Consider the following 71815-nt stretch of genomic DNA (forward strand, 5'->3'; position numbering starts at 1 on the left):
TAGTATGAGTACAAGGTAATGCTTAGTCAGTCACTGGATGGAGCATGGAGATTAGGCAGGTTAGGTTCACTCAGATGCATAGCATGGGTGCACAGTAATGGAGGTGCAAGATCAGGTAGGACACAAAAGGAGGAGGACCCTGCCCAAAGGCTTACAATCTAGAGGGAGAGGTAAGGACACGAATGGTAGGGGACCAGAGTTCACCTGTAGGTTTAGAGCACTTGTGAGGGGTGGTAGGCCAGAGTGAAAAGGTGAGTTTTGAGGGCTTTCTTGAAGATGTTGAAGGAGGGGGCTGCCCTAATGGGTGGAGGTAGGGAGTTCCATAGTGTTGGAGCAGCTCTTGAGAAGTCCTGGAGGCGTGCATGGGACTGGGTGATCCGGGGGGCGGTTAGGCGAAGTTCATTGGAAGAGCGGAGTGAGCGGCTAGGTGTGTACCTCTGAGTAAGATCGGAAATGTAGGTTGGACAGGTTTTGTGGACAGATTTGTAGGTCAGACACAGTATCTTGAATCTGATTCTGGACTGGATAGGAAGCCAGTGGAGGGATTCACGGAGCGAATCCGCCGTGGTGGAGCGATGGGAGCAGTGGATAATTCTGGCTGCCGCATTCATGATGGACTGCAGTGGGGCTGTTTGGGTCATAGGGAGACCAGACAGCAGGGCATTGCAGTAGTCAAGGCGGGAAATTATGAGGGCATGGATGAGGAGTTTGGTGGTGGCAGAGGTCAGGAAAGGGCGAATCTTACAGATGTTACGAAGGTGGAAGTTGCAGGACTTAGTGAGGTTTTGGATGTGGGAAGTGAAGGAGAGTGCGGAGTCCAGGGTGACACCCAGACAGCGGGCTTGAGAGGTAGGGCGAATGGTAGTGTGGTTAACAGTGACATGCACATCTGGGAGGTTCGTGGATGGCCGGGGTGGGAAGATCATAAATTCCGTTTTGTCTAGATTAAGTTTCAGGAACCTAGCGGACATCCAGGAGGAGATGGCTGATAGGCAGGAGGAGACCTTGTCCATGGTAGTGGTGGATATGTCAGGGGTGTGGAGGTAGATCTGGGTGTCATCTGCATACAGATGATAGTTAAAACCCATGGAGGAGATAACCTTGCCAATGGAGGATGTGTATAGGGTGAACAGTAGGGGGCCAAGGACCGAACCTTGGGGGACTCCCACCGAGAGGTGGTTGGGGGTGGAAGAGGACTCATTGAAGACGGTCGTGAAGGAGCGGTTGGAGAGGTAGGATGAAAGCCAGGACAGGGCGAGATCGTGAATGCCCAAGGACTGGAGGGACTGGAGGAGTAGGGGATGATCTACTGTGTCAAAAGCTGCTGACAGGTCAAGGAGGAGGAGAATGGAGTATTTACCTTCAGCTTTAGGTAAGGCAAGGTCGTTGACCACTTTGGTGAGAGCAGTTTCGGTTGAGTGGGCAGGCCGAAATCCAGATTGGAGTGGGTCTAGCAGTGAGTTGGCATTGAGGTACTGGGTCAGGCGTTTGTGAACCAGGCGCTCAAGGAGTTTTGAGGCAAAGGGGAGGAGGGAGATAGGACGGTAGTTGGAGGGTAGCGAAGGGTCGAGGGAGGGTTTCTTGAGCAGGGGTAGTACAGTGGCCTGCTTGAAGTCTGAGGGGAAGGTGCCTGTGGACAGGGAGAGGTTGAACAGGGTAGTGAGGACTGGGGCCAATTCCGTGAAGTGAGGCTGGAGTAAATCGGAAGGGATGGGGTCAAGGGGGGAAGTAGTGGTATGGGAAGTCTGCAGTAGGTGGTTGACTTCCTCGGTCGTAGTAGGAGGGAAGGATGTGAGGGGAGGATAGGGTGGAGGAGGAGGAGTTGGGTGGGAGGGGGTTGGAGGTGAAGATTGGAGATTGGATATTTCCTGGCGGATGGAGACAATTTTGTTGGTGAAGTGGGTGGCTAAATCTGTGGCAGAGAGGGAGGAAACGGAGGGTGGGTGTGGGGGGGGGGGGGGGTTTAAGCAGGGAGTTGAAAGTGGCAAAAAGACGCCGGGGGTTGGAAGCTTGTGCTCCGATGAGCTTGCTAAAGTATTCCTGCTTCGCATGAGCAAGGGCAGTGTGGAACTGCAGCAGGTTGGTCTTGTACTGTAGGAAATCCTGGTTAAGTCTAGTTTTTCTCCATTTCCGTTCAGCGGCGCGTGTTTTCCTCTGGAGGTTGCGAGTATGGGTAGTGCGCCAGGGCTGGGGGTTAGGGGGTCGGTTGCGGCGAAATATTGGTGGAGCAGCTTTCTCTAGGGCTGATGAGAGAGTTTGGCGATACTGAGCTGCTGCGAGATTATGACAGGTTAGGGTGGGGAGAGTGGAGGAGAGGGCATAGAGGGGGTCAGCAAGGACACTAGGGTTGAGCTTGCGTAGGTCTCGCTGCCATCGACCAGGTGGGTGGGTGGCTAATTTAGAGGTGCCTTCCGTGAGGAGGTTGAAGGTGAGAAGGTGATGGTCTGAGGGTGGAAAGGGTGCGATGTCAAGGTGTGCAATGGTGGTGGATTTAGTGAATATAAGGTCGAGAGTGTGACCTGCAGTGTGAGTGGGGGTGTTGGCGTGTTGTACTAGTCCAAGTGAGTTGGCAATGGTGAGTAGCCGGGTCACAGCGGAGCTCTGGGCTTCATCGATGGGAATATTGAAATCCCCAAGGATGATGGTGGGGAGGTCAGAGGAGAGGATGTGAGGGAGCCAGGAGGCAAGGTCATCGAGAAATTGTTGGGTGGAGCCCGGAGGGCCAGGGGCGTAACAATAGGGCCTGCAGGCCCCTCAATTGCAGGGGGGCCCGGGTAGAGGGCATCACGTGGGGGGGCCCGGGTGGAGGGGCCGTCTGCTCCTGTAACTGAGACACAAGCTGGCATCTGTCACTGTAACTTCAGCTCGCTGTGTACCAGCAGCAGGGCAGGAGGTGGGCACTAGGACACAGCGGACATCAAGTCCTGCAGACTTCAGGCAGTGTTTCTTTCATTCACTGCTCCGCCCCCTCATGCACATGGTGGTTCCGTCCTGTGAAGGAAGACGACCACCAGATTATTACAGCGTGCCTGCCTGTCTGTGCCTGAGATGAGAGGGAAGACTGAGACACAGGGCTCACGCAGGCTGCCTGCAGAAAGATAGTTGCTTCCTGATCATACTGTATGTATCTGTGTGAGTATATCACTTTGGGGGGGTTGTGTGTGTGTGTGTAAGGGGTGCTGTGTGTCTGTATGTGTGTAAGGGGTGTGTTTGTGTAAGGGGGGCTGTGTTTATGTGTATTTGTGTAAGGGGGGCTGTGTATGTGTGTAAGGGGGGGGGGGGGGGCTGTGTGTGTGTATGTATTTGTGTAAGGGGGGCTGTGTGTGTGTCTGTGTGTGTGTGTGTATTTGTCTAAAGGGGGCTGTGTGTGTGTGTGTGTGTGTGTGTGTGTATGTGTATGTGTATGTGTGTAAGGGGGGCTGTGTGTGTGTATGTGTATGTGTGTAAGGGGGGGCTGTGTGTGTGTGTGTGTGTGTGTGTGTGTGTGTGTGTGTGTGTGTGTGTGTGTGTTTTTGTGTAAGGGGGGCTGTGTGTATTTGTGTAAGGGGGGCTGTGTGTGTGTGTAAGGGGGCTGTGTGTGTGTGTGTGTGTGTGTGTGTGTGTGTGTGTGCATGTATGTGTGTAAGGGTGTGTGTGTAAGGGTGTGTGTGTGTGTGTGTGTGTATGTAAGGGGGGCTGTGTGTGTGTGGGCGGGTGGTGTGTGTTTCCTGTTTGTGTGTGGGGGGGAGGGGGTTGTGTGTGTGTGTGTTTCCTGTGTGTGTGTGTGTGTGTGTGTGTAGGGGGGCTGTGTGTGTGGGGGTGGTGTGTGTGTTTCGTGTGTGTGTGTGTTGTGTCTGAGAGTGTTTTGTGTGTGTGCACAGCCACTATATACAATGTGTACAGTATATACAGATACGCTCATCCTTACCGCTTCTCCCTCATACCCATGCCCCCCTCCGTTTGAATGAGACACCTACGTTGCACACTACTGCACATGCGCAGGCCCGGTGGCAAGCCTTTTTGACCGCAATTCAGTGGCTGGGAATGCTCTTAACGTGCCTTTACAAGCCTCATGTGCAGAATGTTCCAGGCCATAGAAGCGTAGTCAAGGAGGCGTGCCATGAGGCCTGCGCATGCTCATTAGTGTGCGACTTAGGCGACTCACACAACCTAACATGGTCTCTTTCATACAAATGAAGGGGGGTGGTGGTAAATGGGAGGAATGGTTAAGATGAGGACATCTGCACACACATGCAGGTAGCCATCATTTTAGCAGGACACTTAGGTTTTGGCATCTTTCAAAGTGTACCTGTAATAGATTCATAGATAGATGTATAGATTTATATTTACCTGGGGCTTCCTCCAGCCCCCTGTAGTCTGTCTGCTTGATTGCTGTCCTCCTGGGCCACTGTTTTCTAGCAGTAAACTACCAGACTAGCCCAGTCGCACTCCACTGCGCATGCGTGGTCACGGCTGTGTATGTCCCCAATTGTGCTCACACTGCCAGGAGCAATCTGCACATGTGCAGGCCACTAAACCTGTTATTGCGCTTGTACAGAGTGATTGTGGGTGCATGTGTATCCAGGACTGTGCAAGCACAGTGGAGTGCTACTGGGCTGGATCATGGACTCCACTGCAGAAGGGCGGCAATCAAGCAGATGGACTACATGGGGCTGGAGGAAGCCCCAGGTACGTATAAACCTATACGCTTATTTTATCTTAGATTTCCTTTAAACTGAATATGTTTTTTTTGGGGGGGGGGAGGGGGTGAGGAGGGTGAAGGGGGGCCCCATCCAAAGTTTTGCAGGGGGGCCCAGTGATTTCTAGTTACGCCCCTGCGGAGGGCGGTATAAGACCGCAACAATGGCAGGGAGGGGGTGGTAGAGGCGGATGGTGTGGGCCTCAAATGATTTGAATTGTAGAGAGGTAGGTGGGGTGAGGACACGGAAGGTGCAGGATGGGAAGAGGAGCAGACCTACCCCTCCCCCAGTCCTGTTGTCTGGTCTGGGGGTGTGACTGAGGTGAAGCCCCCCTTAGGAGAGGGCAGCCTCTGCGGCAGAGTCAGAGGGGGTGAGCCATGTCTCAGTGAGTGCGAGGATGGTGAGGGATTTGGAGAGGAAGAGGTTGTGGACTGCTGTAAGTTTATTGCGGACGGATCTGGCATTCCAGAGACCGCAGGGTAGGGGGAGCATGTGTTTGTGGGTGGGATGGATGGAAATAAGGTTGGAGCGAGGATGGTTGTTGAAGGTATTTGTGGACAGAGGGCTGTGAAGTGTATGAAGCAGGTCTGCAGGGGATGCTTGTCTGGCAGCAGGCTGTGGCCCAGGATTGGGTGATATATCACCAGCTGCAAGTAAGAGTAGGAGGGAGAGAGTAAGCAAATGTGAATGGGATTTAAATGTTTGTGAGGTTTTTGAGCTGCTGGAGGGAGAGAGAGATTTCAGGAGAGCTAACAGTTCATGAGAAGCTGAGTAAGGTGAGGAAAGCAGAGCAGGTGAAATGAATATGGAGTGTGGTACATTGGGAGGATGCATATTGCAATGCAACTTGTAGATATTTGCAGACAGGCAGAACATAAGAAAAAATGCAGTAAACATGGTAATGGTCTCCGATTATAACCAGGAAGTTTCCAACCACTAAGCAGTTTAAATTAGTATGCAGTTAGTGCAAGCAAACCTGTGAAAAGAAGCAGAGTCTACTTGGCCGTGCAACATATGGGCTAGTTCAAGTTTCTAAAATTTTCAGGACTAGCTGGTGATCAGATTTCAGAAAAGCACTTTTCTGATCACCAGGGACCAGAAAAGTGCTTTTTCTGAGATATCAAGTGTTTTCACTGCAGTGTCACCATTTTTTACAAAATCGCTTCTGCACTGCATGTAGCATTTTCTAAGCAATTGTTATTGAAGGAATTCAGCAAAATTGCACATTCCTTCAAAATCGCTCAGAAAATCTCTCTGCAAAATTGCAGTGTGAGCTAAGCCTTAAAAGACAACTAAAGCGAGAGGGATTTGGAGGCTGTTTATATTTATTTACTTTTAAGCAATACCAGTTGGCTGGTAGTCCTGCTTATCCTCTGCCTCTAAGGGCCCTTTTACACTTAAAGGAGTACTGTAGGGGAATAAAATTAGTTGAACTTACCCGGGGCTTCTAATGGTCCCCCGCAGACGTCCTGTTCCCACGCAGCCACTCCCCAATGCTCCGGTCCCTGCCTCCAGTTCACTTCTGGAATTTACGACTTGTAAGGCAGAAAACTGCTGCACCTGCGCAGAGCCGGGACAAGGTACTCCAGCACCCAATTTAAAACCTATTTAAAAATCAAAAAGTCAGATACTCACCTAAGGAGAGGGAAGGCTTGGTCCTAATGAGCCTTCCCTCTCCTCTCCCAGTGCCCTCGGTGCTGCGCTGGCTCCCCCGTTCGCGTCCGCCGCCGCAGGGACTTCGGAGGTCTTCGGGAGCACTCGAGCTTCCGAAGACAGGCAGCTCCATACTACGCACACGCGAGTGCGTCATAGTGGGCGCTCGCGCATGCGTAGTATGGAGCGGCCCATCTTCGGGAGCCCGAGTGCTCCCGAAGGATTCCGAAAGCTCCCTTCGGCTGCGGAAGTGGCAGTATTTGACCGAACTGGTCGAATACTGTCACGTGGGATCCTGCGCGGGACCGGGCACCGGGAGAGGAGAGGGAAGGCTCATTAGGACCGAGCCTTCCCTCTCTTTAGGTGAGTATCTGACTTTTTTATTTTTATAATGGTAAACATTCACTTTAATATGTAGTTATCTGGCTTGCAGTCACTGCCATGTATCCCCTTTTCTTATTTCTTTCTGCTTCAAACACAATTAGGAATGACAGCTAAATGAATTCTGCGCCCCCTCTTACACTGTGCCCTGAGGCTGAAGCCTCTCCAGCCTATGCCTCGGCCCGGCCCTGCACCTGATTGGCTGCGCCCTCGCTCCCGCTGACGTCACCAGGAGCGTACTGCGCAGGCCCAGGCGCAGTGGTTTTCCGACTTTAAAGTTGGAAATTCCAGAAGTGAACCGGAGGTGGAGACCGGAGCATCGGTGAGTGGCTGCACAGGCACAGGATGTCTGCGGGGGACCATTAGAAGCCCCGGGTAAGTTCAACTCATTGTCCCCTGACCAGGGCTGACAGAAAGGGGGTATTGGGCCTAGCGGTGGGGAGGGGGGTCGGACCCCCCCCTCTCTCGCCTGGGACCCCGATCTGCGCTCCTCCTCCAGTGTTAAGTAACCAGCTGCGTGCATAAAGATGAAGCAACGGGCGGGGAAATCACTCACCTCTCCCGCGTTCCATCGTGCGCTCCACTGATGTCACTTCCATGCAAGGCCGTCCACTTACAATACAGTGGGCGGCGTTGCCGGAAGTGACGTCAGTGGAGCACACGATGGAACGCGGAAGACGTGAGTGATTCCCCCGCCCGTTACCTCTTCATCTTTACGCACGCAGCTGGTTACTTAAAGGGACTCCGAGCTCACAAAAAAAAGAAAAGTTGTACTCACCAGGGGCTTTCTCCAGCCCAGTGCTGGTCGGGAGGTCCCACGCCGGCGTCCTGGCTCCTCTCCTTCTCCCCGCTCCGGTATAGCTGACAGGCCGCAGCCCGGGCGACACTCGGTGGAGTGTCGGGCTGCAGCTTCCGCGTATGACGCGGATTACGTCACACGCCGGCCGCCTCGCGTCATCACGGCGGCCGGCGTGAAAGTACTGCGCATGCGCGCTTTAATCGCGCATGCGCAGTACTTTCACGCCGGCCGCCGTGATGACGCGAGGCGGCCAGCGTGTGACGTAATCCGCGTCATACGCGGAAGCTGCAGCCCGACACTCCACCGAGTGTCGCCCGGGCTGCGGCCTGTCAGCTATACCGGAGCGGGGAGAAGGAGAGGAGCCAGGACGCCGGCGTGGGACCTCCCGACCAGCACTGGGCTGGAGAAAGCCCCTGGTGAGTACAACTTTTCTTTTTTTCGTGAGCTCGGAGTCCCTTTAATGCTGGAGGAGTGCAGAACGGGGACCCAGGCAAGGGAGGGGGGGGTCCGACCCCCCCCCCCCCACCGCTAGGCCCAATACCCCCTTTCTGCCAGCTACCCCTCCAGCTCGGCGGGCGGCACCCAGCATCCACAGACAGGCGGGTGCCGCCCCCCAGATCTGCTGCCTGAGGCAAATGTTTCACCCCGCCTCATGAGCGGGTCGGGCCTGCCCCTGACCCCCACCCTTTAATACGTTGGTATGCATTAGTATGAGGTTTTTCCATAGCAATGCTTGGCGAAAAAGCTTTCATTTAACATGCGTATAGTGGGAACTGTGCCAAAGGTAAACCTGGACATTGCAAATAGGGTTTCTTTCAGTTATAACAGAGCAACTGATTAAGTGTAAAAGGACCCTAATGCTTTTAACCACTTCACAACTGAGGGGTTTTACCCCTTCAGTATCCGAGCAATTTTCTCCTGTCAGCGCTCCTTACATTCATTCGCCTATAACTTTATCATTACTTATCACAATAAAATGAACTATATCTTGTTTTTTTCACCACCAATTAGGCTTTCTTTAGGTGGGACACTATGCCAAGAATTATTTTATTCTAAATGTGTTTTAATGGGAAAATAGGAAAACTTTTGGAAAAAAAAACATTTTTCAGTTTTCCGCCATTATAGTTTTTAAATAATGCATGCTACTATAATTAAAATCCATGTAACGTATATGCCCATTTGTCCCAGTTATTACACCGTTTAAATTATGTCCCTATCACAATGTTTGGCGCCAATATTTTATTTGCAAATAAAGGTGCATTTTTTTTCAGTTTTGCGTCTATCCCTAATTACAAGCCCATAATTTATAAAGTAACAGTGTTATACTCTCTTGATATAAATATTTAAAGATTTCAGTCCCTAAGGTAACTATTTAAGTTTTTTTTTATTGTAATTTTTATTTATTTTAATATTACAAAAAAAAAATATTGGTAACAATTGGGGAGTGTGGGAGTTAAAGGGACACTTAAGTTAAACAAAAAAAATGAGTTTTACTCACCTGGGGCTTCCAATAGCCCGCTGCAGCATAGAGGGTGCTAATGTGTCTGGGAACGCGAAGAATCACTCGCGTCCCCAGCCTGTCAGCTCCTGTCACCGAAACAGGAAGTGGCTGCTGGCGGGGCCAGGAGGATCGGAGGGAGACAGCGAGGGCACCGGACAGCTGCAGGGGGCTATTGGAAGCCCTAGGTGAGTAAAACTCATTTTTTTTTTGTTTGACTTAAGTGTCCCTCTAATGAGTTAAAATTAGTAGTGAAAATAATGTATGTGAAAAATGTTTTTGGATGTAGTATTACTTTTTGGCCACAAGATGGCCACATTTTTTTTCAGGCGTCCTACAAGCGTCGGAAGGACGCTTGCAGGAAGGGAGGCTGGGAAACTGAGTTCTTTCACAATGGTCGTGCTGCTTCTCATAGAAGCATGCCGATCATTGCGGGGGCAGAGATCAACGAACGGGAATGGATTTTCCCGTTCATTGATCTCCGGGCGAGCGGGCAGCGGCATGCACGATTGCGGGAGTGCGAGCGGGATCGCGGACAGCGGCGGCAGCAGCGGGGGGTGCGTATATCTATGCTCCGGGAGGGGAACTGAAGTCCAAAGGAGCGTAGATATACTGTACCCGGGCGGCGAAGTGGTTAAGATGTCCATACACTAACACGATTTCCCGCCGATAGAAAGCAGATTTGATCACTGTTCGAATCTGCTGTGAAATCGATAACGCAAACGCGGACTGATCAACAGAATCGATCGTTTTTGGATGGAAATCGGTTGATCTGCCCAGGTTGAAAATTTTGCTTAATCGCTGGTGGGTCGGGAGCGCGTCGTTAGCGGCGTTCGATACAGCAATACATCACCTGTCCGGCCGGCGCAAGTCCACGGGTCCCTGCTGTCTGTCGCTTCTTCCGGCATCTTCTCTTCACTTCCTGTCCCGTCCTGTGAAAAAGCAAAGTTCAAACAGTAGAAGGTGCTCTACTGTTTGAGCTTTCTGTTTGTGACGGGACAGGAAGTAAAGGGAAGATGGAGTACGCTGGAAAAAGTGAGAGACTGCAGGGACTCGGGGACTTGTGCCGGCCGGACAGGTAATGTATTGCGGCTGGCCAGGGGAGCAGGGGCGGCGAACAGGGGGCAGTTCCACAGGTTGTGAATCGATTTCATGCTGAAATCGATTCAAAATCTGTTTGCAGTGTATGGGCAGCCAATAGATCCCTCTCTGATCAGATTTGATCAGAGAGGGATCTATCTGTTGGTCGATCTGGTGGCAATCGACCAGTGTATGGCTGCCTTTGGACATAGACCCTGAACTAGCATATGCAGATCAGGTGTATGACATTGTCATATCTATCTGACAAGATTAGCTGCATGGTTGTTTTTGGTGTTATTCAGACACTACTGCAGCCAAGTTGACCAGCAGCGTTGTCAACTGGTATTCTACTGCCCCGGCAATCACAACCTTTTATCTGGAAGCACCCTCAACCATGAACTCAAGCATAAGCACTGGTAGTATGTAGATGTAATATAATCACAAATGTCTTAATAATCAATCAGCAGCCAGAGGTTTTCCAGTCCACCCTGGAACGGCATGTCAAAGATAAACCATAAACTCCAGCGCTCTCTATTGCACTCCCATACACTGAAGCCTGCAGACACTTTGTGCTCAATATTGGAGACAGTGGGGGACATTTATCAAGAATGTCTGAGACAAAATATTATTAGGTTTTTAGAAATATGTGCAGAACTGTCTCAGACATACTAAGAAATCACTAAATAGTGCAGATTCCTTATTAAACTGTTAGGAATAGGAGGAGTTAGGAAGGCCTCTCAGGCAGTGCAGTGTGTGATGGAAATTTCTGTCGCTGAGGTAACCAACACATCTGCTGTCAGCAGGCTCTGAGTGAGGGGGGAGGAGCCCTTCACAAATCATGTCTAACCTCCGAAAAACTACTATTAAGCACTTCTTAATCTGCAGCAGTTTAGGGATGGATTTGCACTTTTCTTAACTGTAGTGCAGCTCTAGAAATCCACGCTAAACTGCTGCTATTACATAGGCTTTGGGAAGTCTCTTATTATCATGCAGAACAGTTCTCCTGCTGGTTAGAACGGTTTTAGAAGAAATAACTGTCGGGAACGCTTTGATAAATCTGGCTCAGTGACCGTCTGCAAAAAACATATATGCACAGGGGGTCTGTATGAACTAAGCCCTGACTCCTGAATACAGCCAGGTCTATAAATATTGGAACATCGACAAGTCTAACATTTGTGGCCTTATACACAACCACAATGGATTTGAAATGAAATGAACACAGGGAGCGTAGTAATAGCCATAGCAGCTGCTATGGGGCCCCGGTGGAGAGTGGGCCCAGGTGGTACTTGATGTAGTCACTGTAAACGTTCCTGTTTTCCTCCACCCTCTAACTGTGTCTCAGTGCCCATGGACTTTATGCAGTGAAGACCGCATGAGACTGTAAATTGCCTAATCAACTCGTATCCATAAGGTAGGAGCAGGTGGCATTGCTCAAGAGTGCCCATTCTGATGGCCTCATGAAAGTTTTTTGCTATGGGGCCCCATAATCTCTCTAGCTACACCACTGAATGAACACAATGTTCTTTAACTGCAGACTGTCAGATTTAGGCCTCTTTTCCACAGACTGTTGAGCTGTGTGCTCAGCAAGCAGTTACCAGGCAGCAGTAAGCAGTTACCAGGCAGCAGTAAGCAGTTACCAGGCAGCAGTGAGCAGTTACCAGACAGCAGAAAGCAGTTGTGAAAGTTTAGCATTTCACTGCCTATCAACTGATCGTGGAAAAGAGGCCTTAATTTGAGGGTCTTTACATCCAAATCATGTGAACGGTGTAGGAATTACAACAGATTGCATGTGTGCCTCCCACTTGTTATGGGAGCAAACGTAATGGGACAATTGACTTCTCAGCTGTTCCATGGCCAGGTGTGTTTATTCCCTCATTATCACAATTGCAACGAGCAGATAAAAGGTCCAAAGTTCATTTCTAGTGTGCTATTTGCATTTGAAATCTGTTGCTGTCAACTCTCAGGCCCCTTTCCACTAGCAGTTGATAGGCAGTGAAATGCCTCTCAAACTCTCACAACTGCTTGCTGCTGCCCAGAAATTGCTTGCTGCAGCCTGTTAACTGCTCACTGCTGCCTGGTAACTGCACTACTCCTAAGAGGCCCATACACCTAACGATTTTCCCGCCGATATACAGCAGATTTGATTACTGTGATTGAATCCGCTGTGAAATCGTTGCACAAACTCTGACAGAACGATCGATTTCCATCCGAAATCGTTCCCGTCGATCCGTCCGTGCGGAAGATTCTACTTGATCGCCGGCGGGTCGGGAGTGCGTCGATAGCGGCGTTCTAATGCCCGACGACTGACGCAATACAGCGGCAATACATTACCTGCTCCGCCGGTGCGAGTCCCTGCTCTCTCCGCTGTCCTCTTCTCCGCGCTGGGCTCTGAGTCCGGCAGGCTTCACTGAACTTCCTGTCCCGGCAGGAAGTTTAAACAGTAGAGCGCCCTCTACTGTTTAAGCGTCCCCTGAACAGGAAGTTCAGTGAAGCCTGCCGGACTTGGAGACCGGGGGAGTCGCGCTGGCCGGAGCAGGTACTGTATGCGGGGGGGTGGGGGGTGGGGGCTAGCGGCAGCTTCACAGATTGTGATCGGTTTCATGCTGAAATCGATTTACAATCTGTTTGCAGTAAAGGCAGCCATACGATCCCTCTCTGATCAGATTTGATCAGAGAGGGATCTATCTGTTGGTCGATTTGATGGCAAATCAACCAGTGTATGGCCACCTTTACTTGATTTTGGACTGGTAATTGCTTGCTGAGAGGAAAAAGTTCAACTGCCCTCAATGGGCTCAAGGAGCCCTCAAGATGAGATCCAAAGAGCTGTCACTATCAGTGAAGCAAGCCATCATTAGGTAGAAAAAACAAAAACAAAACTAATTCATCAGAGAGATAGCAAAAACGCTAGGCATGGCCAAAACAACTGTTTGGAACATTCTTAAAAAGAATGACGCACCAGTGAGCTCAGCAACACCAAAAGACCCGGAAGACTGCGGAGAACAACTGTGGTGGATGACTGAAGAATTATTTTCCTGGTGTAGAAAACTCCATTCGCAACAGTTGGCTAGATCAAGAACACTCTCCGGGAAGTAGGTGTATGTGTGTCAGTCAACAATCAAGAATAGACTAAAGGCTCATACACACATCAGACCATAGTCTTTGGAAAATGAAAGATCACAGACCAATTTTACCCCCTTCCATGTAGTATGAGAGCCATACCTACACAGTCTATTCTATGGAGCTGAACTTCCCATCAGACAGAAATCTTTGCAAGATGCTGCACACAAAGATGCTGTAGACATTCAAAAGATCAGTATCTGCAAAATATCTGTTCCTGCAAAAGATCCGTTCCTGCAAAATGCATTCATAGTCTATGATATCTGCAGATCATCATACACACCTTGTTTAACAGACATTCATCAAGGCATATTGACCTTCTTTCACTCCAAATGTGGGGTCACTGGCACCCCCAGAGCTGGAGATATGCCCCCACATTTTATTGAATTTTGTGCCTGCATGCCCCCTCTTTGGGAGGCCATATTTCAGTGGCCCTTTGCTCGAGTGGCCCCAAATTTCAGGTGTGGTTATTAAACTTTGGGGGCTACACATAGGTACAGGTGGGGTCACGCTAGCCCCCCATAATTTGAAATACTGCACCCCAAAAATTGAAAGAAAATTGTTCGTTTTGAATTGTCCAAGTTTGGGCATTTGTTGGTTTTGAACCCCAGGGCTCAGAGCTCAGCTTTTAATGGTAGTGCCTAGCTCAAAGCATATGCTACATGCACTCCAAATTTGGGGTTTCTGACTCCTCCAGAGCCAGAGATATTGGGTTTGAAACGAGGCCCGAAACCGTATACTTTTTTCAAAATAATCCAAAACAGCTCAGTCATACTTGGGCCCAGGGGCCCCAAATATGGCATGTGTCTTCACCAGGTATGGGACCACCTGCATGCCAAGCTTGGGGCCCCTGACCCCAGAGTTCGGCATTGGGCACTGATGTCCATTTTTGGGTGGGCAGGGCACTTTCAGCAACTTCTATTCTGTTGGTGCCAGTGGGCCCAAAATTGCTGTGCTGGGCCCTCCGGGCACCCAGAGAGTGCACAGCAAATTTGGTGTGGCTGCGACTTGCAGTTCGCCAGACATGGCCTTTTATCACAGCTACTCGGACACTTTCCTGCTCCCAACGTTGTGGGAACTGTTTGGGGAGGGCCCCTTCCTATCCTGATAAGACTATACACTAGTGCCTATAGCAGTGATGGCGAACCCATGGCACAGGTGCCTGAGGCGGCACGCAGAGCGGTCTCTAAGGACACGTGTGCTGTGCCCACCACCACCGCTGATCGCTGTGCTTCAGGTGCCGTCCCCACCACTGCTGCCTGAGCCCCACTCTTTCACTCATAGTAATAGACCTCAGAATCCTGGGCAACAGCCAAGCCAGAGAGGTACACGCTACCCGCGTCTAGTGTAATGCAAATGCGGAAGTGACGTTAGTCACTTCCTGCATTTTGAGTATGCTGGGCGCGAGCAGCTTTCTCTGGCCAACACAATACAGCAGTTTAAGAAGAAAAGTTCCACTTAGAACAGGCCCCTGATGTGGTTGACTTAACTAGTTGAGTGCATGTCCTCAATGTCAAATCCAGAGTGTCTTTTGCAAATAAACATGAGAGTGCTGGCAGCATTGCTGCAGAGGTTGAAGGGTTGGGTGGTCAGCTTGTCAGTGCTCAGACCAAATGCCGCTCACTGTATTAAACTGGTCTAAAATGTTGTGTGGTACTATTGGTTGGGGAGCCCTGTCCATGTCTTGGTTAGTACATTGCGTGGTACTATTGGTTGTTGAGTCCTTCCTATGTCTTGGTTAGTACCTTGTGTGGTACTATTGGTTTCTGAGTCCTGTTAATGTCTTGGTTAGTACATTGCTTTGTGCTATTGGTTGCTTAGTCCTGTCCATATCTTGGTTAGTACGGTGTGTGGTACTATTGGTTGCTGAGTCATGTCCATGTCTAGGTTAATGCATTGTGTGGAACTACTGGTTGCTGAACCCTGTCCCTGTCTTGGTTAGTATGTTGCTTGGTGCTTTTGGTTGCTGAGCCCTGTTCATGTCTTGGTTAATATGTTGTGTGGGTACTGTTGGTTGTTGAGTCCTGTCCATGTCTTGGTTAGTGCGTTGCGTGGTAATACTGGTTGCTGAGCCCTGTCCATGTCTTGGTTAGTATGTTGCTTGGTGCTTTTAGTTGCTGACCCTGTTCATGTCTTGGTTAGTATGTTGCATTATACTTTTGGTTGTTGAGTCCTGTCCATGTCTTGGCCAGTACATTGCGTGGTAATATTAGTTGCTGAGCCCTGTCCATGTCTTGGTTAGTACATTGCATTGTATTGGTTGCTGAGCCCTGTCCATGTCTTGGTTAGTACATTGCATTGTATTGGTTGCTGAGCCCTGTCCATGTCTTGGTTAGTATGTTGTTTGGAGCTATTGGTTGCTGAGCCCTGCTCATGTCTTGTTTAATTCATTGCATGGTACTATTGGTTGAAAAAAAAAAATGGAGTACTTACCTCGGGAAGGGAAACCCTCTGGATTCTTATGATGCTTACCCCTCAGTCCTTTTCTGCCTCCTGGATCCAGCACAGAATGCCCCCGAGCTCCATGCGCAGCAATATTTTTACCTTTTGGCTTCCAGTGCAGGGGCAATAGAAGCTTTCTGATTGGGTTCCAGCAGAAATAGCCAAGCCCCATCAGGTCTGTTCTACTGCACAGGTGTGAGTTGCTTTTGCCTGCACAGTAGAGTAGACCCGATTGGGTTTGGCTTTTTCTGCCAGAGCCCAAACAGAGAGCCTCTACTGCGCCTGCGCTGGAGCCCTGATGGTAAATATTGCCGTGTGCTGCTGTGCCTGCGTAGTGCTTGTCGAGCTCATTTTTGGGGGAGCCAGCGCTGGATCCCCAAGGCTACAGAGGATGGGGAAAGTCTCTCATTAGGATCCTGAGGCTTCCCCTTCTCGAGGTAAGTACACCATATGGGCTGTTTTTTGCTTGTTTTTGTTTTTTTCTCTGTTACAGATGTACTTTAATAGCTACACTATATACTCCTACTAATCAGGGTCTCTATTATCAATTCTATGGTAGTTCTAGGTAGGACCACCTTTATTTAAAACTTTATACTTATTTTGGGCAGGGCCTTCCTGAATTGGGAGAACTAGACTAATATACAAATACTGAAGAGGACCTCCTTTAACCCTTAGGCCCCGTTCACACTGCACGCGTTTCCAGCCGCGTTTTGGAAACGCGTGCAGGAGGCCGACACGCACGACATCAGACATTGCATAGAGTGCAATGTCTGATGTTCACACTGCATGCGTTCCGGACCTGTGCGGTCCGGGAACGCATGCTGCACGCATCTTTTGCCAAAACGCATGGCTGTCCCATTCACTCTTCAGTGATGGGATCAGCCACGCAACGCATACAAACGTGGATGGCGTGCGTTCGTATGCGTTGCGTTCCGCGTGCGTGCCCGTCTGCATTTGTAATGTGAACGGGGCCTTACCCTGCTTTTTTTTTTTTTTTTTTATTACGTGCCTTGCAGTTCCACATTGGTTTAAAACTCCCACAGTGTAATGCAGAGCAGCGCATGATATTTACCTGACCTGGATGCAGGATCAGCTCTCTTCTTCCACCGAGGTGCGCTGTAACACTGAAAGCCTCCATCGGGTACCGATCACATCATATCGTGATCTGGATGTAAAGGATGATGTCAGCATTACAGCACCACTCGGTGGTGGGAGACGAGAGCCAAACCTGCTTGCAGTTTAGGTTAATATTGTGCTCCCTTTGCCGCTTTGCTGGGGGAGGCAGCCCGTATATAGCCGGTTGCAGCAGCCCTGCCCCAAGTTTTAGCACACAAAATAACTCACATGGGGCTGCTAAAGGGTTTATAAGGAACACTGTGGTAGGGATGGTCAATGAGATGCAAATTTCGAGGTGATGTAGCATTGTGTAAATTTATGCAGCTTGAACATGAACCAATCAAATCCTGCTGAGGTAAAATCCAGTTGGTTCATTTTCTAGCTGCATACATTTGCATGCAAAATTGGCATAGTCCCGCATCAACTGGAAATGATTTGCATCTCCTTGACCATCTCTACACTGTACTAATATTAGGCATCACCACAGTGGCCTGCCTTTCACATGGCAATGTATCCTCGCGCGAGGAGGGTAAGGTTGGAGAGGGGAGGATTTGCCTGGTGTTGATGGGGAGAGGACCCGCACCAGTGATGTAGCAGCACAGGGGCTCTTGGAATACAGCGTGGCGATATGGGAAGGTATTTGTGGATGGGTCTGTACTGATCAGATTTAAAGTGGTTGGCGGTTTTTTTGGCTATGTGGACTGTGTGGCCAGGAGGTGGCGTCCCCCACAAATGAATGCCCTCATAGGGGAGAAGGGGTCACAGTCTGATCTGTAAGGTGAGGCTGAGGCAGGGTATAGTGCACTCTAATGGTCAGGGAGACTCAAAGGGTTCAAATTGATGGATGTCATTTTTTCTCAACCTGGTAAACACAACAGCTTCTTCTGTAATAAAATGTCATAAGCAATCATTGGAGCGGTAAGAACAGCTGTGCATATTTTTTGCAAATAGCTCTAGCTTTATGTAACCTTTTTTTACAAACCATTTAATTCGTGTACATCTATAATTACAGCCGGCAGCCGCAGTAGTCCTTTTTTATATGGCTGTTAATAGTCACCTACTCAGTGAGAAACCCTTCACCTTGTGAAAGTGACATCATGCCTCGGAGTGTTTACATGTGCGGTCATATGGCTTAGCCACTGATAGATTGCAGTGCTGTATAAAGAAAAAAAAGTTTTTTTCTTCTAACAGCCTGCTAGCCGCGATCACGGGCTAGCAGGCTTTCTACAGAGCGGAGCTCCATAATTGAAGCAGGAATATGCGTGTAATCCCTGCTAATCTCCTCCCCCAGGACTAGTGTTGGGCGAACACTGTTCGGGTTCGCCCGGATTTTGGGCTGTTCGAGTTCGATTCGGGCTCCGCCGGACACCTCGTGGTGTTCGACCATGCGTTCGGCCATGTGGTCGAACGTATGTTCGGCCTGACAGCGCATGGCCGAACGTTCCCCGAACATTCGGCTCGCGCTGTGATTGGCCGAGCGGGTCACGTGGTTCGGGCTCGAACACGCGGCTCACACTGCGATTGGCCGGGCGGGTCACGTGGTTCGGGTAAATAAATACCCGAACCGCGTCATTTCTCCGCCACTTGAAGTTGGGTTTAGCTTTGGGTAGGCAGGCAGGTTAGACTCTCTCACCAGCTAGGCTAGCCAGGGCCCCCCCAGCCTCCTAGTCCTACTACTGTAGTGCCAGTCAGCGTGCTTGTACTGCTGGGGTCAGTAGTACTTCCGCCACCAGTATATAGCATTGTCTATTTGCCACTGTACTGCCAGTCAGCGTGTACTTCTGGGATCAGTAGTACTTCCGTGACCAGTATATAGCATTGTCTTTTGCCAGTTTGCCACTGTACTGCTAGTCAGCGTGTACTGCTGGGATCAGTAGTACTTCCGTCCGTCACCAGTGTACAACATACTATATAGCATTGTCTTATTGCCACTGTATTGCCACAGTCAGCGTGTACTGCTGGGATCAGTAGTACTTCTGTCCGTCACCAGTATATAGCATACTATATAGCATTGTCTTATTGCCACTGTACTGCCACAGTCAGCGTGTACTGCTGGGATCAGTAGTACTTCCGTCCGTCACCAGTATATAGCATACTATATAGCATTGTCTTATTGCCACTGTATTGCCACAGTCAGCGTGTACTGCTGGGATCAGTAGTACTTCCGTCCGTCACCAGTATATAGCATACTATATAGCATTGTCTTATTGCCACAGTCAGCGTGTACTGCTGGGATCAGTAGTACTTCCATCCGTCACTAGTATATAGCATACTATATAGCATTGTCTTATTGCCACTGTACTGCCACAGTCAGCGTGTACTGCTGGGATCAGTAGTACTTCCGTCCGTCACCAGTATATAGCATACTACATAGCATTGTCTTATTGCCACTGTACTGCCACAGTCAGCGTGTACTGCTGGGATCAGTAGTACTTCCGTCCGTCACCAGTATATACTATATAGCATTGTCTTATTGCCACTGTTCTGCCACAGTCAGCGTGTACTGCTGGGATCAGTAGTACTTCCGTCCGTCACCAGTGTATAGCATACTATATAGCATTGTCTTATTGCCACTGTACTGCCAGTCAGTGTGCGTGTACTGCTGGGATCAGTACAACCATAATGAAGAAATCCAGTGAAAGAGGGAGGGGCAAGGGAAGAGGTGTTTCCCCTGACGGTTCACGTAGAGGCCGCAGTGGAGCACCTAAGAAAACCAACTCAATACCACCCATGTGTGCCAGACAAACAACCCTCACTAATCCACAAGAGCAGGACCGGATAGTGAATTGGTTGACCTCTCAAGCGTCCAGCAGCGGGTTAAGCAGCAGCAGCACCAGCACATCCTTGTCACGCACGAGGTCCTCTGCCAGTTACAAGGAGCCAGTGGGCACAAAGGTGACACAACCAGCAGCTACACCATGCACACAATGGCCAAATAACCAGTCCGAACAATTATTTCCGGACACAATGGGCTCTTCGGAGGAGCTATTCCCACTCCTACCCCCACAAACAATGGAACAGCCAGAAATGTTGTGCCCGGATTCACAACCATTGTGCGAGGAAACTGCACCACTCATTGAAATGCAAGGTGAGGACGAAGACACCCAAATCCCTGAGCAATGTGCGCAGAAATTGGAATTGCAGGAGGTCCACCAAGAACATCTTGAAGACATGGGAGTGAGGTGCGCAGAGGGTGTTCTGGGGAGCTCTAGTCCACTGCACACAGACACAGTCACAGATGAGGAGATGGAAGAGGAGGTTTTGGACGATGTGGACACAGACCTGGATTATCGAGTAGAACCTCGCCGTCGGGATAGCAGCAGTACAGATGAGTCTGCTGCACAACCCACTGCTGCAAGAGTTCGCCGTGTGCCACAAAGTAGGCGGGGTATTTCGGACACAACAGGCGTAGCCGTAGAAGTGAGACGCCAAAGAGGCACGAAGCAAACTCGCCAGCAAAGCAGGAGCTCAAAAGTCTGGGCTTTCTTTGAAGACTGCAGGGTGGATGTTACCATGGTCATTTGCAAGGTGTGCAGGACCCCGACTGAGCAGGGGGAAAAATGTCAACAACCTCTCCACCACCAGCATGCGCCGCCACATGGTAGCCAAACATAGCACTCTGTGGTCAAACACGCAAGGCCAGGGTAGCGGCTCGCTTCCAGCCCCCAGCAACACTGCCTCCGTTGTCACCAGACCCTCCTCAGCCCAGCCATTACACGGTGCACAAACATCCGTAGTAGACGACGATGTCAGTTTCCGCAACAGTCCTCTTGATGTTTCCCAGTCTTCAACAACCACGACAACAACAACCAACTGTCCTTCAGTGTGCGATCCTACGGTTCAGTTGTCTGTCTCGGAGATGTTTGAGCGCAAGAGAAAATTGCCAGCAAATGACCCCCGGGCCGTGGCACTAACAGCCAGCATAGCCAAGTTTGTGGCCTGCGAAATGCTGCCATATCGCGTGGTGGAGACAAACCGCTTCAAGCGCATGATGGCGCTTGCCATCCCACGTTACGTGGTTCCCAGCCGATACTATTTTGCGCGGTCTGCAGTGCCAGCGTTACATGAGCACGTGGTTAGCAAAATAACCAGAAGCTTGAAAAATGCCGTTGCCTGCAAGGTTCACCTCACCACAGACACCTGGACGAGTGCCTTTGGCCAGGGTCGATACATCTCCCTGACGGTGCACTGGGTGAACCTTGTGGAGCCTGGCAGTGACTCCTCCTCACCGGCTACGGTGCGGGTGTTGCCCACGCCGCAAACTGCTGGACCGGCGTCCCTCAGAGGCACCAATCTCGACTCCTGACTCCTCCTCCAACGCCTCTCAAAGCTGTACCTCATCCGGCATCGGTAACCCAGCAATAGGGTCGTCGTGGAAGCAGTGCAGCACAGCTGTTGCCATGCGTCAGCAAGCCTTACTGAAGCTGATCTGCCTTGGAGATAAGCAGCACACAGGTGAAGAAATTTGGAAGGGAATCAAGGAACAGACCGATTTGTGGCTGGCACCGCTGGACCTGAAACCAGTCATGGTTGTGTGTGACAATGGGAGCAATCTCATTCGCGCTTTAAAGTTGGTTGAGCTGAGACACATCCCTTGCCTGGCACACGTTATGAACCTAGTTGTTCAACGGTTCCTGAGGACATACCCAGGCGTGGCAGATCTTCTGCTGAAGGTGCGACGAGTGGCCAAATATTTCCGAAAGTCCAGTACCGCTTCGGAGGGACTCACCAAGATGCAGGAGCGGTTCTACCGAACCATCGCTTGGTGTGTGACGTACCCACGCGCTGGAATTCGACGCTGCACATGCTAGCACGCTTTTGCGAGCAGAAGAGTGCAGTGGTCCAGTACATGACGGCGCAGTACCGAGGCGCATCCGGGCAGCTACCAAGCTTCTGTGGATCTGATTGGGCCACCATGTTGGACCTCTGCCAAGTCCTCCAAAATGTTGAGCAATCCACGTTGCTTGTGAGCGGTGACAACTCTTCAGTCAGCATTACGATACCACTGCTGTGTTTACTGAAGAGATCAATGTTGCAGATCAAGGAAGCCGCAGTCAGGATGCAAGTGGGGGAATCTCAAGAGGACAACGATCAGCGTGATGATGATACCAACATCAGACAATTTGCGTCAGGAAACGCTGGTCCTCCCAGCTATGCTGAAGAAGAGGACGAGGAACAGCTGGAGTTGGAGCAGGACTTGGATGCCCCCCACTGCCGAGGGACAGAGCGGTGCACGTTGGACTTCCACGATTCAGCGGGAATGGACAGCAGAAGAAGACGAGGAAGAAGTTGGGCAACGGCGTGATGCTGGTGATGATGATGAGGGTGCGTCAAGCTCAGAAGAACATGATGAGGATTCTGTTAGGACTGTGGCAGACATGGCTCAATTCATGCTAGACTGCATTGAATGCGACCCGCGCGTTGTTCGAATTCTGGACGACGTGGATTACTGGGTTTATACCCTTCTGGATCCACGGTACAAAGACAATGTTCAAAAACTCATTGGAGAAAGTGTCAGACAGGTCAAAATTGAAGAATACCAGCAGGCCCTTGTGGAGACATTAGAGAGGAGATTGACATCCTCCTCCTCCTCCTCTAGACTGACTTCCGCAAACCCAGGACGAGGAGGGGAACAAAGAACGCAAGCTGCAGCTAGTGCCCACAAGGGAATGGTATCGGCAGTGTCCTTGGAGTGGCAAAATTTTCTGACACCCATGCAGCAGCCCACAGAACAGCAATCGCCCAGTTCCACCTCCAACACCGATCGCCTGCAGAAGATGGTCAAGGACTACATGTCAGATGGCGTAGCTGTGTTGAACAATCCATCTGCACCCTTCAATTATTGGGTCTCTAAGCTACACACCTGGCACGAACTGGCAATGTACGCAATAGAGGTGCTGGCTTGTCCTGCAGCCAGCGTTATGTCCGAACGCTGTTTCAATGCTGCCGGAGGCATCATTACAGATCGGCGTATCCGCCTCTCCACAGCAAATGCAGACCGGCTGACACAAATTAAAATGAATCAATCGTGGATTGGAAACGACTACGCAACACTCCCCGAGTCCGACCCCGACCAAGGACCATGAACATCTGTGATGGCTTAGCGTTGCCACTTTGCGTAATATCCCATTTCTATTTATTAATCACTGCATGGCGACAAAACTCATTGCTTTGCTTTGAATATAATACAAGATTGTTGTTACCTGTGCCAAATAAACCTGACATTTTCAGCATTTAAAAGACAATTTCCCTTTGAAATTCAAAAATCGTTTTTCTCAAAAACTATAAGGTCCTTTCGGAAAAAAATAGTTTCCTCTTATACCCACCCCCCCTGTCCACATACCCTGAAAATTTGGTCTATGTTACATGTAAGGAGGCTTTGCAAAGCAGGAAAGTTCGGGTCCCCTTTGACTTCCATTATGTTCGGTGTTCGGCACAAACGTACCGAACATCGGGACACCGTTCGGCCGAACGTTCTCGAACCCGAACATCTGGATGTTCGCCCATCACTACCCAGGACTTGACACCAATCAGCGTTAGGCAGTCCTGGGGGAGCCTCCTTGCGGCTGCCGATCAGCGTTAAAATCACATATGATTTTGCACAATGTGAAATGCACGTAATGCTTTACAATGGCGATGCACTTCTGATCCTTTCTCCAGACCTTATTCACTGTTGTGATCGGGGGTGTCCTTTACAGCAGCATAATGGACAAGCATTTGCATTTATACTTGTAAACTAAACCTCGCTCACATATGGGTCAACTTCCCCATCCCCTTCCAAGTGAAATATAACCTAAAGCCCTTAAAGGGAACCTGAAGCGAGTAAAATTATTTAAAATAAACACATGACGTAGCTGAAAATGAATATTACATACTTACCTCACCTTCAGTTCCTCTCAGAAGCTCGCCATTTTCTTCTTACACTGATCCCTTCCAGTTCTGACAAGATTTTGTCAGAACTGAAATATACCAGTTGCTGTCAGTTATATATCAGCAGCTGTCAGTTACAACTGAATGTGCAAGGTAATGTCCATGTTTCCCTATGGCTCAAGTGAGTGATATTACAGTATAACAGTGTGCTGACCAGGAAGCTGTTATGGGGTAATGGCCATTTTTAAAATGGAGGATGGAGAATTCCATTGATCACCGTGGACAAATGGGATGCGGGAGAGGGAAAAGCGATTGAGGAGTAGACTATCCAGGAGGTAAGTATGACCTGTGTATGGTTATTTTGACTTTTTATTTTCAGTTCAGGTTCTCTTTAAAGGACAACTGGGATGCGGAATTGTTCATGGACCGTTTGCAAACCGATTTCCGGAAGTTTGTCCAGCACTATTCAGGAGAAACAATCTAGGGAGTGGGCAACTCCAGGTGTATTACACCTATCTGGAACTTGATGTGCATTAAAGGACAACTGTAATGAGAAGGATATGGATGCTGCCATATTTATTTCCTTTTAAACAATACCAGTTGCCTGGTTGTCCTGCCTCCTAATACTTTTAGCCATAGCCCCTGAACAAGCATGTGGCAGATCAGGTGTTTCTGACATTGTCAGATCTGACAAGATTTGCTGCATGTTTGTTTCTGGACACTACTGCAGCCACATAGATCAGCCAGGCAACTGGTATTGTTTAAAAGAAAATAAATATGGCAGCTTCCATATACCGCTCATTTCAGGACTTACAAGGCAATAATCATAAAAAAGTTAAACACCTATTGTTTTTTATCATCCTTAGGGGACGCAATCCGCGCTCGTATGAGAGGTATCAGCGAAGGAGACTTGGGCGCAGGATACAGCCGGTATATGGCTGATCCTGCTGTTGCACAAGTTCCCCGCTCGATAAATACTATTCCCCCTCCAGGCCGCCATGGATGGTGGGGAATGAAATAATTCGGCTTCCAGCAATTGCTGGAAGCCAAATTATTGTTTTAAAAGTAACTAACTTCAGCTCTTTCTTCTGAAGTTAGTACCTGTGCGCTGCTATACCCATAATACCTATTACGGCCTATGGTGGCACCTGCTGCGCCACCATAGTTTGATTCGCGCCTGCCCCCCCCCCCCCCCCCTCATTCCACTGTGTCTGTATTGTAATTCCTAGGCTACGGCTGGGTCCAGACCTGATCCCTCGGGTCGTCCTCAGCTGCCCCAATTAAGATGACTGCCAGGTCCTGCCGCGGCTGCACAGTTCTCATAGCCACAAGTGCGGCTGTGCAGCTCTAAGTCCTCCTCCAGCTCTGTTTTCGTTCCCGGCTGTCTCGCGTGCTCCCTAAGGATGATGATGATAAAAACAATAGGTATTTAACTTTTTTTTTATGATTTTCACCTCGTAAGTCCTTTAAGCTGTCCTAAGTAATCCTGGAATGCCAATTTTGCCAGGAGACCATTGAGAAAATAAACCTTTGACTTGACTGCAGGGAGCGGCAGTTGAACTGTTCCCCAGAAACAGAATGTTGCTCTGCCCATACCTGCCCTGACAGTGAGACAGGGAAGGTGGGCGGGGAGCTATGTCACTGTGAGGCATGGGTGGAGTAACTTCCTGCTTCCAGGGTACAGATAAACTTCCTGCTGGTAGGTCGGAAGGCTAATTTTCAGGATGGGCTCCTGGCAAAACATGGCAGCATTTCTAGATAAAAATAGTGATCTAAGTGAGTTTTTTTATAAAAGCTCTCTAAGGCACAGTTCATTTAGGAATTTTCCCATTAGGTACTGTTCACACGCTATGTTCACGCTTGGTGCCATTCTGTCAGGAAGCATGGCAAGGTATTAAGCTGTGGATGGACTGATCTATGAGGTCTTGTAAAATGATGCAGCTGTATCAGGCTTGGCATCTGTAAGGTTGTGTGAGATCAGTCACTCCCTCTAACTGGCTCTGTTGTCTCCTCTGCAGGTCTTAGAATCCAAGCTTGCTGCATGCAGGAACTTTGCCAAGGACCAAGCATTGTGCAAGTCTTGCGTCCCGGGAAGCATGAACAGCAGCAGCACAAGGCACATACTAAGCAGCAGAACAAAGTTCTCCCATGCCGGGCACACTACGCTCTTTGATAAGGGGTACGTAGGAGCAACATTCACAGATGCTTGTATTGAGCGCTCAGTATCACTTCACACTCCTGCCACCTGTTCATTTCCTCTGTGTTGCCTTCACTGCACTACTTCATTCACTCATCATTACTATACTATCTGATTCTCAGATCTGTCACCCCTGGTGCAGCTCATGACGAGTGTCTGACAAGTTATGACTGCAGTCAAAGGAGCGAAGCCTGTATTATTCCATCAACCGATTCAACGTAATACGCCTACATTTATCTCTTTACCGCATTGTCCACAGATGAGCTTCTAAAGCATTTTGGATGATTTATCGATAGAATATGAGATTGTAAGCAGTGTGTAATCCCTTTCTTTTAAGCTAGCACACATTAGATTTTCATCCACCAGTTGTCAGCATAAAGCCTTACACCAGACGGTTCTCGCCTAAGGCGGACGGTGGGGGCTGCCTATGCCAAGAATCTGGCTTGTATATTTCAGCCACCGATCCTCCCTAGTGTTGTCACTGTTAGATCTGGAGTGGCAGGTCATCTCATCTGAGTGCTGGCCATGAGTATTGTCATCATGCCTCCTCCCTTCTCCATATTATCTGGTCTGATTTCCTACAGTCATGACAAGGTGAGGTCATCAGGTGGACATGAATAAAATAATAAATAAAGGTGGCCATACACTGGCCCGATTTGTGGCCGTTTCGACAGCAGATTCGATCCTGGGATCGAATCTGCTGCCAATCGTTCGCGCTAAACGCACCCGCCGATCCGATTTCCTCCCGAAATCGGATCGGTCCGTCGATCGCGCCGTGTGGGAAATTACCCTCGATCGCCCACGGGTAGGGAGCGCGTCGCTAGCGGCGGCCGATCCGATCAGGTATACATTACCTGACGCTGGCTCCCGGGCGTCTTCTCCGCATCTTCTCCGCGCTGCACCCGCTCCATCCCGGCGCTGCCTGTCACTGCAGTGACCAGGAAGTTCAAATAGAGGGCGCTCTATTTGAACTTCCTGGTCACGGAGTGACACAGGAAGCGCCGGGATGGAGCGGGTGCGGCGTGGAGAAGATGCGGAGAAGATGCCTGGGAGCCAGCGTCAGGTAATGTATGCGCGGGGGGGGGGGGGGGGACAGGCGGCAGCGGCGGCTCCACAGATTGTGATCGGTTTCAGGCTGAAATCGATTCACAATCTGTTTGCAGTAAAGGCAGCCATACGATCCCTCTCTGATCAGATTCGATCAGATAGAGATCTGTCAGCTGGTCGATCTAATAGCAAATCGACCAGTGTATGGCTACCTTAAATCTCACTTCAGACCTCATAGATAGCAGGGGCATGTGTGCCCCTGCTATCCCGCGGCTTAACGGGGGTCCCTGATCCTCCAAATCCCCTCCGTGCAGCGGGGGGGCGCTTCCGCATTGGGGCAGGGCTAACCGCCGCAGCCCTGCCTCCCGCGCGTCTATCAGACGCGTACCTCCTCCTCTCCTCCGCCCCTCTGTCTTCCTTCACTGAGAGGGGCGGGGGAGAGGCGGCGATGCGCGTCTGATAGACGCGCTGTGAGGCAGGGCTGCAGCCGTTAGCCCTGCCTCCAGGAAGAGCAAAATCTACGACCAAGTTGGTCGTTGATTTTGCAGGGGGGGGGGGGGGGGGGGTTTGGGGGTGAAAGGACCCCCGTTTAGCCGCGGGATAGCGGCGTTTTAGCAGGGGCACACATGCCCCTGCTAACTATGAGCTCTGAAGCGAGATTAATTCTCGCTTCAGATTCTCTTTAAGCCTAAGAAGTGGGAAGCCTCTGGATCTTAATTTAAGCTTTCCTCGCTGTCCTCTGGTCCCCTGTTGCCGCATGCGGACTCTTCAGCTGATCAGAGCCGCACGCCTCTTCCTGCATGTGGCCTGTCTGTGCCGTAGCACGGAGCCCATGCAAGAGTGCCTTATCGCTCAGGCTCGGTCGATCTCGCACAGGCGCTGTATGGCCACACTCGTGCATGAAGAGGGGCATGGTCCAGATCCAATTACCAATAAGAAAGGCAGGGATCCATCCTCCTGCGTCGTCTGGTGAGTATTCAGCTTTACAATTGGGAGAAACAAGTGGAGGAGGATTCCAACAGGGCATTACCTTTTATTCAATATTTGTGAAATATACAGTATATTTAAATTTATTTAAAGTACTTAGAAAATGTCAGACAATTTGCCTATCAATGCGCAATGGCAAAAGATGTTCTGCACTGTTTGTCCGCCCTGAATGTGACAAAGGACCTGACAGACGTAAGGACACTGAAATGTGATGTGAGACCTCTGGCACGCCAACAGTGCGAGGCATCTTTGATCCAGCATACCGACCATCGGAAGCTGGTAACGGCAGGCCACGGCACCGGACAGACAAACTGTGCAGGACATCTCCGCCATTCCGGTGCATTGATAAGCGAACTGTCTTCAGGCATCTAGTAAGTGCTTTTCATCTTTTTTTTTTTATGAATTGTGAAAAAAAAAGTTAATACCCTAGTGGAGCGCTCCTTCTTTCCTATAGTGTGTGATCAGAACTGGACTTTGAGGAGCAGGACAGGGCGGACATTACAGTGGGCTTTTATATATAGACTACATCATTGTTTGCTCGTTTGAAAACGTACAATGGAACGCAAATATTTTTGGGGCAAATCTTATGTCTCTGACAATAAGCTGGCATCCCAGGGTGCCCTGGCAGTAAATGGACATCCCAGGGTGCCCTGGCAGTAAGCGGACATCCCAGGGTGCCCTGGCAGTAAGCGGACATCCCAGGGTGCCCTGGCAGTAAGCGGACATCCCAGGGTGCTCCGAGAAACCAGTGTAACATATTTCATGTCTGATCAGCTGATTTTTGCAGGTCAAAACATTTCCCACACTCAGCATATCAATGTCTTTTTACCAGTGTCAGATATTTCTTTTTTGTTTTTCAAAATTTTTTTATTGAATTTTCCATTTTTTAAAGATACAATTAAGGCTAACAGTATGGCCAAATAGTATCGTAACAAACAACAAAACATCGATCAAATGTCATACGATAAGAGGGGTGATAAATGTAACATTGGTCAGGTATCGTGCGATGGAAGGGGTGATGACATAATCCTAACGTAAACAAGGGAGTAATGCATAATCAGAAAATTTTCATAGTAGTGTGACCCAGAGGACCATGTCCAGCTATCTGGGATCATTATAAGGGTGGGGAGAGGGGGTAATCCCAGCTCCAGGCTGGGGGGAACTGTGGACCTTGGTGCCCGTCGTCCAGTGATAGACGGGCGACCCAGAGGTCGCTATGGTAAGCTCAGCTGAAGAAAATGAATGTAAGAGGAAGAATTAGAAGGAAGAGAGCGGAAAGAGAGAGGAGAAGGAAAAAGAGAGGAAGGGAGGAAAAGGAAAAGAAGAGAAAGAAGAGGGCCGTCCCGCCTCACAGCCTCCTGATCAGAGAGCTCTCCATGAGGGGATGTTCTAGTTGAATCCAGGGGTCCCAGGTCTTTTCGAATTTTTTATGGGTGTCCCTCAAGATACTGGTCAATTTCTCATTGATCATGAAAGAATTGATTCTAGATTTCACCTCACCAATAGTGACAGAAGGTTTTTTCCAATTTTTGGCAATTGTCATTGTGGCTGCTGAGAAAATAAATGAGGCCAATTTGTTCTGGGAGGAAGTTAGCAGGTCTATTTTTTCGTGTAAAAGGGCTTGCCAGGGGTTTCTGGGAATGGTTACGTGAAAGAGGGTTGAAAGTAATCTGTATACTTGGCACCAGAATCTAGTAAGCCTAGGGCAAGTCCACCATGTATGTAACATGTCTCCGTGTGACCTACATCCACGAAAGCAGAAGGGACTGGCAGAGGGAAACACTTTGGCTATTCTTGCGGGGACAAGATACCAGCGCGTCATAATCTTGTATGCCGACTCTATAGTATGTAAGTTGGATGAACAGCAGGAGATCCTGCTCCATATGTTTAACCAATCTTCTCGATCCCTCGTATCTGACAGATCAGATTCCCATTTAGTAATATAAGCATGGGTGAGTGGGAGCGCCGGGCGAGTTAAAAAGGAGTAGATTGCTGAAATCAGTCCTTTCGAATTGGGGCGGTGGGAGCATATGTTTTCATATGGCGTGAGATCGAAAGGGGGTTCCCTATTTTGGATGAGAGACTGTACCCAGTGCCTTATTTGTAAGAAGCGGAAGTATTCTCTTGGTGGGACTTGAAAGTTTTCTTGTAGGGCTGGCCAACTATACACCCCTCTGGGATTGATAAAGTGCATTACCTTGGTAAGGCCGTTATCTACCCACCATTTGAAGGCTTCTGGATTGTCATACCCTGGGGGGAAAAGTGGGTTATTAACCAGAGGTAGCAGAGGGAGGTGAGGGGAAAGGAGATGAGAGGAGTATCGGACTGAGTCCCATACTTGAAGACTGTGGAGCATAGGAGGGCTAAGGGCGGGGGGCCGCATCTTTTGAGGTATCCAAAGAAGGGTGCTTGGGAGCACAGGAGCGCTATCTGGGATCTCAAGGAACACCCATAAAGGGGTGTCGCGGGTTTGGAACACCCGAGTTAGTTGAGTAATGGTTGCTGCTTGGTAATAAGAGCTGATCTGGGGGACTCCCAGGCCGCCATCTAGTTTATGAGCAAAGAGGGTTGATTTATTAACTCTGGGATGCTTACGACCCCAGATAAAGGATTGTATTCTATGTTGGAAGGTGCGTAGGTAATGGGGGGGCACTTTGACAGGGAGGGTCCGGAAGTAATAGAGAAGCTTAGGTAAGAATGTCATCTTGATTGAGTTAATCTTTCCCAACCAGGAGATCGGGAGCGTAGACCATCTGTCTGTTAGTGAGGACAGGGATTTAAGAAGGGGTGGATAGTTGGCTGCGAAGAGGGAGGTATAGCTAGGGGTTAGATTGATACCAAGGTAAGGTATAGATTGAACCCATTGGAAAGGGCAAAATTCTCGGAGTTGGGTAGTGAGGTGTGGTGTGAGGGCGATACTTAGAGCTTTAGATTTTGCCGCGTTGATTTCTAAACCCGAAATTCGAGCGAACTGTTCAAGGGCTTTAAGAGCATTAGGAATGGAAATGTGAGGTTGTGTGAGGAACAAAAGAGTGTCGTCCGCAAACACAAGTAGTTTGTGGGCCAGGCCGGCTCTCTCTACTCCCTTAATGTCAATGTTGTTTCGTAGGAAACAGGCGAGTGGCTCTAAGGCTAGAATGAAAAGTAAAGGGGAAAGTGGGCATCCCTGGCGAGTTCCTCTCTTTATGGGGAAAATTTGTGAGGTGTGGCCTGAGAATCTCACTGAGGCTGTAGGACTGGAGTACAGTCCCCCAATCCAATTCAGGAAGTGGGGATCTAGTCCCCATTTGCTTAGGGCGTGTTTGAGGTAATTCCACGAAAGGGTATCAAAGGCCTTGAAAATGTCTAAGGACAAGGCTACGCTTGGGATTTTATGGGAATGTAAGTAGTGGGATAGGAGAACTGCTCGTCTGGTATTGTCCTCCGCTTGGCGGCCTGGGACAAAGCCTACTTGGTCACGGTGGACTAGATCTGGCAGAACTCTATTTAGACGTAAAGCTAGTATTTTTCCCAGTAACTTGAGGTCCACATTGATAAGGGAAATGGGGCGGAATTGGTGAGGTGCATGGCAGTCCTGCTCAACTTTGGGGATCATGGAAATGTGAGCGGATAGCAAGGAGCTAGGGGGCGGTATACCTTCCCGTAGTTTATTGTAGCAGTCGGCTAGATTTGGAGCTAGTGAGGTGGCTAGTTTTTTATAGTATTGTGCTGTGAAGCCATCCGGACCTGGGGTTTTGTTGACCTTAAGAGTTTTTATGGCAGAAAGGACTTCTGGAGGGGTGATATTTCATGGCGGATCAGCTTATTAATGCAGGTCAAAACATTTCCCATACTTAGCATATCAATATGTCCTCTCGCCATTGTTAGATAGTTCATGTCTAATCAGCTTAATATTGCTGGTCAAAACATTAGCCACACAGTATATCATGTATTCTCACCAGTGTCAGATATTTCAGCTCTGACAAATGTAATATTTGCAGGACAAAACATTTCCCACACTCGGCATTTCAATATGTCCTCTCACAAGTGTCATATATTTTATGTCTGTTCAGTTTATTATTGCTGGTCAAAACCTTTCCCACACTTAGCATATCAATATGTCTTCTCACCAGTGTCAAATATTTCGGCTCTTACAAGCTGATATTTGCAGGTCAAAACATTTCCCACACTCAGTATATCAATATGCTTCTTACCAGTGTCAGCTATTTCAGCTCTTACTAGCTGATTACTGGAGGTCAAAACCTTTCCCACACTTGGCATATGAATAGGCTCTATTCACAAAGGGCAGTTAGGTAAAATCATTTTGGTCGGTAAAGGACCTCATTCAGTATTTTACACTTTTTTTTTTCCAAATTCACTAAAGATTTTTCACAAGAGGCAAAAAAAAAAAGCCTCCCCCCTCCCCATGTCATCTTCCTCTGCTCTGGTACAGTGAAAAACCCACCCGATACCCAATCACATCTAATCAAATTGAGAAGCAGGACTGTGTGGCTCTCCCTATTGGCTGCCTTGCTCTCCCTAAAGGCTGTCTGTCAAATCTACCGCACAGAGAGTTCATGAAGAGAGCAAGTTATCGGCTGCTATGAGCTGGAGAAAAATGCCAAACCCTTTTTTACCCCGTAAATGAAATGCGGTAATTGTGTAATTTCTTGACATTTCCTGAGGCATTTATCTCACAAGTCAGTAATTTATCTCACTAGTTAGTATTATTAATTTTTCAGTGCGGTAACAGGTTTAGTGAATCATAATTACGGAAGGTGATCAGTAAAATCAGCTGTTTTCAGCATTACCAAATGCGGTAATGCTTTGTGAATAGAGCCCAATATGTCCTTTCATGAGTGTCAGATATTTCAGCTCTTACAAGCTGATTATTGCAGGTCAAAACATTTCCCATAATCAGCAAATCAATATGTCCTCTCAGCGTTGTTAGATATTTCATGTCTGATCAGCTTACTATTGCAGGTTAAAACATTTCCCACACTCAGCATATCAATATGTCCTCTCACCAGTGTCAGTTATTTCAGCTCTGACAAGCTATTTGCTGGTCTAATCATTTCCCACACTCAGCATTTCAATGTCTTCTCAACAGTGTCAGATATTTCAGCGTTGACAAGCGGATATTTGCTGGTTAAAACCATTCCCGCACTTAAAATATCAATATGTCCTCTGACCAGTGTCCTATAATTCATGGCTGATCAGTTTCTTATTGCAGGTAAAAATATTTCCCACACTCAGCATATCAACATGTTTCCTCCAGTGTCAGATATTTCACATTTGACCCGCTGAAATTTGCTGGAGGGAATATTTCCCACACTCAGCATGTCAATATGTCCTCTCATCAGTGTCAGATATGTCTTGTCTGATCAGCTTGTAATTGCAGGTCAAAACATTTCATACATTCAGCATATGTTATCAGTTTATTTTCCCCTCTGGTTTTCTTTAAGTAATACATGTATTTATACAGACCTATATATAAGACCCGAAACAGAGACAACTGAGGAGAATACGACAGGAGACAACTGGGTCATATGCAGACCAACAGCACAGTGCACCAAATAATATCTGATCGGTTTTCATTCCTGTGTAGCTTACCGTTTCTTACAGGCAGCATGTTTGAGCTCTCAGGCTACTTCTTGCCATCTCAATATGAATGTTCCCCTTTGTAACATAGCTTTACATCTACGTCAACAAGGAGATGACATCATGGCCATAGCACTGCAAAACCGTCATCTGCGGTAACTGTAACCAACCGGTACTATAGAGAGAGGAGGATTTCTGCAGGAATGCTGCATTACCACAACTTGTAATTTTAGCCCAATTACAGAACTAAGAAGCATTGGACCAATCAAAGAATGGAGAATTCTTTCAGCGAAAATCATATTACAACTGTTATTTCAGATGTGCCACAAGACTCTGATACTACCCAATATTTCATAAATTCATTTGATTGCCCTAAAATGTTTATGATATTCCGATTGCATTCTCTGATCGGTCCAGTACTCAAGTATTATAATTAACCAACTTTATTAACAAAATGACAAAAAGACGTTCCTCTGAAATGTGTAATCTGCATTTTCAGTAATCCGATTTTCTCTGGAATTGGAAATAGCCATTGCCGACCATCCCTAAGAAACTGCCAATCAGGTCCTTTCAACCACAAAGCCTATTAAGCGCTGGAATACACCCATCACAAACATGTCTGTTTTTTCTTCTGAAACTAATGGCAGACTTGACTTTTTTGCATATGTTAAAGAGCACTGGGGTAATTAGGGGGCCAAAGAAAGCTGCTATTGAAATATTGGAAAAATTACCAATAATCCACTACTTAATTTGGATATTAAAAGATCAGTCATTTTCACCTAACCTTGTTCTTAAGCAAGCTGTCCCTCTACCGATCCCTAACCTGTCCCCCACCACAAAATGCCTAATCAACCACCCAAGCGATGCCTAACCCTAATTGCCCACCCCACCAACTGCAATTCCCGCCCATCCATAATATAGGATGTTGTGACAACCCGAATCCCTCTTTAAAGTTCTATGATTTTGGATGTGGGGATTCATCATTCTCTTTCTAGACCCTTATCTTAGCTACAGCACCTGTTTGGAGGGCCCCTATATATATATACACATATATATATATATATATATATATATATATATATATATATATATATATATATATATATTTTGCAACCGCGTATGGTATATTTCCTTATAAAAGGCTTAGTTGTCTGTTACACCACCATTTACTGTTTGTCATTTATTTACTTTGCTAGGAACAAAGATACCTGAAGAATTAGTGGAGATTTTGAAACCAGAGTCCTTTCATTCCCACTCTGAGGGACTTCAGTCTGAAGAGAATGGCTGGTTTCCATGAAGATTACTTATATGGATCCTCAGAGATGCAGATCACACCTCATGTTTGATAATATAATACATGATACACTAAAATTCACCTGTTGTGCAGACAAGTCCAGGGTAATTGGTATCATCCCGATTCATTACTTCTGAATTAAGAGATAAAGGGAAGACTATAAGACCAAAGTGAGTAAAGTATGTAGGGTATCAAGCGCTCATAAATCAGTTACTTTACGCAGGTGCAAAGGGTCTCATTTAATCATGAGCCCCCCCCCCCCCCCCCCTTTGATACCAGACTCACTGGATCTGGCAGCCAGACAGGGCCTGAATGCACATCAGGTGTATAGGACATCCCTACACCTCTCTGGCAATCTGCACGGTACTTTGTAATCCCCATCATCCCGTCATCAGTAAAGCCAATAGCCAGCTGTTACTGCTGCGCAAGCCGGGGCCCCACTGAATCCTAGCTCCACCCGTAATGGACCAAAGTGCTGTTGAAAACAGTTAATATTTGTTTAGCATTTTCACATTAAAGGCTGTTTCACACAGGCGCTAAAGGAAGGGACTTGGTGCTCCTCGCTTAAAAAGAACCTGAGATGAGAAGCGTCTCACGTTCCATATTTACCTGGGGCATCCTTATTTATTTATTGTATTTATAAAGCGCCAACATATTACGCAGCGCTGAACATTAATTTAGGTTGAGGCTCCTTGAGGCCACTCATCCCTCACAATCTCCCTGGGTGGCTCCGGACACTGGCAATTCAGCCCTCCATCGGGCATGCGCTCCCCAGCGCGCTTCCCCCATCGTACTCCTGTCCCCCTGCCACGAGAGTGCAATGTGCTCCTTTTTCCTCTCCCTGTACATAGTACAAGTTCAGGGAGCACTGCTTTATTTACAAAGTTTACGCTGCATCTGGTCTCCTCTTCCTTCTGGCATCTCCATGCTTTATGCTGAGATCCTCAGACGCCTAATGCATGTCATGCCATAATCAGCCTCCAGGGGCAGTATACAGCACAGAGGAAGAGTAGACCAGATTCAGCGTGGACTAGGTAAATATAACTGCACTTTACAAGGAAGGGGAATCTAACCACGGTGCGGGGTGGGGGTCCTACCGTAAGGCTTTTGCTGGTGGCCCGGGCCACTGAAGTTCTAACCATGTGACTTTACAACCAGTTAAAGCTTCCTCTTGTACCTTAACGGTGTTCCCCAACCCTTTCCTCATGTACCACCAGCAGTGCATGTTTTGTGGAAATGCACACAGAAGTATTTAATCAGCTCTGCTGAGGCACTAAATATCTCACTTGTGAATATTTGCTATTTCCCACAAAACATGGACTGTGTGGGCCTTGAGGACAGGGTTGGGAAGTCTGGCCCTATAATATTTCTCTAAGGCAGGGAACACACTAGATGCAATTGTGCATGTGCCCAGAAGGCAAAACGCACACAATTCCACAGGCTATTGAAGTCCTTAGTCTTGTTTGGGAAACGGTCATGTTGTTTTGCATTTTTCCATGCATTTTTAAATCTCACATCTTTCTGCTTTTCCCTGCACGATGTGCACATTTGCATACAGTATATTTTGCCAGAAACGCAGAATAAAAGAGAGCAATAGCAGCAAAACGTTAGCAGAAAATGCAAACTTAAAAGCCAACGGAGACCCAGAAATTGATGGGGAAAATGGCCCTGCAAGCGTGTTCCCTGCCTAAGCAGTGGAGATGACTATTGTAGTCAAGGTTATGAGTGCTCACACTGCACAGAAACCTACAGACTGTGACAGGGAGGGGAGCCAAAATCAGAATGTGAACTCTGGCCATGCACTGTACTATCCAACTGTACCACAAAATGACTGAATAAATAGTACAATCAAATCGGTCAATTAATTGATTAAAAAATTTCTCTTCATCAAATAATGCTTTAATAAATCTTTTCTATGAGAAAATTGCTGCCATTTCAGTGTTTTACTTGGTATTACAATTTGAGGATTTTTTTTTTATGCTTAAACATGCGATGTACCACCTCTGTTCACATTGCTCGTAAAAATAAACAAAATGTCTCGTTTTATTTGTAATAAAAGAAAATAAATTTAATAAGATGTAAAAAAAAACAAACAAACACATTTTAAAAACAGAAATAAAAACCATGAATCAAATGTTTTAAAGACGATGTACCTTGTTGGTGGCATTCAATAATGAATCTAATAAAATCATCCTTGGGCCCTGCTTTACATTGTCCAGTGCAGATGATCTAGATGAGTTTAAAAGTTATGGGGTTATATTTCTTCACTCCAAATTCTAGTTTTTGCCTTGAGCCGTTTTAGGTTGTCTGGATTTGAGTTCCTGTCTTTAGGATTATGTAGATTTCCATGTGATTGACAAGGTTGGTTTTAATTGGAGTATTGTCCATATGTTCGTTGATGCTATGCATTAAGGTGAATCTGAAGCATAATTAAAATAAAACTGCTCTGGGTCCTATAGAGCCTTTCCGCTTATCTCCGTGTTTCCCCGCAGGCCCCTCTGTTTAAATCTCCACCGTGGGAGGTTTTGAGAGTCTTCAGGAGCCCGAGTACTTTCAAAGACATGCGGCTCTGTATTGCACACATGCGAGAGGTGGTGCTCGCTCGTATGTAGTGTGGCCCATCTTCTGGAGCCCAAGTGCTCCTAAAGACTTCCGAAGCTCACCCACAGCAGAAGAAAGCAGTCTCCCATTGGTCATGGGCTAGAGACTAACGGGGGAGCCTGCGGAGGAACGATTGGATAAGGAGACCTTCTCCTCTGGCGTATATACCTGTTTTTTTTGTTTTTTTTTTGTTTATTTTTGTATTTGTTTTCGTTATGCTATAGACTCCCTTTTTAAAGGGAACCTAAAGCGAGGTTTCCATATTTATTTCCTTTTTAAGCAATACCAGTTGCCTGGCTGTCCTGCTGATCTCTATGGCTGCAGTGGTATCCGAATCACACACCTGATTCAAGTAGCTTATCCAGTCAGACTTCAGTCAGAGCACCACATCTGCATGTGTAACGCTGGCCGTGATGCAGGCTATGGAGTGTACACTGAATATACAATAATCGAGTTCAGATCGTCAACTGAGGTCATACACGTGAAGTCAGAAGTATGTGGTACACAGACATGAGGCAGAGCAAGGTCAATAACAGGCTAGGATCATACACTGGTAATCAGATGTCTAAAGTACAGTAGGCTAAGACAGGTGCGAAAACGTTATTCAGGCCAAAGTCATACACTTAGGTCAGATGGCTGAGATACAGTTAAGGATAAGGCAGAGATAGGGTCGTTAGGCTAGCCGAGGTCAATATCGAGTATCAGGTGACAGTAGCACAAGGGATGAGACTTTAATCAAAGTGGAGGGCTTGCAGGGTCATACACACAGTACAATCACAATAATACAATAGACAATACCAACTAACGATAGATATATATCACAAACACTGCATATATATCTATCTCATATTACATCTTGTGAATCCTTGTGTTCCAGCCCAGTGACCACCAATTATTTATTGCAGTAGGGCTGTTTTTGGTAGCCACTTCCATCCCCAGCTGAACTGTTTTCCCAATTTCTAATTGAGAATCACTTCCATTTCAGCCATGGCAGCTATCATACCTATTTAAATGCTGCAAGAAGGTCACTTGTGGCCTAGGTCATTTGGTGCCATTTAATTCTTTAGTGCCATTTATTACAAAGTGCTTTGTAACAACTTGCCAAGAATTTACCAAGAATTCACCCAGGAATTCAAACAGGATTCAACTGCCACAGGACACTGCTGAAAACTACTACTCTGCATCCACAACTGCCTCCAATGCTGTTGCTCAAAATGCCACTGCTGGACATATGTTGCACAGCCAAGTAGACTCTTTATGTACTCAGGTTTGCTTGCACTAACTGCATACTCATATAAACTGTTTAGGGGTTGGAAATTTCCTGCTTATAATCATTGACACTTACCATGTTTACTGCAATTTTTTTGCAAACATCTACAAGTTGCATTGCAATATGCATCCTCCCAGTGTACCACACTCTATATTAATTTCACCTGCTCTGCTTTCCTCACCTTATTCAGCTTTACATGAACTGTTAGCTCTCATGAAATCTCTCTCTCCCTCCAGCAGCTCAAAAACCGCACAAACATTTAAATCTAATTTACATTTGCTTACTCTCTCTCTCTCCTACTCTTACTTGCAGCTGGTGATATATCACCTAACCCTGGGACACAGCCAAGCATCCCCTGCTGACCTGCTTCACAGCTCTCTGTTCACAAATAACTTCAACATCCATGGTCGCCCCAACCTTATTTCCATCCATCCCACTCACAACATACTCCCCCCTACCCTGCGGTCTCTGGAATGCCAGATCCGTCCGCAATAAACTTACAGTGGTCCACGACCTCTTCCTCTCCAAATCCTTCACCATCCTCGCACTCCCTGAGACATGGCTCACCCCCTCTGACTCTGCCGCAGAGGCTGCCCTCTCCTAAGGGGGGCTTCACCTCAGTCACACCCCCAGACCAGACAACAGGACTGGGGGAGGGGTAGGTCTGCTCCTCTTCCCATCCTGCACCTTCCGTGTCCTCACTCCACCTCCCTTCCTACAATTCACATCATTTGAGGCCCACACTATCCGTATCTACAATCCCCTCCCAGCCATTGTTGCAGTCTTATACCGCCCTCCGGGCTCCATGTGACAATTTCTCGACAACCTTGCCTCCTGGCTCCCACACATCCTCTCCTCTGACCTCCCCATCATCTTCCTCGGGGATTTCAATATTCCCATCAATGAACCTAAGAACTGTGTTGTGATCCGGCTACTCACCATAGCCAACTCACATGGCGTAGTACAACACACCAACGCCCCCACTCACACTGCAGGTCACACTCTCTACCTTATATTCACTAAATCCTCCACCAGTGCAGACTTCGACATCGCACCATTTCCACCCTCAGACCATTACCTCCTCACGGAAGGCACCTCCAAACTACCCGCCCACCCACCTGGTCGATGGAAGCGAGACCTACGCAAGCTCAACCCTGGCGTCCTTGCTGACTCCCTCCATGCCCTCTCCTCCACTCTCCCCACCCTAACCTGTCCTAATCTTGCTGCAGCTCAGTATCACCAAACTCTCTCATCAACCCTAGAGAAAGCTGCTCCGCCAACATTCCGCCATAACTGAACCCCCTAACCCCCAGCCCTGGCGCACTACCTATACTCACAACCTCCAGAGGGAAACATGTGCCAATGAATGAAAATGGAGGTAAACTCGACTAAACCAGGATTTCCTACAGTACAAGACTAACCTGCTACAGATTTAGCCACCCACTTCACCAACAAAATAGTCTACATCCATCAGGAAAACTCCAATCTTCACCTCCCACCCGCTCACAACCAACTCCTCCTCCACCCTATCCTCCCCTCACATCCTTCACTCCTACAACCATTGAGGAAGTCAACCACCTACTGCAGACTTCCCATACCACTACCTCCCCCCTTGACACTATCCCTTCCGATCTACTTCAGCCTCACTTCACGGATTTGACCCCAGTCCTCACTATTCTGTTTGACTTCTCCCTATCCACAGGCACCTTCCCCTCAGACTTCAAGCAGGCCACAGTACTGCCCCTGCTCAAGAAACCCTCCCTCGACCCCTCGCTACCCTCCAACTACCGCCCAATCTCCCTCCTCCCCTTTGTGAACCAGACGCTCAAGGAGTTTTGAGGCAAACGCCTGACCCAGTACCTCAATGCCAACACTCTACTAGACCCACTGCAATCTGGATTTCGGCCTGCCCACTCAACCAAAACTGCTTTCACCAAAGTGGTCAATGACGTTGCCTTAGCTAAAGCTGAAGGTAAATACTCCAGTCTCCTCCTCCTTGACCTTTCAGCAGCTTTTGATACAGTAGATCATCCCCTACTCCTCCAGTCCATGGGCATTCACGATCTCGCCCTGACCTGGCTTTCATCCTACCTCTTCAACCGCTCCTTCACGACCTCCTTCAATGAGTCCTCGTCCACCCCCAAACACCTCTCAGTGGGAGTCCCCCAAGGCTCGGCCCTGGGCCCTCTACTGTTCTCCCTATACACATCCTCCATTGGCAAGGTTATCTCCTCCATGGGTTTTAACTATCATCTGTATGCAGATGACTCCCAAATCTACCTCCACACCCCTGACATATCCACCACTACCATGGACAAGGTCTCCTCCTGCCTATCAGCCATCTCCTCCTGGATGTCCGCTAGGTTCCTGAAACTAAATCTAGACAAAACAGAATTTATGATCTTCCCTCCCACCCCGGACATCCCCGGACCTCCCAGATGTGCAAGTCACTGTTAACCACACTATCATTCGCCCTACCTCTCAAGCCCGCTGTCTGGGTGTCACCCTGGACTCCGCACTCTCCTTCACTCCCCACATCCAAAACCTCACAAAGTCCTGCAACTTCCACCTTCGTAACATCTGTAAGATTCGCCCTTTCCTGACCACTGCCACCACCAAACTTCTCATCCATGCCCTCATAATTTCCCGCCTCGACTACTGCAATGCCCTTCTGTCTAGTCTCTGTATGACCCGAATAGCCCCACTGCAGTCCATCATGAATGCGGCAGCCAGAATTATCCACTCCTCCTATTGCTCCACCAGGGTGGCTCCCCTCCGTGAATCCCTCCACTGGCTTCCTATCCAGTCCAGAATCAGATTCAAGATATTGAGTCTGACCTACAAATCCGTCCACAAAACCTGTCCAACCTAATTTTTCTGATCTTACTCAGAGATACACACCAAGCCGCTCACTCCGCTCCTCCAATGAACTTCGCCTGACCGTCCCCCGCATCACCCAGTCCCATGCATGCCTCCAGGATTTCTCAAGAGCCGCTCTAACACTATGGAGTTCCCTACCTCCACCCATTAGGGCAGCCCCCTCCTTCAACACCTTCAAGAAGGCCCTCAAAACTCACTTTTTCACTCTGGCCTTCCACCCCTCACAATTGCTCTAAACCCACAGCTGAACTCTGGTCCCCTACCTCTTGTGTCCCTACCTCTCCCTCTAGATTGTAAGCCTTTGGGCAGGGTCCACCTCCTTTTGTGTCCTACCTGATCATGCACCTCCATTACTGTAAACTCATGCTATGCATTTGAGTGAACCTAACTTGCCTAATCTCCATGCTCCCATCCAGTAACTGACTAAGCATAACCTTGTACTCATACTGTGCTGTGTGATTTGGTTTTCTTTTATTCCTCTATTGCACATGTGTCAAACTCCAGGCCTGGAGGGCCAGATCCGTGCCAGTGTTTAGGATGGACTGAGAAAGAGAGGAATGTGTTCTACCTGATAGACCACACCTTTCCTGATTTGAACCCATCAATTCATTTGAGCTGTGTCAAAAATGTGTGAGGACCTTGGCCCTTGTAGGACCGGTTTGACATCCTTGCGTAGTGTCTTATTGCTGTATGTCACCCCTAAATATTGTCTGTAACCTAAATTAATGTCCAGCGCTGTGTAATATGTTGGTGCTTTATAAATACAAAAAATAATAATAATAATAATAATCTCAGCAGAACTTTAACTAGACTGAGTTGCAAAGCAAGGTCCAGCGCTTAGTGACCGAATAGCTATAACGGACAGCGAGTAACTGAATGCCCAGGGCTTATATAGCAGGAATAGAGCACAGACCAAGCCCCCAGGAAAATCAGACCAATTCTAATGGATAGCCAAGATACCGCCACAGAGGCAGGTGGCATATCGGCTATCTCCGCGTATCAGCCGGCGGCCTCTGCTGCGCAGTTACATGCTGCTGCTCTGCCTGGTCCTTCTATTGCACATAGATTGAGGGCTACGCACGCGCCAGGCGACAGGATCTTTATGCGAATAGAAGGGGAGTCAGCTTATCTGCCAAGTCAGCTGACTCCAACGGTACTTTGGATTGGCTGAGTGATGGGGGCGGCGCTGCGGGGCATCTCTGTATATATAGTACTAGTCTGTCAGTTGCCCCGTGTCTGCTGTTGCGAATGCTAACGTGTTAGCGCTCAGACCCTAGTCAGATCCTAAAGTGTGCAAGAACCAGCTGGAGCTGGGGATCCACACTTAGCCAAATTCTGTTGATAGCTTAAAGTACTAATTGCATTGTATTATCTGTTATGAACTTCTGCTTCCTTTGACTATTCTCCTGCTTGTCGACTCTGTACCTCTGCCCATCTGATTCCTTTTGCCGACTCTGCCTGAACGTGACATTGAATCAGCCTTCTGTCTTTGTACTTTATCTGTCCGTACATTGCCTACTCTGCTTGTCTGACCTTCCTGGACCTAGCCACTGGTGAGGGATCTGTAGTAGCTTTCACCTACTCCTCAGGTGAAGCTCAGCTGCAGCACTGTCTGTAACACCTGCTCCTTAGGTGTCCACTAGCTGCAGTATAGTCTTAATCACCTGCTCCTCAGGTGATCAGCCTTTGCAGCACAGTCAGTGGTCCCTGCTCCTCGGGTGTCCACTGGCTGCAGTATAGTCTTAATCGCCTGCTCCTCAGGTGCTCAGCCTTTGCAGCAAAGTCAGTGGTCCCTGCTCCTCAGGTGTCCACTGGCTGCAGTATAGTCTTAATCGCCTGCTCCTCAGGTGATCATCCTTGCAACACTGTCTGCAACACCTGCTCCTCAGGTGTCCATGGGCTGCAGTACAATCTGAATCACCTGCTCCTCAGGTGATCATTGGCTGCAGTACTGTCTGAGTCACCCACTCTTTGGGAGATCTCCTCTTACTCATTACTGTTGCACCAAGCACTATCTCACATTGGATGTCCTGTGTCTGGCTATACTAGCATTATTGGTGATTCTGCAGATCACTACATAATCAGGTATAGCATCTGTATTATTGGTGATACTGCAGATCACCAATAATCAGAAAATCTGTTTTGCTGACACCAATCGTTACACCAATCAGCAACATCCCTGCAGCAAGTGTAATCTGACCGCAGGAATCAGCTGACACCTCAGACACGCCTCCTTAACCTATAAAGGCAGCTCTGAGCTGTGCGCGTCCTTCTAGAGACTTCCAGAAACATCACGCTGACCCACATCTACAGGGGATCCGGGGATGCGAACATGCTAATTTACGTCTACAGGTGAGCCGGGGATGCGACTGACCAAAGAGGAAGAGAAAGCTTCCTCCAGCTGCTCCACGCTATCAAAACAACCTCCAGAGACCACACCAGATAAGTTTGTTACAGCATGCTTGTTCAAGGTATATGGCTCAGGCCACGTGTACAGTGGTGTGTTGTGTAGCAGCCATTTTATAATGGGGCTTACTGTGCTGCAATGCACCACCTATGCGCCGTTAACAGACGATAGTAGGGTTGTGGTATGGTAATGCACTGCATGCAGGTTAACAGGTACAGTGTAGTACACTTCTCATTGACTGTATGCAACGCTTTGTGGCCATAATGTGCAATACTACCATTCCATTCTGTTGCTTTCCTGATATACAAGTAATACAGGAGAATGTCTCAGTGTGAACACAGCCTCAGGCTAGGATCACGGTGGACAGAATCGCTAGCGTTGCGGAAAACCCATGCTTTTTTTTTGCCCACAATTAAAGTCTAGGGGCGGCATTAAAAATGCATATATCTTCATTTTACAAATGCATGGAAAAAGCGCATAAGGTATTTCAGTGTAGACGCACAGGACTGTGTTTTACATGCATTTTTGATGCGTTTCTTATTAAATATGATGCTGTCATTCACTCCATTGAAAAAGGGAAATGCACTAAAAATGCATGAAAAATGCAATTGCATACATAAACGCACGCTAAACTGTAGAAACAAAATGTAAACAACACATGGTTTTCTGCACTGCCTAGTGTGCTCCTAGCCTTAAAGTATTAGAGACACAGGATCATGGGAACTGCCAGGCAACTCTCTCTTTAAGGCCTCTTGCACACTGCAAGTGATTCCGATTCAGATTCCGCTTTTTAATCAGTTTTTACATCCCATTCAGATTCCGATTTGCAGTGTGCAGGGAGCAAACTGCAAATCGGAATCGGATGTAAAAACTGATTAAAAAGCGGAATCTGAATCGGAATCACTTGCAGTGTGCAAGAGGCCTAAGAACCAAGGTACATCTTCTTGCAATGACATCAGTTACAATAAACTATTACCGACTTCAACTCATTATAGCAGACAGGAGAGATGGCAAATATGTTGGCAAAAAAATCTGGCTTGCATGCAAAAATGTTATGCAGCTTGAATTAAACCAAATGCACCTCCTGCTGAAATTGATTGGCACAGTTCCAAGCTGCCTAAAAATCAGGGGCGGTCCTTCCATGAAGCAATGTAAAACGTGGGCTTCCGGGAGGCAACAATTAGAGGGTGGCCCCTCACCAAATGTCTCCCCTCCTCACGCTCCCCGTCTCCCCCTCCCTGGGTGCGCAGCGCCGCTTCACTCACCTGCTCTTAGCGTTCCAGCGGTGGGATCTCCATCCAGAGTCAAGTATCCATGGCTACAGGTCGGGTCACATGAGGCGCCGCTGTAGTTAGAGAGGAAGCAGGACTTCATGTGGGACTGGTGAACCCATCGCTAATCTGCTGGAGGCGGGTGGATGAGGTGACGTGCAGCACATACCTGCCATCCTAGGGATCAGATGCTGCAAGCCAGCAGGGAGGAGATGCTGTCTTGGAAGCAGAGGGAGGTAAGCGAGTGCCAGTGCCTGCAATGTACAGCCCGATGTGTCTCTCCTGTGTGGTCCGGCTTTGCACAGACATCTGTGTGTGTGTGTGTGTGTGTGTGTGGGGGGGGGTCCTTACAATGTATTGCTTCAATCATCAGAAGAAAAGAGTTGAGGCACTGTAACTTGCAACGGTACATTTACTCACAGTATACAGACAGCGGAAATGCGGTGGGGGTGACGAGGCCTGACAGCTGTTTCGCTTAAAATAAGCTTCCTCAGAGGCCAAAGGTATGTGGTATGTACATACCTTTGGCCTCTGAGGAAGCTTATTTTAAGCGAAACAGCTGTCAGGCCTCGTCACCCCCACCCAGGGCCGGCCCTAGACTTTTTGCCGCCTGAGGCAAATTTTAAAAAAATTGCCACCGCCGCCCCTCCCCCCCCCCCCCGAGAGGGGGGGGGGCGCGCTCTGGGGGGCCGCCGAACTGGAGGGGTAGCTGGCAGGACGGGGGTATTGGGCCAGCGGCGGGGAGGGGGGTCGGACCCCCCCCCTCCCTCGCCTGGGTCCCCGTCCTCCGCTCCCTTCCAGCCTAAATAGACGCAGCCGAAGTGTAAGAGGCACGGGCGGGGAAGACACTCACCTCTTCCTAGCGTGCGCTCCACTGACGTCACTTCCTGCAGCGTCCTGCAGGAAGTGATGTCAGTGGAGCGCACGCTGGAGCGAGGAGGAGGTGAGTGTCCTCCCCGCCCGTGCCTCTTACACTTTGGCTGCGTCTATTTAGGCTGGAAGGGAGCGGAGGACGGGGACCCAGGCGAGGGAGGGGGGGGTCCGACCCCCCTCCCCGCCGCTGGCCCAATACCCCCGTCCTGCCAGCTACCCCTCCAGCTCGGCGGGCCGGCTCCCCGCACCCACGGACGGGCGGGTGCCGCACTGCCGCCCCTGGAAATTTGCCGCCTGAGGCAAAAGTTTCACCCCGCCTCATGAGCGGGCCGGCCCTGCCCCCACCGCATTTCCGCTGTCTGTATACTGTGAGTAAATGTACCGTTGCAAGTTACAGTGCCTCAACTCTTTTCTTCTGATGATATAAGTAATCTACATGATGCGCACGTAACTTTAGGTGACACTCCAGTAGTAGCCATCCTCCTCTGATCCCCATCTAGTGCCACCAGCTTTTTCTCCTTCACTCAAATGTATTGCTTCAGGTGACAAAAAGTCTGTGGCCGGCCCTGCTATAAATGAGAAATAAATTTGCATGCAGGTCAACATGCTTTTGCTTTGCAATGCGACATTCTGATTTACAAAGCAGCAGTTCCGACGCTCCACTGTGGTGGTCATCTATATGGCATTGTCTCTCGCGTTGGACTCAAATCCTAAAATGATTTAGCAAATGACTTACAACTGGGGATGTTTAGTGGGTTTGTGAGCAAGATTTACTGTAGGATTTACTGTAGGAATTTGCAATTACGTCTTGCGTCTTCCGTCTTGCGTCTTCGTATTCCATCTTGCATCTACCGTCTTGCATCTTCCGTCTTCCATCTTGCATCTTCCGTTTTGCGTCTTCCTCTTCCGTCTTCCGTATTCCTCTTCCGTCTTGCGTCTTCTGTCTCCCTCTTCCTCTTGCGTCTTCCGTCTTGCGTCTTCCTCTTCCGTCTTCCTCTTCCGTCTTCCGTCTAGCGTCTTCCTCTTCCGTCTTCCGTCTTCCGTCTTGCGTCTTCCGTCTTCCTCTTCCGTCTTCCTCTTCCGTCTTCTGTCTTGCGTCTTCCTCTTCCGTCTTCCTCTTCCGTCTTCCTCTTCCGTCTTCCATCTTCCTCTTCCGTCTTCCTCTTCCGTCTTGCGTCTTCCGTCTTCCTCTTCTGTCTTCCGTCTTCCTCTTCCGTATTCCTCTTCCGTATTCCGTCTTGCGTCTTCCTCTTCCGTCTTCCTCTTCCGTCTTCCTCTTCCGTCTTGCGTCTTCCTCTTCCGTCTTCCATCTTGTGTCTTCCTCTTCCGTCTTCTGTCTTGCGTCTTCCTCTTCCGTCTTCTGTCTTGCGTCTTCCGTCTTCCTCTTCCGTCTTCCTCTTCCATCTTCCGTCTTCCTCTTGCGTCTTCTGTCTTCCGTCTTCCTCTTCCGTCTTCCTCTTCCATCTTCCTCTTCCGTCTTACGTCTTCCTCTTCCGTCTTTCTCTTCCTCTTTCGTCTTCCTTCTTGCGTCTTCCTCTTCCGTCTTGCGTCTTCCTCTTCCGTCTTGCGTCTTCCGTCTTGCGTCTTCCTCTTCTGTCTTCCTCTTCCGTCTTCCTTTTCCGTCTTCCGTCTTGCGTCTTCCTCTTCCTCTTCCGTCTTCCTCTTCCGTCTTCCTCTTCCGTCTTCCATCTTCCGTCTTCCTCTTCCGTCTTCCTCTTCCGTCTTCCATCTTGCGTCTTCCGTCTTCCTCTTCCGTCTTCCGTCTTGCGTCTTCCTCTTGCGTCTTCTGCCTTCCGTCTTCCTCTTCCGTCTTCCTCTTCCGTCTTGCGTCTTCCGTCTTCCTCTTCCGTCTTTCTCTTCCTCTTTCGTCTTCCTTCTTGCGTCTTGCGTCTTCCTCTTCCGTCTTGCGTCTTCCTCTTCCGTCTTGCGTCTTCCGTCTTCCTCTTCCGTCTTCCTTTTCCGTCTTCCGTCTTCCTCTTCCTCTTCCGTCTTCCATCTTGCATCTTCCGTCTTCCTCTTCCGTCTTCTGTCTTGCATCTTCCGTCTTCCTCTTCCGTCTTGCGTCTTCCTCTTCCGTCTTCTGTCTTCCGTCTTCCTCTTCCGTCTTCCTCTTCCATGTTCCTCTTACGTCTTCCTCTTCCGTCTTGCGTCTTCCGTCTTCCTCTTCCGTCTTTCTCTTCCTCTTTCGTCTTCCTTCTTGCGTCTTCCTCTTCCGTCTTCCATCTTGCGTCTTCCGTCTTCGGTCTTGCGTCTTCCTCTTCCGTCTTCCTCTTCCGTCTTGCGTCTTCCTCTTCCGTCTTCTGTCTTCAGTCTTCCTCTTCCGTCTTCCTCTTCCATGTTCCTCTTACGTCTTCCTCTTCCGTCTTGCGTCTTCCGTCTTCCTCTTCCGTCTTTCTCTTCCTCTTCCGTCTTCCTTCTTGCATCTTCCATCTTCCATCTTCCTCTTCCGTCTTCCTCTTCCGTCTTCCGTCTTGCGTCTTTCTCTTCCGTCTTCCTCTTCCGTCTTGCGTCTTCCTCTTCCGTCTTCCTCTTCCGTCTTCTGTCTTGTGTCTTCCGTCTTCCTCTTCCGTCTTGCGTCTTCCATCTTCCTTTTCCGTCTTCCATCTTGCGTCTTCCGTCTTCCTCTTCCGTCTTCTGTCTTGCGTCTTCCGTCTTCCTCCTCCGTCTTCCTCTTCCATCTTCCTCTTCCGTCTTGCGTCTTCCTCTTCCGTCTTTCTCTTCCTCTTATGTCTTCCTTCTTGCATCTTCCTCTTCCGTCTTGCGTCTTCCGTCTTCGGTCTTGCGTCTTCCTCTTCCGTCTTCCGTTTTGCGTCTTCCTCTTCCGTCTTCCTCTTCCGTCTTGTGTCTTCCGTCTTCCTCTTCCGTCTTGCGTCTTCCTCTTCTGTCTTCCTCTTCCGTCTTCCTCTTCCGTCTTCCGTCTTCCTCTTCCGTCTTCTGTCTTGCGTCTTCCGTCTTCCTCTTCCGTCTTCCTCTTCCGTCTTCCATCTTGCGTCTTCCTCTCCTGTCTTCCTCTTCCGTCTTCCATCTTGCATCTTCCTCTTCCTCTTCCGTCTTCCATCTTGCGTCTTCCGTCTTCCTCTTCCGTCTTCCATCTTGCGTCTTCCTCTTCCGTCTTCCTCTTCTGTCTTCGTCTTCCGTCTTCCATCTTGCGTCTTCCGTCTTCCTCTTCCGTCTTGCGTCTTCCATCTTCCTCTTCCGTCTTCCTCTTCCGTCTTGCGTCTTCCATCTTCCTCTTCCGTCTTCCTCTTCCGTCTTGCGTCTTCCTCTTCCGTCTTCCTCTTCCGTCTTCCATCTTGCGTCTTCCTCTTCCGTCTTCTGTCTTCCGTCTTCCTCTTCCGTCTTCCTCTTCCATCTTCCTCTTCCGTCTTGCGTCTTCCGTCTTTCTCTTTCGTCTTCCTTCTTGCGTCTTCCTCTTCCGTCTTCCGTCTTGCGTCTTCCGTCTTCCTCTTCCGTCTTCCTCTTCCGTCTTCGGTCTTGCATCTTCCTCTTCCGTCTTCTGTCTTGCGTCTTCCTCTTCCGTCTTGCGTCTTCCGTCTTCCTCTTCCGTCTTGCGTCTTCCTCTTCCATCTTGCGTCTTCCGTCTTGCGTCTTCCTCTTCCGTATTCCTCTTCCGTCTTCCATCTTGCGTCTTCCTCTTCCGTCTTGCGTCTTCCGTCTTCCTCTTCCGTCTTCCGTCTTGCGTCTTCCTCTTCTGTCTTCCTTCTTGCGTATTCCGTCTTCCTCTTCCGTCTTCCATCTTGCGTCTTCCTCTTCCATCTTCCGTCTTGCGTCTTCCGTCTTCCTCTTCCGTCTTCCTCTTCCGTCTTCCATCTTGCGTCTTCCGTCTTCCTCTTCCGTCTTGCGTCTTCCGTCTTCCTCTTCCGTCTTCCTCTTCCGTCTTCCATCTTGCGTCTTCCTCTTCCGTCTTCCATCTTGCGTCTTCCTCTTCCGTCTTCCTCTTCCGTCTTCCGTCTTCCTCTTCCGTCTTCCGTCTAGCGTCTTCCGTCTTCCGTCTTCCTCTTCCGTCTTCCTCTTCCGTCTAGCGTCTTCCGTCTTCTTTTTCCGTCTTCTGTCTTCCGTCTTCCTCTTCCGTCTTCCTCTTCCATCTTCCTCTTGCGTCTTGCGTCTTCCTCTTCTGTCGTTCTCTTCCTCTTCCGTCTTCCTTCTTGCGTCTTCCGTCTTCCTCTTCCGTCTTCCTCTTCCGTCTTGCGTCTTCCTCTTCCATCTTCCGTCTTGCGACTTGCGTCTTTCTCTTCCTTCTTCTGTCTTCCGTCTTGCGTCTTCCTCTTCCATCTTCCGTCTTCCTCTTCCGTCTTCCTCTTCCGTCTTCCTCTTCCATCTTCCTCTTCCATCTTCGGTCTTTCTCTTCCGTCTTGCGTCTTCCGTCTTCCTCTTCTGTCTTGCTCTTCCGTCTTCCTCTTCCGTCTTCCTCTTCCGTCTTCCGTCTTCCTCTTCCGTCTTCCTCTTCCGTCTTCCTCTTCCGTCTTCCATCTTGCGTCTTCCTCTTTCGTCTTCTGTCTTCCTCTTCCGTCTTGCGTCTTGCGTCTTCCTCTTCCGTCTTGCTCTTCCATCTTCTGTCTTGCGTCTTCCGTCTTCCTCTTCCATCTACCGTCTTGCGTCTTCCGTCTTCCTCTTCCGTCTTCCTCTTCCGTCTTCCTCTTCCGTCTTCCGTCTTGCGTCTTCCGTCTTCCTCTTCCGTCTTCTGTCTTGCGTCTTCCGTCTTCCTCTTCTGTCTTCCATCTCGGGTCTTCAGTCTTCCGTCTTCCTCTTCTGTCTTCCTCTTCCGTCTTGCGTCTTCCTCTTCCGTCTTCTGTCTTCCGTCTTCCTCTTCCGTCTTCCGTCTTCCGTCTAGCGTCTTCCGTCTTCCTTTTCCGTCTTGCGTCTTCCATCTTCCTCTTCCGTCTTCCTCTTCCGTCTTGCGTCTTGCGTCTTCCTCTTCCGTCTTTCTCTTCCTCTTCCGTCTTCCTTCTTGCGTCTTCCGTCTTCCTCTTCCGTCTTCCTCTTCCGTCTTCTGTCTTGCATCTTCCTCTTCCATCTTCTGTCTTGCGTCTTCCGTCTTCCTCTTCCGTCTTCCTCTTCCGTCTTCCTCTTCCGTCTTCCTCTTCCGTCTTGCGTCTTCCGTCTTCCTCTTCCGTCTTCCATTTTGCGTCTTCCTTCTTCCTCTTCCGTCTTCTGTGTTGCGTCTTCTGTCTTCTGTGTTGCGTCTTCCGTCTTCCTCTTCCGTCTTCCTCTTCCGTCTTGCGTCTTCCTCTTCCGTCTTCTGTCTTCCGTCTTCCTCTTCCGTCTTCCTCTTCCTCTTCCGTCTTCCTCTTCCGTTTTCCGTCTTGCGTCTTCCTCTTCCGTCTTGCGTCTTCCTCTTCCGTCTTCCGTCTTCCTCTTGCGTCTTGCGTCTTCCTCTTCCGTCTTCCTCTTCCGTCTTCTGTCTTGCGTCTTCCGTCTTCCTCTTCCGCCTTCCGTCTTGCGTCTTCCTCTTCCGTCTTCCTCCTCCGTCTTCCATCTTGCGTCTTCCGTCTTCCTTTTCCGTCTTCCTCTTCCGTCTTCCATCTTGCGTCTTCCTCTTCTGTCTTCCGTCTTCCTCTTCCATCTTCCTCTTCCGTCTTCCTCTTCCGTCTTCCTCTTTAGTCTTCTGTCTTGTGTCTTCCTCTTCCGTCTTCTGTCTTGTGTCTTCCTCTTCCGTCTTCCGTCTTGCGTCTTCCGTCTCCTCTTCCGTCTTGCGTCTTCCGTCTTCCTCTTCCGTCTTCCTCTTCCGTCTTCCTCTTCCGTCTTCCGTCTTCCTCTTCCGTCGTCCTCTCCCGTCTTCTGTGTTGCGTCTTCCGTCTTCCTCTTCCGTCTCCGTCTTCCGTCTTCCTCTTCCGTCTTCTGTCTTTCGTCTTCCTCTTCCGTCTTCCTCTTCCATTTTCCGTCTTGCGTCTTCCGTCTTGCATCTTGTGTCTTTCTCTTCCTTTTCCGTCTTCCTCTTCCGTCTTCCTCTTCCGTCTTGCGTCTTTTCTTCCGTCTTCGTCTTCCGTCTTCCTCTTCTGTCTTGCGTCTTCCGTCTTCCTCTTCCGTCTTCCTCTTCCATCTTCCGTCTTGCGTCTTCCTCTTCCGTCTTCTGTCTTCTGTCTTCCGTCTTCCTCTTCCGTCTTCCTCTTCTGTCTTCCGTCTTCCGTCTTCCTCTTCCGTCTTCCTCTTCTGTCTTGCGTCTTCCGTCTTCCTCTTCCGTCTTCCTCTTCCGTCTTCCTCTTTCGTCTTCCTCTTCCGTCTTCCTCTTCCGTCTTGCGTCTTCCTCTTCTGTCTTTCTCTTCCTTCCTCTTCCGTCTTCCTCTTCCGTCTTGCGTCTTCCCTCTTCCGTCTTCCCTCTTCCGTCTTCCTCTTCCGTCTTCTGTCTTGTGTCTTCCTCTTCCGTCTTCCTCTTCTGTCTTGCGTCTTCCGTCTTCCTCTTCCGTCTTCCTCTTCCGTCTTCCTCTTCCATCTTCTGTCTTGCGTCTTCCTCTTCCGTCTTCCTCTTCTGTCTTGCGTCTTCCGTCTTCCTCTTCCGTCTTCCTCTTCCGTCTTCCTCTTCCATCTTCCGTCTTGCGTCTTCCGTCTTGCGTCTTCCTCTTCCGTCTTCCGTCTTCCGTCTTCCTCTTCCGTCTTCTGTCTTGTGTCTTCCTCTTCCGTCTTCTATCTTCCGTCTTCCTCTTCCATCTTCCTCTTCCGTCTTCCTCTTCCGTCTTCTTCTTCCGTCTTCCTCTTCCGTCTTGCGTCTTCCTCTTCCGTCTTCCGTCTTTCTCTTCCTTCCTCTTGCGTCTTGCGTCTTGTGTCTTCCTCTTCCGTCTTCCTCTTCTGTCTTGCGTCTTCCGTCTTCCTCTTCCGTCTTCCTCTTCCGTCGTCCTCTTCCATCTTCCGTCTTGCGTCTTCCGTCTTCCTCTTCCGTCTTCCTCTTCCCTCTTCCGTCTTCCTCTTCCGTCTTGCGTCTTCCTCTTCCGTCTTCCGTCTTTCTCTTCCTTCCTCTTCCGTCTTCCTCTTCCGTCTTGCGTCTTCCCTCTTCCGTCTTCCGTCTTCTGTCTTGCGTCTTCCGTCTTCCGTCTTTCTCTTCCTTCCTCTTCCGTCTTCCTCTTCTGTCTTGCGTCTTCCGTCTTCCTCTTCCGTCTTCCTCTTCCGTCTTCCTCTTCCATCTTCCGTCTTGCGTCTTCCTCTTCCGTCTTCCTCTTCCGTCTTCCATCTTCCATCTTGCGTCTTCGTCTTCCTCTTCCGTCTTCCATCTTGCGTGTTCCGTCTTCCTCTTCCGTCTTCCATCTTCCTCTTCTGTCTTGCGTCTTCCTCTTCTGTCTTTCCTCTTCCGTCTTCCTCTTCCGTCTTCCGTCTTTCTCTTCCGTCTTCCTCTTCCGTCTTCCGTCTTGCGTCTTCCTCTTCCGTCTTGTGTCTTGCATCTTGTGTCTTCCGTCTTCCTATTCCGTCTTGTGTCTTCCGTCTTGCGTCTACCTCTTCCGTCTTCCTCTTCCGTCTTCCTCTTCCATCTTCCGTCTTCCTCTTCCATCTTCCGTCTCGCGTCTTCCTCTTCCGTCTTCATCTTCGTCTTCCGTCTTGCGTCTTCCGCCTTCCGTCTTCCATCTTCCGTCTTGCGTCTTCTGCCTTCAGTCTTCCGTCTTGCGTCTTCCGTCTAGCGTCTTCCGCCTTCAGTCTTCCGTCTAGCGTCTCCTGCCTTCAGTCAGGACAGAAGACTAAAGGCGGAAGACAGAAGACTAAAGGCGGAAGATGCAAGATGGAAGACGCTAGACGGAAGTCTTGCATCATCCATCTTGCATCTTCCGCCTTTAGTCTTCTGTCTTCCGTCGTGCGTCTTGCGTCTTCTGCCTACAGTTTTCCATCCTCCGTCTTCCGTCTTGCATCTTGCGTCTTCCGCCTTCAGTCTTCCGTCTTGCGTTTTCCGCTTTCAGTCTTCCGTCTTGCGTCTTCCATCTTGTGTCTTCCGCCTTCAATCGTCCGTCTTGCGTCTTCCGTCTTCCGCCTTCAGTCTTCCATCTTGCGTCTTCCGTCTTCCACCTTGCGTCTTCCATCTTGTGTCTTCCATCTTCCGCCTTCTGTCTTCCACCTTCAGTCTTCTGTCTTCCGCCTTCTTTGTTTTGTCTTCTTTCTTCCGTCTTTCGATTTCAGCCTTCTGTCTTGCGCTCTATTAATCAAAACTTGTAATCTTCCTTAAAGAGATTCTTAACCTCTTCCCGACCGCGTCACGCTGAGTGGCGTGGCCGTGGCGGCAGCCCCAGGACCGCCTAACCCCGATTATTTGTAAAGTCCTGGGGCTCTGTCTTGCAGGAGATCGCGCGCAGGCTGCACGCGCATCTCCTGCTCAGTGGGCGGAGCGTAGTGGTGGGGGATGACCTGTAACGGTCCCAAAGGCGGCATCTGACCTGACAGTGGGTCTTAGCACACGGTGGGCTTGATTCACAAAGCGGTGCTAACCTACTTAGCACGTCTAAAGTCTTTAGACGCGCTAACCAGGGTGCTAAGTAGGTTAGCACCGGATTTCTCAATCAGATCGCGCGCTAACTTTGCACGCGCAAAGTTTTATGCGCGCTAAGTCCCATAGGCTTTACGGGGCACTTCGCGCGGAGCGCCCTGCGCGCTGTGCAGTACGCGCGTAAAGTTTTACACGCATAAAGTTTTGCGTGCGTAAAGTTTTATGTGCGAAAAGCTTGTTTAGACGTGCTAAGGGGGTTTTCACAGGCGTGCTAACAGTTAGCACCGCTTTGTGAATCAAGCCCGGTGAGTGTTATCTCACTGGGGTGTGGTGACAGCTATCTCTCTCTATGTGCCTGATGTGATTACTGGTGGAGCAGGAAGAAGTCCAGTGTAGATGTGAATAAGAGACTTTTTTTCATCCAGTGGAACTGTGTGGACTTTAATGTAGTGAATTACTTCATGCATATTGCTTATTGTGTATTATTCATGTAGGGGAACACATTGAGTATTCAGCTGTGTACTGTGAAAGATTGTGAGCGCCAGCCTCTTATTTAATATAATTCAAATTTTTTTAAAGAGGTGGCGAACCGGCAAAACAGTTAGTGGAAGAGTGTGATTTGAACCAACCCCATATCAGCGCGAAGTGTGTTTTTAAGTAAGATATTATTGTATCGCCCAGGAGGTTAAAAGGAAATAAAGAAATATAGCAGCCTCCATTTCCCTCTTACTGCAGTTTTCCTTTAATTAGGCTGCATGATGTCCCCCAAGAACCTGAATTGAGAGGTATAGGCTGCCATATTTATTTCCTTTTAAACAATAACAGTTGCCTAGCAGTCCTCTTGATCCTCTGTCTTTAATACATTAAGGCATAGACCCTGAACAAGCATGCAGCAGATCAGATACTCTGATTCAGCTGACTCAGGTTTTACTGAATTAGCCATATGCTTGTTCCAGGGTTTTGACTCAGACACCAGCCCTGCTCTCCACGGATTAATCACGAGTAACCACGGTGGTTACGCGTGATTCAAATTAGCTCTAATTACCGCAGCTGAGCGGCTAGATGCGGCAGGGTTAATTACCCCTAATGCCGCTCTTCGTTTAGCGTTTCAATGAGGTGCAAGCGTCCGAATGGATGCGTTGCAAGCCTCGCTATGGAGCAATTTCCTCTTCCATAGAGAGGCTTGCAATGCATCCAATAGTGTAATAGTGTGGCAGCGGGCTCAGGGGCCTTCAGCTTTCCCATATGGAAATGCCGGCTCTGGGTTTGTGAGGCTGAACCTGAACTTTGCAGAAGCTAAACAGATATGGGAGCTGTAGAGTTACACTGCCGGCAGATAATGCATCTTAATTGATCAGTTGTTCTGCGCTCTTGTTAGCAACCCTTAGTTGCTGTGCATTTTCATGCACATTTGTATGTACTGGGCCATAAAAAATACATGCAGTAGCGCCTTGTGAAAAGCTTTTATTTAAAGGGACTCTGAGCAGTCGTTAAATAATGATGGTGGGTGGGCTTCCTTCAGCCCACCATAGGCTGCGAGGTCCCCTGGCTCCTCTCCCGGTCTTGCTGGTGGCTCCGTTAACGGCGACTTTCGGGCTGAAAGTAGTCTGTATACTTCCAGGAAGTAGACACTCCGTGTCATCACACCGGCTGGCGTTTCAGTCCTGCGCATGCGAAGCTAAGAGTTAGAAACCGCGCATGCATAGGACTGTCATGCTGGCCGTCGTGATGACGCGGAGTGTGGACTTCCTGGAAGTATACGGACCACTTACAGCCCGAAAGTCGCCATTAATGGAGCTGCCAGCAGGACCGGGAGAGGAGCCAGGAGGGCGCCGTGGGACCTCGCAGTCTACGCTGCTCTGGTGGAAGCCCCACTTAAGTACCAATTTCATTTTTAATGACTGTTCAGGGTCCCTGGTTTGCACAGAATCAGCTGCTTTTAGCTATATCGCAATGTACAGCTGATGTCCAGCGCAGGTGAAGGTATTTTCCATCTTTCCCTAAAGCCCGGTAAACACTTTCAATTTTGATTGGCCAATCACTGACCAAATTTATCACCTCCATGTAGTATGAGTTTCAACAGATATTGAATTCTATGAACAGATTGCATAGGTAATCTCTCATTTCTACACCGAGATGGTAAAACTGGTCAGTGATTGACCAATCATAATTGAAAGTGTGTACCTGGCTTAAAATAAAATTATTTAAAATAAACACATGATGTAGCTGCAAATGAATATTACATACTTATCTCACCGTCAGTTACTCTCAGAAGCTCACCATTTTCTTCTTACAGTGATCCCTTCCAGTTCTGACAAGATTAAGTCAGAAATGAAATATACCAGTTGCTGTCAATTATATATCAGCTGCTGTCAGTTACAACTAAATGTGCAAGGTAATGTCCATGTTTCCCTATGGCTCAAGTGGGCAATATAACAGTTTAACAGTGTGCTGACGAGGAAGCTGTTATGGGGTAATGGCCATTTTCAAAATGGAGGACGGAGAATTCCATCGATCACAGTGGACAAACAGGACGTCACGCAGGAGAGGAGAAAGAGATTGATGAGTAGACCTCATGGGAGGTACTGTAAGTATGACCTGTGTATGTTTATAATGACTTTTTATTTTCAGTTCAGGTTCTCTTTAAGGTTTAGCTTACATATATGCATTATAACTGCTGCATGCAATGTATTTGTCCATACAAAAGTGCATGAAAATGCACAGCATCTGGATGAGAGAGCACAGAACAACTGATCAGATAAAGTGTGTCAATTGTGATCAGATGCCAGTGTAAACCCAGCCATAAAGGGACCCTAAGGGCTGGCACCCACTATGGCATTTTTGGCAGTGTTTTGGGATCACTGACAATCGCCAGCGATTCCCAAAAACGTTGCCAATGTATCTAAATAGGGCTGAACCCACTAGTGCGATTGTGATTAGGGTTAATCGCAATCGCAGGGCATGCAGCATTTTGAGTGTGTTTGCGTTCAATGCTAAGTATAGAAACACTGCAAAATCGCTTTGAAAGTCAATTTTGTAGCGATTTGGGGGCGAGCATTTGTACATTTAAATGAAAGGCTTTTGTCCATAGCCCTGCCCCCTAATGGAAGAGGTCATAGGTGTTTCTCTAGGACCAATCAGAGAAGCTTCTGTGACCTCTTCTGCTAGGGGGCGGAGCTATGGGCAGAAGCCGGACATCGAGACACCCGGTAAGTATAATTAGCTTTATTTAAAATTCAAAACGCTCAGCCCCCAAATCGCTGCAAAATTGCTTTTTGAAAACGGTTTGCAGCACCTCTATACATGGCATTGAGTGCTTAAAATGCTGCATGTCATGCGATTGTGATTAACCCTAATCGCAATCGCACTAGTGGGTTCCCCACTATTTAAATACATTGGCAAAGAGATTTTATTCCTTTAAATCGCCAGCGATCCAAAAACATTGCCAAAATCCGAGCTTTGTGCACACACCTAATTTTCAATTAACCATTCACCCTCTAATAGGATTAGCACTGTCCAAAGATCTCATTGAGGGTTGGGAACACACTAGGCGATGAGTGACAGGTTGCGTTTTGCTGCATATGTGTTAATGCGTTTTTATTATCATTTTGAGTGTGTTTTATTTGCATTAGCGTTTACATTTTGCACGTGAGTTTTTCTTTCATTTTACTTTGCTTACATAGAAAAGTGCGTAATTTGAAATGCAGGTGGTCCTGTGAAGTAGTGTTACCGCGATACTTCACTTGCGGCCGCTAGTATGTTCATTTACATCGTTGTAACTATGTAAGTTAACATAGCAGCTGCAAGTGAAGTATTGCGATAACGTTACTCCACAGGACCACCTGCAGTTAGTTATGCGCGGTAGGCAAAGCGGGCCCTCCTTCACATTAAGCTGCGCTGCTAAGGAGCACAGCTTGATGAATCAGGCCCAAGGGTACACAGAGCTTGTGCCAAAGTAAGTGCTTAGCTTCTGATGGGAGGAAGCTAGCGGAGGCGGGGAGAGCGGCGGGGGGGAGCCTGTAATGGAGGAGAACGATCATTGACAAGCTACAGGAAAATGCAGGTCCTATTAAGATTTAATAATTCTGCCTCGGGTTCTCTTTAAAAATGGATTTTGAAAATGTAGTTCCACTTTCATGCTTTCCCCTGCACTGACTGATATAAGTGACGCGGTTGCTATAGGCAGCATCTCTGCACTGACTGATGCAGGTTGCTATGGGCAGCATCTCGGCACTGGCACTGACTGATACTGCGCCACATACATGCATCATGTTACCATATAGTAGATTAGATAAAGTAGTACCAGTATGAGCTGCTGGCTGGTGGGGAGAGCACACCTGTCTGCTCAGTGGGAGGGCCCTGCAGCCATACTACAGAGGCAGTATCAGGAAGCTTGGGAGGCTCCTATCACCTGTAGTGTCGGGGTTGGTATGAGCAGCACAGGCAGCCTGCTGTGCACAGTACTTCTTCCCCGCAGTGACCCACCCCACCAATACAGGCCTACCCTGCAGTCACTGATGTACCCAGCACCAGCAGTCACCTTGCTTTGATGAGTAAACCCCCTATTGCACTGTGTTTACCTAAGCAGCCTGCCATGTGCAGCAGCAGCGCCCCTGATCATGTGCAGCTCAGTCTGCAGCCACCTGCATCCATTACAGCAGCCCTGTCCCTTCCAGCAGCCTAGCCACCTTCATCCATTTACAGCAGCCTTGTCCCTTCTAGCAGCCCTGTCCCTTCCAGGAGCCTAACTACGGGATTCCCCAGACTACCAATATACACACACAGGTTCTCACAGCCCTCCCATAGAACTGGCTCCGAGTCCTAACCGCATCTATTTACATCAAGACATTCTATAGCGGCCACACGGGGGAGCTCCACACACAAGTTCCATGGACATTTTACAGTACCGGCCACAAGAGGGAGCTCCGAAAACAATGCTGCCGGCTTACATACGGGCTCCTGGATCCTGGCTGCTCAGTGTGATGCCTCCAGAGAGCGGACTCTCTTCCTCCTCAGCTGTGCAGAGCGGAGACTCCTCCTTCTCCTCCGGCTGGGAATCGCTCGAGCGTGCTGTGTCCGCGGAGGTCTGTGTGTCTCGTGCCGCTGCTGCTGTAGATGCCTCGCGCTTGTGACGTAGAGTTGTGAATCTCGCTCTCCTATATGTAATGTATACAATAACATTGCGTACTACAGTATACTGTGATCGATGCTATATACTAGGCATAGCATACAGTATATTGCCTGTCTGTGTAAATGGGAAGCACAGCTTTTTATTTGTTTCTGCAACTAGGTGTACAATACGTTTATGCTGTTACTGGGGACTTCTCATTCTGCTGCTGGACTAGCCTTACACTGATAACACAGTCCACTGGCGAACTCAGGGGGCTGTTCCGGGTGTCTGGAACCTCCCCCCTGCACTGAGCTGTGTATTCAGCCAGGGAAGCCTGCATAATATAAACAGCCTCATTCTCCCTCCCTTCTTACTTCTGGTGCCTCCCTCCAGCTAATAGAATGAGAGAGGCAGCCGAGCTTCCCTCACAACCCTCACAAGAAGATGCAGCCTGCAGTGAGAGAATGTTGATTATGGAGTCCTGGACTCTCCACAGCACAGAAGTGTCAGACATGATGAAATTAGAGTGCAGGCAAGCTGGTAAATATGCACAGCATGATGCAGAGCTTGCCTGGACTCAGGGTCTGTGGGCAAACATCTGTCTGGTCTCTCCCCATTGTTATAATGACTGCATGTGTGGATAACAAGCTGAAAAGTTTTTGACAGTCCCTAGACTCCAGGAGGGCTTCTTTCTGACCTGTGTGAGAGACTGACAGGGACAGGAGTCCGATTACAGGCAAGTAGCCTGTGTGATGTGGGACTTCAATACAGATAAGTTCTCTGCTCCATCTCAGGCTATTCTCAATTTCTCCACTCCTCTCTCTGGGCTAGTGCAACGCCAAAATGACAATAGCAATCGCTAGCAATTTGTGAGTGTGATTTTGTGAAGTGATTTTCAGAGCGATTTTTGAATGAATTGCTCAAAAACATGCTACATGCAGTATACCTGCGATTTTGAAAAAATCACAACGCTGCTGTGGGAACACCCACATAGGGTAACATTAGCCAAGCGCTTTTCAAATCACTGTTGATTTGAAAAACGCTCAGAAGCACTCTTGGTGTGCACCAGCCCTCCCTCATTCACCTTTGTTTCCCTCTTCCCCTAGAGCTGACTGTGTGTTCTTGTCATACAGGAAAGCTAAATAAAAGTGCAATCCTGGTGAGGCAAAATATTATTATTTAGTATTTATGTAGCGCCGCCATCTTCCGCAGATGCATATATCCCTGCATCATATGGGTATCGCTTGCGCTATGTGAAACTATGTAGCATATTCCACTGAATTGTCCAAACTAAGTCTATCTCCTGTTCCTCTCTCGGGTAGTTGTTCCAGCGCTGTACCCCGTTCACATTTGCTGCTACCAGAAGCCCTCAGAAACACTCGTGTCCTTGAGTACTTCCAAAGATAGGCAGCTCCGTAATATGCCAGCGCACTTTTGTGCATGGGCAGTATGGAGCCACCTGTATTCGGAAGCACTCGGGACATACGTGCTTCTGGACCTTTCAGGAACCCCCCCCTTAAAAATCCTGCGTTTGCCCCTGCAGTCCACTTCAGCTTACAGGAGGGCTATCTAACTCTGAGCTCACCTCCATCTCTACTGGGCTTTTATTTTCCCTGTTCCCCAGTTATCAATGCTGGTTCAGCTGTACCACAAAGCAGCCCTCAGATCCCATTTGTATAGCTGCTGAGCCATAAGATATCAGCAAAACTTCTTAGCAAGGCTTGATATGCTGGGGACAGGGGCGTCTCTAGCCATTTTTGTCACTCCATGCGAGGAAACCTGTGGCGCCCTGCCATCCCACACACCCAATCTTTCAACCATAAAACAATCATAACGCAGCAATGATTCACCTTAAAAAATCTTAATGTGGGCAGCCTTCACCAGAAAATAAGTGTCCGTGGCCAGCGTTCACCAGAAAATAATTGTCTGTGGCCAGCGTTCACCAGAAAATAATTGTCTGTGGCCAGCGTTCACCAGAAAATAATCGTCTGTGGCCAGCGTTCACCAGAAAATAATCGTCTGTGGCCAGCGTTCACCAGAAAATAATCGTCTGTGGCCAGCGTTCACCAGAAAATAATCATCTGTGGCCAGCGTTCACCAGAAAATATTCGTAATGTGGCCAGCGTTCACCAGAAAATATTCGTAATGTGGCCAGCGTTCACCAGAAAATAATAGTCTGTGGCCAGCGTTCACCAGAAAATAATAGTCTGTGGCCAGCGTTCACCAGAAAATAATAGTCTGTGGCCAGCGTTCACCAGAAAATAATAGTCTGTGGCCAGCGTTCACCAGAAAATAATAGTCTGTGGCCAGCGTTCACCAGAAAATAATAGTCTGTGGCCAGCGTTCACCAGAAAATAATAGTCTGTGGCCAGCGTTCACCAGAAAATAATAGTCTGTGGCCAGCGTTCACCAGAAAATATTCGTAATGTGGCCAGCGGTCACCAGAAAATAATAGTCAGTGGCCAGCGTTCACCAGAAAATAATAGTCTGTGGCCAGCGTTCACCAGAAAATAATCGTCTGTGGCCAGCGTTCACTAGAAAATAATCGTCTGTGGCCAGCGGTCACCAGAAAATAATCGTATGTGGCCAGCGTTCACCAGAAAATAATCGTATGTGGCCAGCGTTCACCAGAAAATAATAGTCAGTGGCCAGCGTTCACCAGAAAATATTCGTAATGTGGCCAGCGTTCACCAGAAAATAATAGTCTGTGGCCAGCGGTCACCAGAAAATAATAGTCTGTGGCCAGCGTTCACCAGAAAATAATCGTAATGTGGCCAGCGTTCACCAGAAAATAATCGTAATGTGGCCAGCGTTCACCAGAAAATAATAGTCTGTGGCCAGCGGTCACCAGAAAATAATAGTCTGTGGCCAGCGTTCACCAGAAAATAATCGTAATGTGGCCAGCGTTCACCAGAAAATAATCGTAATGTGGCCAGCGTTCACCAGAAAATATTCGTAATGTGGCCAGCGTTCACCAGAAAATAATCGTAATGTGGCCTGCGTTCAACAGAAAATAATCGTAATGTGGCCTGCGTTCAACAGAAAATTATCCTAATGCGGCCAGCGTTTCACTAAAAATGTCTAATTACCTGCAAAAAGAAAAGCATTTACTCACCTGTAGAAGACTCCTCTCCCTGGGCGAAGCTCCCCCGACGATCTTCCTGCAGCAGCGCAGCCAGCCTCCGAAAGTTCCGCGCTGACGGGCAGAGCAGGGCTACAAGAAGATGGCGTCCGAAGCCCTGTACTGGAGACACAAATAGTCTCCATTACAGGGCTTCAGACGCCATCTTCCCGTAGCCCTGCTCTACCTGCCGGAAGACTATGCAGGCTGTAACAGTGAGCTGCGGGGATGAACTGGTGCGGAGTCTAGTAGACGCCGCAGCCAGTTCACTACAGGGGTCGCACAGTCTGGCGGGGTAAGGTGGGCACTTCTCCTCGTCCTCCACCCGTGGCAGTGCGCCTCCCCCACCCGGCGCTCCGGGCCACCGTTTGTCCTTGCCTGGTGGCTGGGACGTCTCTGGCTGGGGATATCCTGTTTAAAGAATACCAGAGCCCAAAGGAAGATGAGAAACAGGAAGGGGGATGGAAGCTGGCGAGTTTAGTGAAATTGTATGTGAGTATGTGCCCTTATTAGGCCTGTTTTTCACAGGCGGCTGAAGTTCTCATTTGTCGCACAGTTCAGCCTCCTGGCTGCTGGACACAAGTGCCATTTGGTTGCAATTACATGCAGCTGGATGGAAGCGTTTGTGAACGCCACACACGTCACATTTGACATGCGATGGTGTTACCTGTCAGCCAAAATCCATCTCATTTTACCACCACCATGCTTATATGTGACTCCACGAGGTGCACCTCGACATGCAGTAGGTGGCACAGAGAGGGACACTGTGGTTAAAGGGGGCACAGGGGACAGAGGGGGAACAGTGTTTCGACTTAAAGAGAATCTGTACTCTAAAATTCTTACAGTAAAAAGCATACCATTCTATTCCTTATGTTCTCCTGGGCCCCTCTGTGCTGTTTCTGCCAATCCCTGCTGCAATCCTGGTTTGTAATTAACAGTTTTAGGCAGTGTTTACAAACAATAGACTGGCTTCTAACCAGAGTATCATAGGCTGAGAACAGCTTACTGTGTGACTGATGCAGAGCTTGGAGGGGGTGTGTAAAGCTTCTGCCAATGACAAGCAGTGCTGCACATTCCACACATTCCAGCCTCAACCCGACAGAAACCACAGAGGAAAGGAGATAAGATTTATTACAGAGACAGTGCAAGTAGGAAAGGATGCAGTAAGACAGACCACAATAGAACAGTAATAGGAACTTATAGGACAGAAGAAATAAGGCTCAAACATTTGTTACAGAGTCTCTTTAAGTATGGATTCAGGTTAAAAATTAAGGTGTGGGTCCTAATGAAGCACCTAGCTGGAAATAGTCTGCAATGTAGACTAGGGATGGTCAATGAGGTGCAATGATTGCTAGTTGATGTAGGCTTATGCAAAGTGTGAATCAATTGTAAATGTATGCAGCTTGAAAATGGGCCAATCCAATCTCATGAAGGTGGAATTTGATTGGTCCACTTTCAAGCACCATGCACCTGCCCTGCCAGCACATTCATCCTTCTCCTGTCCAGTCACTGCACCATGGCAATGCTCCCAGAATGCACCTGCCTTGCCAGTGCATTCATCCTTCTCCTGTCCAGTCACTGCACCATGGCAATGCTCTCAGAATGCACCTGCCTTGCAAGTGCATTCATCCTTCTCCTGTCCAGTCACTGCACCATGGCAATGCTGCCAGCATGTAACATTGATTTTAACATGCCAATGGGAAATAATTATGTTGTGTCATCTCATTACAGCTGGAAATATTGGGAGGCTCAAACACATGACTAAACAAGTCCAGCACACTCCGCCTGCTGTTTACTTTGCAATGACTGGAAGAACTTCATTCTCATGGGGCAAATGACTTCTTACTTCTAAGGCACGTGACTACCGAACTCGGCTACTTAGATGTGGTATCAGGTGGGTATGTGAATACCTAAATACTGCATCTGGGGCACATAGTTCCTTCATTCTGATACCTGGGGGCACATGGCTAGTTAATTTTGGTGTCTGGGGACTGGGAAACAAAGCTGCTCAATTGTAATGTCTGGGATGTATGGCTGCTGTATTCTGGTATTGTGGGGTGTATAGCTACCTCATTCTAGTATCTGGCAGCACATGGCTGAATATATTGTGAAAAAGGGAAAAACACTGTTTACTTTGGGGGCTGCATTCCTTGTTGGACGTCAGATTGAGCCGCGTTATATGGCGGTCAAAGCAGCCGCTCCAGGATAGTGATGGGAAGTACAGATCTTTTTAAGGATTCGGATCATTCGAATCGGATCATTAAAAAGATCCGAATCTTTGAACCGAATCATTTGAATCAATTTACTAGGGAAGCAGACTGGGGGTGAAATGACTAGCAGGACAGGACTTTCCCTGCACTGTACATTCTGTATGTTCCTGTTCCTTCCAGACAGACATCCACTGTGAACCGAATCTTTCATTGTGATGATCCGGATGATTCGACTCACAAAAAAGATCCGGATCAAATGAACGATTCGTTCATGATCCGGACAACACTACAAGTCCCACCAGGAGTCACCACAGTGCAGTGAATATTAATTAGCCATGTGGCTAGTCACTGAGCATGTGCAAGCAGTCTAACACAGCTGTACAGGGGTATAATGTACAGCATGCTGCACTTTCATTTAACGTGCAGCGTTATACCCTAACGCAAGGTGTGCACTGTGAACAGCACATTGATTTTACAGTGCTGTGACTTAGGCTGCGTTACTGGCTGCTGTAACGTGGGACTTTAACGTCCCACTGTGAAACCAGCCTAAACATTCGTTAAAACTGTGCATTCAGGAACCTCTCCAATATTACATATATTTTTGGTTTTCAGCACTTCAGCAGGTGAAAAAAAAAAAAAAAAGATATATTTACTAGGAGTACTCCATAATTGTGAAATAATACTTTTCTATCATTCTCCCAGTCTAAAGCCTCATACACACGGGCTACAACTGTCGCTGCAACCACGTGGCACGCACGTGTTGCGGCGACAGGTCGCCCCTGTGTATGAGGCGCACACCACGAACCGTCTCTTGTCAGAGCTGTCGCCAGGCGACTGACTTTGCCAATCGCCTGGCGACAGCTGTCGCCGCAACTTTGACGCAACTGCCGCTAGTCCGCCGTGTGTATGCGGACTAGCGACAGCAACTCCATACACAATGCATGGAGCTTCCGGCGAAGGGACGGCGGGGAGGAGGAACCTTCGGCGACGGCTTCCGCCGAATCTGTGTGTCCCTCTGTGCGCCGTGTGTACGGCTGTTGCACAGAGGGACCTGGCGACGAGCTGTCGCTGCTTTTTTTAAAAAAAAAATGTTATGGCTCTTGCCACAGCGGTGGCTCGTGTGTATGAGCCATAAGACTGTTTCTGGCATTGCTTGATGATTTTTAATTCACTATTAATACTTGTTCAGATGTATTTGTATATTATCATTTTTAAGCATCAAAAATTCTTATACTGTACACCCGGTGGTACACGTACCATGTGTTCAGAACCTAACAGCTATTGGGTTCTTAAAAGTTCTGCAACATTTATCTGGGTCATATCAGATCACAGTAAGTATTGCTAAAGGATGAATGAAATGGCGTGTGTACAGTTGCTGCAGCATACCGTACATGTAATGGCATCACCGACACTTTATAAAAATGTACTGTAGCAGTTACAAGACTGCTATATGACAAAACATCACTGCAACCTCAACCATTATTATAATTTCTGATTATCTTCCACCCTTATCTTTTTGCTCAAAGTGGGGAAAAAAAATGCATAGCACCACTAGGGATGCTAAGTAGGGCCCTGCCCAGCCATGATGGTTAGAGGCCAGCAGGAATAGTGACCTGTGAGAGGGATTAATCCCAACCTCCTCACTAACCAATCCACATGGGAATGATTCTGGGAATGAGGTGCTTTGCAAGAGATGCTAGGAAAATCTTCCCCTTCCTTGAGCACGACTTAGGGCCTGTTTCCACTAGAGCGAATCTGCACGAGTTTTCTGCATGCAGATTCGCATACCCAATAATAGTCAATGGGCCTGTTTCCATTTGTCAGGAAATCTGTGCGGTGGACTGTGCATAAAAAAATCTGCACAGCAGAGCAAGTGGAATTCGTACACCGCAAGGCTAGTGTGCAATTCGCCTGTAATGTAATTAATAGGAAAAACGCATGCGTTTTCGCATAAAATTAATGTAAAAGCACACAGGCACTGACATGGTTAAAATTTTATACTTATAAACCGATGCAAATTTTAACACGTTTTTGCATTAAAATTTGCATACAAACGCGTATGAATTTGCATCCGCATGCAAATTCGTTTTCGCGTTTTCCACAATGGAATCGCACCGCACTAGTGGAAACTTAGACTTAGGGCCCGTTTCTACTAGCGCGAATTCGCATGCATTTTCTGCATGCAGATTCGCATAACCAATACAAGTAAATGGGCCTGTTTCCGCTTGTCAGGAAAACTGAGCGTTTTGCTGTGCAGGAAAAATCTGCACAGAAAAGCCATCAGAATTTGCACACCGCACACTACTTGCGATTTGCATGTAATGTATTTAACCACTTGCCGACCGCCTACTTCATATTGGCGGCGGCAAAGTGGCAGCCCCAGGACCACGTAACGCAGATTGGCGTCAGGTCCTGGGGCACTCTCTGGCCGGGGATCGCGCGCTGGGATGCGCGCGCATCCACCGGCAATAGGCTCCGCCCACCCGCGACGTCAACCCGCCGGCCAATCGGAAGCGCCGGCGGGTTGTTAACCCCGCGATCGCCGCTACAAAGTGTATAATACACTTTGTAATGTATACAAAGTGTATTATACAGGCTGCCTCCTGCCCTGGTGGTCCCAGTGTCCGAGGGACCACCAGGGCAGGCTGCAGCCACCCTAGTCTGCACCCAAACACACTGATCTGCCCCCCCCTGCCCCCTGATCGCCCACAGTACCCCTCAGACCCCCCCCCTGCCCACCCCCCAGACCACCATTTGCACACAATCACCCCCCTAATCACCCATCAATCACTCCCTGTCACTATCTGTCAACGCTATTTTTTTTTTTTAGTCCCTAAACTGCCCCCTGCTCCCTCCTGATCACCCCCCCACCCCTCAGATTCTCCCCAGACCCCCCCAGACCCTCCCCCCCCCCTGCGTACTGTATGCATCTATCCCCCCTGATCACCTGTCAATCACCTGTCAATCACCTGTCAATCACCCGTCAATCACCCCCTGTCACTGCCACCCATCAATCAGCCCCTAACCTGCCCCTTGCGGGCAATCTGATCACCCACCCACACCAATAGATCGCCCGCAGATCCGACATCAGATCACCTCCCAAATCCATCGTTTACATCTATTCTCTCCTCTAAACACCCACTAATTACCCATCAATCACCCCCTATCACCACCTGTCACTGTTACCCATCAGATTAGACCCTTGCGGGCACCCAATCGCCCGCCCACACACTCAGATTGCCCTCAACCCCCCCCCCTTATCGATTCGCCAGTGCATTATTTACATCCGTTCTTCCCTGTAATAACCCACTGATCACCTGTCAATCACCCCCTGTCACTGCCACCCATCAATCACCCCCTGTCACTGCCACCCATCAATCAGCCCCTAACCTGCCCCTTGCGGGCAATCTGATCACCCACCCACACCAATAGATCGCCCGCAGATCCGACATCAGATCACCTCCCAAATCCATCGTTTACATCTATTCTCTCCTCTAAACACCCACTAATTACCCATCAATCACCCCCTATCACCACCTGTCACTGTTACCCATCAGATTAGACCCTTGCGGGCACCCAATCGCCCGCCCACACACTCAGATTGCCCTCAACCCCCCCCCTTATCGATTCGCCAGTGCATTATTTACATCCGTTCTTCCCTGTAATAACCCACTGATCACCTGTCAATCACCCCCTGTCACTGCCACCCATCAATCACCCCCTGTCACTGCCACCCATCAATCAGCCCCTAACCTGCCCCTTGCGGGCAATCTGATCACCCACCCACACCAATAGATCGCCCGCAGATCCGACATCAGATCACCTCCCAAATCCATCGTTTACATCTATTCTCTCCTCTAAACACCCACTAATTACCCATCAATCACCCCCTATCACCACCTGTCACTGTTACCCATCAGATTAGACCCTTGCGGGCACCCAATCGCCCGCCCACACACTCAGATTGCCCTCAACCCCCCCCCCCTTATCGATTCGCCAGTGCATTATTTACATCCGTTCTTCCCTGTAATAACCCACTGATCACCTGTCAATCACCCCCTGTCACTGCCACCCATCAATCACCCCCTGTCACTGCCACCCATCAATCAGCCCCTAACCTGCCCCTTGCGGGCAATCTGATCACCCACCCACACCAATAGATCGCCCGCAGATCCGACATCAGATCACCTCCCAAATCCATCGTTTACATCTCTTCTCTCCTCTAAACACCCACTAATTACCCATCAATCACCCCCTATCACCACCTGTCACTGTTACCCATCAGATTAGACCCTAATCTGCCCCTTGCGGGCACCCAATCACCCGCCCACACCTCAGAACGCCCTCAGACCCCAGCCCTGATCACCTCGCTAGTGCATTGCTTGCATCTATTTCCCCCCTCTAATCACACCTTGAGACACCCATAAATCACCTCCTGTCACCCCCTAGCACACCTACCCATCAGATCAGGCCCTAATTTGCCCCGTGTGGGCTCCTGATCACTCGGCCAAACCCTCAGATCCCCCTCAGACCCCCTTCCGATCACCTCCCCAGTGCATTGATTGCATCTATTTTCCCCTCTAACCGCCCCCTGAGACACCCATCAATCACCTCCTGTCACCCCCCTAGCACTCCTATCCATCAGATCAGGCCCAATACATCCTGTCATCTAAGAGGCCACCCTGCTTATGACCGTTTCCACAAAATTTGCCCTCTCATAGACCACCTGTCATCAAAATTTGCAGATGCTTATACCCCTGAACAGTCATTTTGAGAAATTTGGTTTCCAGACTACTCACAGTTTTGGGCCCGTAAAATGCCAGGGCAGTATAGGAACCCCACAAGTGACCCCATTTTAGAAAGAAGACACCCCAAGGTATTCTGTTAGGTGTATGATGAGTTCATAGAAGATTTTATTTTTTGTCACAAGTTAGCGGAAATTGGATTTTTATTGTTTTTTTCACAAAGTGTCATTTTTCACTAACTTGTGACAAAAAATAAAATCTTCTATGAACTCACCATACCCCTAACGGAATACCTTGGGGTGTCGTCTTTCTAAAATGGGGTCACTTGTGGGGTTCCTATACTGCCCTGGCATTTTAGGGGCCCTAAACCGTGGGGAGTAGTCTAGAAAACAAATGCCTCAAAATGACCTGTGAATAGGACGTTGGGCCCCTTAGCGCACCTAGGCTGCAAAAAAGTGTCACACATGTAGTATCGCCATACTCAGGAGAAGTAGTATAATGTGTTTTGTGGTGTATTTTTACACATACCCATGCTGGGTGGGAGAAATCTCTCTGTAAATGGACAATTGTGTGTTAAAAAAATCAAAAATGTGTCATTTACAGAGATATTTCTCCCACCCAGCATGGTTATATGTAAAAATACACCACAAAACACATTATACTACTTCTTCTGAGTACGGCGATACCACATGTGTGACACTTTTTTGCAGCCTAACTGTGCTAAGGGGCCCAAAGTCCAATGAGTACCTTTAGGATTTCACAGGTCATTTTGAGACATTTGGGTTCAAGACGACTACTCACGGTTTAGGGCCCCTAAAATGCCAGGGCAGTATTGGAACCCCACAAATGACCCCATTCTAGAAAGAAGACACCCCAAGGTATTCCGTTAGGAGTATGGTGAGTTCATAGAAGATTTTATTTTTTGTCACAAGTTAGCGGAAATTGATATGTATTGTTTTTTTTTTCACAAAGTGTCATTTTCCGCTAACTTGTGACAAAAAAAAAATCTTCTATGAACTCACCATACCCCTAACGGAATACCTTGGGGTGTCTTCATTCTAAAATGGGGTCACTTGTGGGGTTCCTATACTGCCCTGGCATTTTAAGGGGCCCTAAACCGTGAGGAGTAGTCTAGAATCCAAATGCCTCAAAATGACCTGTGAATAGGACGTTAGGCCCCTTAGCGCACCTAGGTTGCAAAAAAGTGTCACACATGTGGTATCGCCGTACTCAGAAGAAGTAGTATAATGTGTTTTGAGGTGTATTTTTATACATACCCATGCTGGGCGGGAGAAATCTCTCTGTAAATGGACAATTGTGTGTAAAAAAAATCAAATAATTGTCATTTACAGAGATATTTCTCCCACCTAGCATCTGTATGTGTAAAAATACACCCCAAAACACATTATACTACTTCTCCTGAGTACGGCGGTACCACATGTGTGGCACTTTCTTGCACCCTAAGTGCGCTAAGGGGCCCTAAGTCCAATGAGTACCTTTAGGATTTCACAGGTCATTTTGCGACATTTGGTTTCAAGACTACTCCTCACGGTTTAGGGCCCCTAAAATGCCAGGGCAGTATAGGAACCCCACAAATGACCCCATTTTAGAAAGAAGACACCCCAAGGTATTCCGTTAGGAGTATGGTGAGTTCATAGAAGATTTTATTTTTGTCACAAGTTAGCAGAAAATGACACTTTGTGAAAATAAACAATTAAAATCAATTTCCGCTAACTTGTGACAAAAAAAAAAAATCTTCTATGAACTCACCATCCTCCTAATGGAATACCTTGGGGTGTCTTCCTTCTAAAATGGGGTAATTTGTGGGATTCCTATACTGTCCTGGCATTTTAGGGGCCCTAAACCGTGAGGAGCAGTCTTGAAACGAAATTTCTCAAAATGACCTGTGAAATCCTAAAGGTACTCATTGGACTTTGGGCCCCTTAGCGCAGTTAGGGTGCAAAAAAGTGCCACACATGTGGTATCGCCGTACTCAGGAGAAGTAGTATAATGTGTTTTGGGGTGTATTTTTTCCACATACCCATGCTGAGTGGGAGAAATATCTCTATAAATTGACAATTGTGTGTTAAAAAAAGAAAACAATTGTCATTTACGGAGATATTTCTCCCACCCAGCATGGGTATGTGTAAAAATACACCCCAAAACACATTATACTACTTCTCCTGAGT

General features: G+C 48.5%; 2 long non-coding RNA genes across 2 annotated transcripts in view; both read left to right on the forward strand.

Annotated features, from left to right (window-relative positions):
- Positions 1-2963: 2963 nt before the first annotated feature.
- Positions 2964-36664, forward strand: LOC137537331 (uncharacterized). Its single transcript, XR_011024597.1, has 3 exons — positions 2964-3120; positions 25654-25814; positions 34643-36664. It is a non-coding gene; the product is annotated as an uncharacterized lncRNA (long non-coding RNA).
- A 22834-nt stretch (positions 36665-59498) lies between these two features.
- Positions 59499-71815, forward strand: part of LOC137533830 (uncharacterized) — a 120962-nt gene continuing 108645 nt past the window's right edge. The window contains exons 1-2 of the long non-coding RNA XR_011024228.1: positions 59499-59602; positions 64403-64565. This is a non-coding gene — a long non-coding RNA (uncharacterized lncRNA). The remainder of the gene's footprint in view (positions 59603-64402; positions 64566-71815) is intronic.

Source organism: Hyperolius riggenbachi, chromosome 10 (genome assembly GCF_040937935.1).
Source record: "Hyperolius riggenbachi isolate aHypRig1 chromosome 10, aHypRig1.pri, whole genome shotgun sequence".
Lineage (NCBI taxonomy): Eukaryota > Metazoa > Chordata > Amphibia > Anura > Hyperoliidae > Hyperolius > Hyperolius riggenbachi.